This window comes from Hoplias malabaricus, chromosome 3, assembly GCF_029633855.1.
Source record: "Hoplias malabaricus isolate fHopMal1 chromosome 3, fHopMal1.hap1, whole genome shotgun sequence".
In the NCBI taxonomy this organism is placed as follows: Eukaryota; Metazoa; Chordata; class Actinopteri; order Characiformes; family Erythrinidae; genus Hoplias; species Hoplias malabaricus.
In genome coordinates, this window is record NC_089802.1 from 13,702,258 (window position 1) to 13,773,393 (window position 71,136).

At 39.9% G+C, this 71,136-nt stretch overlaps 6 protein-coding genes and 1 long non-coding RNA gene across 7 annotated transcripts in view; 3 read left to right on the forward strand and 4 right to left on the reverse strand.

The window, feature by feature from the left end:
• Positions 1-1,743: 1,743 nt before the first annotated feature.
• LOC136691121 (uncharacterized) lies at positions 1,744-24,719 on the reverse strand. The gene is made up of 3 exons (XR_010801833.1): positions 24,642-24,719; positions 6,915-7,007; positions 1,744-1,875 (listed from the first exon to the last, which is right to left on the reverse strand). It is a non-coding gene; the product is annotated as an uncharacterized lncRNA (long non-coding RNA).
• fscn2b (fascin actin-bundling protein 2b, retinal) lies at positions 8,803-22,958 on the forward strand. The gene is made up of 5 exons (XM_066666369.1): positions 8,803-9,741; positions 19,351-19,507; positions 19,688-19,809; positions 20,206-20,373; positions 22,640-22,958. Exons 1-5 carry the CDS (start codon positions 8,922-8,924, stop codon positions 22,843-22,845), a joined length of 1,473 nt encoding a protein of 490 aa, XP_066522466.1. The 5' UTR covers positions 8,803-8,921; the 3' UTR covers positions 22,846-22,958.
• Positions 24,720-24,813: 94 nt separating the features above from the next.
• birc5a (baculoviral IAP repeat containing 5a) lies at positions 24,814-27,472 on the forward strand. The gene is made up of 4 exons (XM_066666473.1): positions 24,814-25,014; positions 25,148-25,257; positions 25,853-25,967; positions 27,126-27,472. The coding sequence occupies exons 1-4, from the start codon at positions 24,907-24,909 to the stop codon at positions 27,216-27,218; spliced, it is 426 nt and encodes a 141-aa protein (XP_066522570.1). The 5' UTR covers positions 24,814-24,906; the 3' UTR covers positions 27,219-27,472.
• Positions 27,473-27,715: 243 nt separating this feature from the next.
• On the forward strand, positions 27,716-33,358 carry tmem235b (transmembrane protein 235b). The gene is made up of 4 exons (XM_066666700.1): positions 27,716-27,887; positions 28,379-28,438; positions 29,508-29,645; positions 32,862-33,358. The coding sequence occupies exons 1-4, from the start codon at positions 27,716-27,718 to the stop codon at positions 33,095-33,097; spliced, it is 606 nt and encodes a 201-aa protein (XP_066522797.1). The 3' UTR covers positions 33,098-33,358.
• A 4,171-nt stretch (positions 33,359-37,529) lies between these two features.
• Positions 37,530-44,761, reverse strand: LOC136692588 (uncharacterized). The gene is made up of 7 exons (XM_066666120.1): positions 44,395-44,761; positions 42,804-42,887; positions 41,096-41,184; positions 40,728-40,913; positions 39,853-39,990; positions 38,754-38,946; positions 37,530-38,195 (listed from the first exon to the last, which is right to left on the reverse strand). The coding sequence occupies exons 1-7, from the start codon at positions 44,705-44,707 to the stop codon at positions 37,891-37,893; spliced, it is 1,308 nt and encodes a 435-aa protein (XP_066522217.1). The 5' UTR covers positions 44,708-44,761; the 3' UTR covers positions 37,530-37,890.
• A 3,461-nt stretch (positions 44,762-48,222) lies between these two features.
• Positions 48,223-53,946, reverse strand: LOC136690972 (uncharacterized). Its single transcript, XM_066663139.1, has 7 exons — positions 53,652-53,946; positions 52,750-52,833; positions 52,062-52,150; positions 51,707-51,892; positions 50,834-50,971; positions 49,628-49,820; positions 48,223-48,539 (listed from the first exon to the last, which is right to left on the reverse strand). Exons 1-7 carry the CDS (start codon positions 53,944-53,946, stop codon positions 48,223-48,225), a joined length of 1,302 nt encoding a protein of 433 aa, XP_066519236.1.
• Positions 53,947-70,275: 16,329 nt separating this feature from the next.
• Positions 70,276-71,136, reverse strand: part of LOC136690973 (uncharacterized) — a 5,866-nt gene continuing 5,005 nt past the window's right edge. Inside the window, exon 7 of the mRNA XM_066663140.1 lies at positions 70,276-70,592. Within this exon, the coding sequence (XP_066519237.1) occupies positions 70,276-70,592 (317 nt within the window). The remainder of the gene's footprint in view (positions 70,593-71,136) is intronic.

Genomic DNA, 71,136 nt, shown 5'->3' on the forward strand with positions numbered 1-71,136 from the left:
ATGAACACAGATGTGAGAGTTGTTGTTTTTGTATATAATGAAGGTAACACTTCTATCGCCTTGCTCAGTCCTGTAAGTGAATTATTAAAAATAAGATGCAAGAATCAATAAAGATCCACCACATAAGGGTTCTAAAAAATGTCCTTTGACTTTCTTGTTACCCTAAGAATGTTTCTGACACCGTAAAAACATGAAAAACAGCCATTTGTGAGTGTGAAGAACCTTTTTAAGGCTTAACGACTCTTCAGTATTTAGTCATCGTTTGAGCACAAAGAATTTTCCGTGTTGTGTTTGATACAGAACGGAATAATTAAAAACCTACAAAATTATACGGAATGAATTCTCTTTACAATAGCTCAGGAGCGCAGTAAAGAAGGTTTAAGGAGATTTTTGCCTGCTTCTTTAAAATTAGCTATTTTTGAGATTCCCATTTAATGGAAAGGGACTGAACAGGTTCTCAGTGGCAATTAATAATAAAAATCTAATATTTTGTAAGACTGATATGTGGTCCTAAAAGGTGATTATATTTTTTTATATATATATTTTTATTATTATTTTGAGCCACTCTTCTCAGATGTTCTTATTAGAAAACACGAACAGTTCCTGCTCTATATTCTCTACCATTTAAGGATTGTACTTATAACAGTATGTACAAGCTAAATATAATTCCACTGTTTTAAATAATAATGGGACACTTTAAAAACGTGGAAAAGTGAATTCAAACAAAGCAGGGGAGAACAAGAGAAGAATAAATGTATAAGAAAGAGATATAAGAGCTGTTCTGCCCTAAAATGTAACACCTTTTATGGAATGTAATGAATATTTAGCAAATTGTGATGGTGAAATACTACACTTATTTGTATATGCACGGAGTATGGCCTTAACACAGTCGGAATTAGAGTGTGTGCATGCAGGCAATGTCATTTAGAGCAACGGGAAAGACACAGCAATAGCAGATCTGAAATTCTCAAGGCGAAGCCTCATGCAGGGGGGAGGAGATTTTGGGGGTGCACGGTGGGTAGGTTGATAGATTAAGCGCTGTGACACCCTCTGAAGCAGGTATCATCATTCAGACTGGCAGCCATTGTGTGAGTATTATAGGACTACCTGCTGAGGATTAGCGGCAGCACTACACCTGTTCCAAGTTCTCATGATCCATATTAAAGTATCAAAACAAAACAAATTTATTAAATTAAAATAAATACACAGGGGGAAAGGGGAAACGTGAAGACGTGCAATACATCACACGGTGTCTTTGTGTAATAAGAAAAAACGGTAATGGCTGTGAAGGCTGCTCTAACAGAGGAATTAAATGGCATATTCTGCTTACAGTAAACGCATGAGGGTTTGAGGAGGTTTGGGGGGGGGCAAAAAAAGAAAAAAGAGAAAGACAGAGCTCTCTCTCCCCCTCTCAATCTTTCAGTGGAGCTGTGAAACAGATGCTGGCGAGAAGCATTAACAAAAGAGAGCGAAGCACTTCTGACCGCGAGCCCCTGTGCTTGGCAAGTCCTGGAGGTAATAATGGTTAGCAACCTGAAAAATGTTCTTATCTGAAAAAAGCTCCAGACAGTAATAAATGAAATAATTGTACTAAACACATTAATCCATGTCGGCTGGCCCCGGGGGAGGGTCTGTGTGAGCGTTAGAGGTAGTGAATGGCACTAACCTGCCAACAAAAAGAGTCTCTCTCTCTCTCTCTCTCTCTCACACACACACACACACACACATATTCTCGCTCTTTCTGTCCCAATCACACCCACTCACTCTCTCTCTCCTCTGCAAACAGTGTATTTTTTTGCCCTGCCTTTCGGGGAGCATGGCTCGTTATTAATCTTGCTGGCTTGCTTAGCTTCAGGCATCACAGCGGGGCAGCATCTGGGGGGGAGATGGGAGAGAGAGAGAAGGAGGGAGGGGGTATAGATGAGAGTATCTGAGTCAGGACATGGATTATGCCAGTGCAGTTTCTGTGTGTGGGTGCATGATGCGGACAAAGCACCCGCACACTTGTGAACGATCTTGTCCACGAGTAAATTACAAATATTCACATGTGATATCATCACTCTGCAATGTAAAAACAAATGGGAGAGGAGGGTAGAGGGAGAGGAGTGAGAGAACAGAAACGAAAAAAGAAAAATCCCTTTATAAACCCATTAACTCATTTACCATGTTCTAAAATGCCAATGTGCATTCCTCCTGGCCAGGCATGAATAACACACACAAGCAGACAAGGTTGCAGGCAAAAGACACATGATCCCTATGGTTTCTACCATGATTAGGGAGGAAAGGGGACTTAACATTTTCCTCCCCCCCAGGTTTTCAGTTTGCAAATCAGTCTAAAATCCAGACCCCAATTCACTACAGAACTGAAGGTAGTTGAAGCTGTTCTGCAGGAACTTTTTAAGCCTTACTCCACTTTCTGTGTTGAAAAAATGATTTACTGAGCTTACATTTATCGCATACAATTCAAGGCCAATAGATGATCCAGGATTCAAGCTAGGACCCAAATGGGACAGATCTGTCAGAGCTCCGGGAAACTTTGAGGGCTGGACATTCACCTTGTCTAACTGACCTTAAGCTTCAGCGGCCAGCCTTTATACTGACTGCTGTCTATCTGCAGGGCGTAAGAATGCTAGTCAGATTTAGGGGATGGATGGAAGGGAGCGCATCAATATTTACAATAACAGCCCGACTTGTATGTTAGACGCTATAGTGCAGTTCAGACACGCACGCCATGTACGGCACTGGCTGTCCGATTGTCTGATGCTGTCTGATTCGCTCAGGATGCCGCATCTTATCAAGACGCACGTAATTACCAATGCGCAACGACGAGGGAGCGCTCCAAATCAGCAAGCTAGCGCATTCCATGTCCGTTCAAATTTGCGGTAATGTCAAATATCGCTGTGCCGATGATACAATATGAGAGAGAGAGAGAGAGAGAGAGAGAGAGAGAAAGGGATGTGTGTGTGAGAGAGAAAGAATGAGAAACGGGGAGAGAGAGAGAGAGAGAGAGAGAGAGAGAGTGAGAGAGAGAGAGAGAGAAAGAAAGAGAGAGAGAGAAAGAGAGAGAGAGAGAGAGTGAGAGAGAGAGAGAGAGAGAGAAAGAAAGAGAGAGAGAGAGAGAGAGAGAGAGAGAGGCGTGAGCTCTTGCAGCAGAATGGAATGAAATGAAATCCACACACGCTTGTTGCTACAAGACGAAGGCAGAGGCGGAGAAAATACAGAGTTAAATATCATATCAAATAATCATGTTTTTAAAGGAAATCATATTAAGGTTGTTAAGAGGTGCGCCACAAAATGTCAGAACCGTGTTGCTTTCCCGCGCCGTCTCGTAGATGCGAGGCGACGAGCCGGAGGCGCGCGGCTATTTCCGCTGACAGAGAACAAGGCAGGGGGAGGAGCCTTGACCGCGCCGCTCAGCCAATCCTGGGATACTGGGCGGGGCTTGTTGATGTATGAGCAGCCTATAGTGACAGAGCACCCCCCCCTCACAATACCCCACGTGGGACGAGAAACATGTACACACGAACGAACGTGCATTGAATCCAGTCTGACCAATCACGGAGCAGCGAAGTGTTAATCTCGATGCGGATTGGTTGGCAGTTTCATACAGTTCTCTATTCATCGCGAAGGGCTCGATATTTTTAACCCTTAGCTCACTACAGTTTGAGCGCTTCTAAAACGTGGTCTTTAGTTTTGTATTACAGTAATTCTTTGGAGGAATTAAATCTGGAGATGAAAATATGAAACAGGAAATGTAAAACGCCAACCTTTATTGCAGTGCCTCCTTCCCTCATTTATTCACCTATAATTTATTTGAATTTTTAGCTGTGTTTACTTTCTTATAGTTTTTTACAGAACGTGTTGATGGCTGTATGCATATAAAGAAGTCACCTATAAAAGTCCTCGGGTCTGTATTTATTAATTAAGTTTCTGTGTTGTGTTTTAGTAGCCAGGCTAGAAGGACCATGATATAAAATCCCATTATAGCACTAATTCAGCAGAGAGCAGAGTGGAGGGGAAATGTCCATCAATTGTAAAAGCGTTTAAAAGAAAGATGGTTAATTGCGACATTGATTTGAGCAGCACACACATTTCTAATCTTGTTCTTTCTCTTTTAGTTCTCTGGAAGGTCCCATTTGCGGGGGCAATAAAATGCTGGTTAAAAATAGTTAACAGAGTATTATCCTATCATCTTCATAGTCACAGAGGCACCAAGACTGACAAACCGGGCATTAATCTTTGCTTTTTCTTTTATTTTTTTAAGGCTCTTGATGTAGGCTAGTCTTTCAAACCATCACGAAAAGCAATACTGCCACCTACAGGCTAAAATCGAGGTTGATAACTGATGGCGAGTGCTCCTGCCGTTTACCCTCTATGAATTATGTAGTAGAGGAACAATTTACCGCTGCCATTGTGGACGAGGAGGTCACGCAGAGCTGCATGGCTACCGCTGCAGCTTCCAGCCCCTTATAGAGCAGTTACAACAGCAGCCAACACAGTATCCTGTAGCCCGTTGCCGCTTTTGACTTTCTCTATTCTCATCTTTTCTCCCTCCTGAATAGGTCTTGCATTAACGAATGAGTGAAGGGACAGAGCTTGCATGTGTGAGCTGTTTGTTTATTCGAGCCATGAGTGACCGGTCTTCAGCCTTTAGTTAGCATTCCGTTTGCCTGGGCTAGTCATTCTGCAGTTAGGTGCTAGCCTCAGGTGCTAGCCTACCCTAGAATTGTTACAACAATGTAGTTTTTGCATAAAGTGTAGCTAAGAACAGTTCTCAACCGATAAATTGGTTCTACAAGTTTTGTTCATAAGTGTTATAATATAAGCCTAAAACTCTCGAAATTGGGGGTATGTGCTAATATCTATACAAAGCAGACACATTTACAGAATGTAGACAATAGAATAAAATCCAAATAAATTGGCATTAACACAGAACAAAAGAAAAGGGCCACAAATGCAGTGAAATTAATAAAAAATACACACTTGTTATTGAAGTAGCAGATAGCCTAAATATAGTTAATTAGCAATGTACATATACACATAGGCATTAAATATCAACAACATCTGAACGTGACCAATATCTTTATATATTTTAATAGCAAATACATGTGAACATGCATGATTCTGATAACATTGCGCATAAACATGGCCAGGCTTAATTGAAATATGTATATAGGGTAGAGGGTTATGGGGTAGAGAGGGCTATACAAATGGATAACCGTAGAGGATGAGGGTGCAGAATTGATGGAAGGAGAGGGGAGCCTCCGAGTCTTTGCTAGGGAAGGGAAGAAAGATAGCGAGTAGATAGAGCGATGGAAATGAGTCTTTGGTTTCTAAAGACAAGAGATCAATGGTGAGGGGGTCAGGGGAGGAGGGTGAGAAAAATTGAGGATGGGGTGAGGAAAGGGCAAGTGGGAGGAGGGTAAGAAAGAAGTGGGGAGAGAGATTGGTCAAGGGTGGATAGAAAAGATCATAGGTGGAGGAGGATGCAAGAGACAGAAAAAAATGAAAGAGTTGATGAAGAGACAGAATGATGGAGAGAAAGAGAGACAGAGCAAGAGAGGCCTACATGAGTCGGTAGTAGTGGGGATAGTGGGTTGCTCCCAACAGTGCAGAGGAAGAACAGCATTGCAGTTAATAGGGTAGAAAAGGCTGGAGGCTGTTAACTCTGAAATGTTCATTTTTAAACTCTAGCTCTTTTCTCTCTTTATTCCATCCACTCCTCCACCTCTCTCTCTGTCTCAGTCTTTCTCTGTCTCTCTCTCTCTCTCTCTCTCTCTCTCTGACAGTCTCGCTCCCTCCCCGGGCTGCGTGGTAATGATAGCTATTTGAGTGTCATCAGAGGAGCAGGGTAATGGGCTCTAAAGCACCATTTCAGAGCGAACCTGGCAGGGCTGGCCTCCCAAAAACATCTGCTCGCCTATCAAGAGCCACTGCTGTTCCAGCCTCACCACACACACACGCACACACACACTCACCACAACATATGACCACCCTGCACCACACTGGGTCAGTCTTAGGTAATGGTCCATGGCAATGCATTTGGTGCCGACCATCAACAAATATAACAATCGCGGTTATAATTTAGTTGTATTGAAAAAGTAATAAGACATAAAAATTGGTAGACGTGCCAATCCATGGGGTGAGGTTACTTATTGTAGGAGAGTATCTCAAGGTAATAGCAACTTTCTGTACTTCCTATATCTGTGTTTGACAGTAAGTATGTGTTGCAGACCGGCAGTAAGCGGTCTAAAGTGAGGTAACGTCACTCTTATGTTGAGTGGTTCCTATCACTGCACTGGAGCTTTCTTCTAATGTAAATCAGGCTGTAGCTCCACCCTGTAGTTTAATAACTGGTAATAGCAGCATATCATTAAAACAGAGTAACACATTTTCTCAGGTTCATGAAGCTGGATTCCTATGCTGAGGTTTTAGATGTTTTAAACACACTTTAAACTCTTATGTTGACTACTTTCTTCATTTTTCTAGATGTCTGGCTGAAGTAGAATTTTAAAACAAACAGATGGATATTTCCTTTAAAGACCAGGTGACTTAACATAACACAGAGTGGTGTCTCTAGACATCGCTAGGATATATTTCCAATTCTGTAATTCTACTGTCCTCTAGTGGATTTAACTAGTACTGCTCATTCATGCTTACTAAGTTATCTGCATAATTGACATGACACCATTATAAGCTTGTTACAAGAATATCAACAGTGATATCACAAAATGTAACACATTTGCACAAGAGTTGGTTCAGATCCCAGAGTGAATTATTCTTTTATCTGATCTTTCAAAATCTTCTAACACGAAACCACAAAAAAAAAAAAAAAAAACCCAAACCACAAGGAGTGGTTCAGAAAGGGAGGCTCTTTCACAACGTTTGTGTGTTTAGATCTAAAATGTACTTACATCATAGGAGCTCTGCAGGTCTCAGTAGGTTCTACCTGGCTGTGTGTACAGACTGTAGGATTAATCTGACTCACAGGTCACAGTAGCCTCTTTCTGTCAAACAACAAAGCCAAAAGTGTCAGTCAGGCTGTCCCTGGATTACACACTATACCAACTCTAAAGAGAAAAGGGTTATACAAGTCTAACATGGACAGCATTAAATAGTGTGATTGCTTATAAATGTGTTTTAAAGCTTCAAAGTTCTTGGCTGTAAAACGTGTTGTTTTGTTTTCTTATTTGTTAGAGTTTGATGATGGACAAAAATACACTATTGATAATTATTCAAATTAGTTTGTATGTTGGACAAGCCTTTATTTGTATATGTTTGTGTAAATGATGGAGGTTTATTCATGCACTTGTGGTCATTCACTGACAGATGGAAGGTCTTGTTTTCAAGAGAGGAGGGAGTTGGGGGCTGTTAGTGGATTAGATTGGGCTAATAATGTAGTGGGATAATTGAAAGGAAGATTAGGGGCCTCCAAGAGACTTTCCTAAGAGGTTTTCCTAATAAATATGTTTGGGATTTGAAATGAATGGACAGTACTTGCACCATCTTACTCTTACAAGGCTTAACAGGCTACAAAACTACTGTTTTGACATGGATTTTTCAATTTAGAAAATATATTTAGAAATAGAGGAACATAATTATCTTAGGGGGGAAAAAAACTTAATTTGGCATTTTATTTTTCTGTTATCTCTGCATCAGCTTTTCTGTACACACACAAAACATGTGTACAGCCCCCTACAAAGATGAACCACAGAGGCTGGAATCAGAGAAGCTATGTAACTCTATTCCAAGTGTGTGCTGGAAAACTGATCCCCTAGTCAGGCCACTGTCGCTGGGGGAGGGTTCTGGTTACCCAGCTTTGTGTCCCATCGCCAGCAGTAAAGAGCTAAAGACTGGGGCAGCGGATAAAGACACGGGGACCACAGAAAGGCTGGATTACAGGGCCCCTAAAGGGTCGGTGGTATAAGACAAGCAAGGAAGAGAAAATAAATGAAAAGAAACACAAATAGCCAAGAAGAAGGAGAAAGGAATAAGGTGCATATGGGTAAATGTTTTAAATTTTTTATTGCAATGTGAGGCTTTGAAACCATGTTACTCTGTGTTTGTGTTAATGGATGGCCTTAACTGTCCTTATAATCCTGCAGGAGCAGAAAATGCAGTCTTCCTAAGGGCCTGATTGACAAGATGTTGGAGGGCACCCGTTTCCATCCAAAGATGGAACACACCAATCAAAGTGGTGACCAATCGAGCGAAAACTAAGATATGAATGAAGGAAAAGGACTGAGGAGAGGAAAAAGAACAGAAATTAATCAAACAGACAGGAAAGAAGAGACAAGAGCTGCAGCAAGAGGGTGTCACGCTGTGCTTCTTGTCCTTCGACAACATCACTTTAGAAGATCAGTTTTTTTTGTAATCCCACAGGTGGCCACTGGAAAGACAGACTGAGCCCTAGGATACGGTGGTGAGGTGAACTGAGAAATAGTAGGAGCGAAAGAGGGGAAGCAGGAAGAAGGGAGTGAGAGAGGCAGAGTGGAGAAGGAACTGGTGGGATCAAGGTGACGTCAGCAGCTCACTGGATTGAGGTGTTGAGTCCTGCTGATTTTAATCTGAGCTGATTAGGAAACAGAAGAAAAAACCCAGAGCCTCAGCAAGCTCTCTGGGGAGCCAGACAAGAGCCGTCTTTTTTTTTTTTTTTTTTTTTTTTTTTTTACTTGGAGGAGAGGCCAAGGACCTTGGGGATACACCAAAAGAAGTCTGGAATAGGACAAACTAATAAGGAAAGGAAAGATATAACAACGGACAACAAATGAATTAGAAAGTGTCAGTGGACTTCACCTTTGAAAGGTACTCTTCATCTGTTAAAGATAAATTAAACTGAAAAGCCTGATAACACTTCAGAGAGTCAGTTTCACCTTTGCTCTTGCAGTCAACTCCTGCATTCACCCAAGAGGAACACGACAATGCCCACAAATGGAAATAAAGCCCTGAAGCTCCAGTTTGGGCTGATTAACCATGAAAACCGCTATCTGACCGCAGAGGCATTTGGGTTCAAATTGAATGCTTCAGCTCCAAGTCTCAAGAAGAAGCAGATCTGGACACTTGAGCAAGATGAAAAGGACGGCCAGGTAGTGTACCTGCGCAGCCACCTGGGTCGCTACCTGGCCTCTGACAAAGATGGCAAGGTGAGCTGTGAGGCTGAGACACGGGAGAATGACTGTAGGTTCTTAATCGTAGCACAGTCAGATGGCCGCTGGGCCTTGCAGTCGGAGCCGCACCTGAGATTCTTTGGAGGGTCAGAGGACTACCTGTCCTGCTTTGCACAGACCATTGGCGAGGCAGAGCTCTGGGCTATGCACCTGGCCCTTCACCCACAAGCAAACTTGCTAAGCGTAGCCCGCAAGCGTTATGCCCACCTTTCTGCACCTGAAGGTGAAATCGCTGTGGACAGCAACATTCCATGGGGTGTTGATGCTCTCCTAACTCTGGTCTATGTGGATGGCAAATACTGCCTGAAGACCAGTGACAGCCGTTTCTTAAGCAGTGATGGAAAGCTCTCTTTTGAAAACGGTCGTGGGACGGGATATACTCTGGAACTGAAATCTGGCAAATTAGCCTTCAAGGATTGTGAGGGGAAGTACTTGAGCCCCATGGGGCCAACAGGCACTCTACGCTCAGGACGCTGCTCCAAACCAGGCAAGGATGAGTTGTTTGATCTGGAGGAAAGCCATCCACAGGTGGTGTTTCAGGCAGCCAATAACAGATTTGTCTCAATCCGACAAGGTAAGTAAGTAATGCTGGCTACATTCTAGTCTCCTGACATAAATCTAAGATTAGAGATAGTCTTGCGGCAACAACAGATCATGTCTTGCCCGTGCAAGTCATTTGAAATCAGTCAGTCATTCCCCAGCTTTAAGTATGTTTAATGAAGTTGACATGGGAAAGAAAATGATATAGGAACGTCTTGATTGGTCAGATATTTTGCCTGTGATTTCTCAAAAAGTCCTGGATCTATCAGATCCCATGAACCTAGTGATGTCATATCAGAGGTCTCTCCTTACTCACACTCTTTGTCCTCCCATAGTAGTTTTGTGTAACATACCTCATTACTATTGCTTCGGCCATTATCAAACGATACCTATCCAAGACCTGCTGTGTGCTGTAAGAGAAGGCTGGACTGAATTTTTTTAATGATGCAATAATTTCTATTTTAGATCAGATCCACAGGGATTTCCACTTTCTCTGTCTGGTTTCATACCAGTGAAGCAGCATGACCACTTCTGTGTGCTTTGTAAATTCTGTCTCCTCTGCCTCAACATTTAGTATAAATTTCCCTTTAGCAACATTCAGCAGCCCTATAGTTTACAGGGACAGCACACATTAATCAGCATCACTGTAAACCTTCCAGATGTACAGATTATGGATATTTTTGTCTGTAATTTAGTGTGTCTCAGTGGTTTTTGCCATCTTACCACACCATAACAAATCTCATCTGTTACTTACACAGACCAACTGTGGCCTACACCGTAGACCCATGCATTATGAGAGATAATTGTGGAGTATAGGGATCTTTTAAATACACTCTTGCCTAATTCTATGACAATAATCTTAGTCAGGTAATCTCACAAGTGATCCAAATTTGCAGTTGGTGATATTTGCAGTTGGTCAGCGGCACAGTGGTGCAGCAGTGTCGCAGTCTCAGGGATCTGGAGGTTGTGGGTTCAAGTCCCGCTCCGGGTGACTGTCTGTGAGGAGTTTGGTGTGTTGTCCACGTGGGTTTCCTCCAGGTGCTCCGGTTTCCTCTGGAGGTAGGTGGATTGGTGACTCAAAAGTGTCCCTAGGTGTGTGTGAATGTGTGAGTGTGTGTCACCCTGTGAAGGACTGGTGCCCCCTCCAGGGTGTGTTCCCGCCTTGCGCCTAGTGATTCTGGGTAGGCTCCGGATTCACCACGACCCTGAACTGGATAAGCGGTTACAGACAATGAATGAATTAGTCTACATCTAGTTAACTTAAGCATAAAATTTTTTTTTGTTAAATATCTTTTAAATGTCGATTTGGCACAAAATTGCATCCCAAAATTTCCTAAAATACACTCGATTCTCTGACAGTTTTACTCCAACATATAATAATTCCCCATACGACAGTTTCAGTGTTAAATGTTTGTCAGTATCTATACATAATCACATGGGGTCCACGGTAGGAATTTATTCTCCATACGCCCAAACATTTGCAGACATCCTCACAATCCAATATTTATTCTAAAATGAAGGGTGTTAATAGAAAATTAACTCTTGCTCCAATACTCTTCTAAGAAAGCTTTACTCTAGATGTAGAATATTGATTATTCAGCAACAGAACTGTGGAGTCAGGTTTATACTGAATGAATAATTTTGGATCCCAAATCTATTTTATTGTGTTTTACCACGGTAGAAAATGCTAATTCTTTGCTCCACAACCCAGTTTTGGGTGGGGACTTAAAAGATACATTCAGAGACTTCTCATTGGGCTTGTTGACCTTAATTTCGTTTGCAGCTGCGATGTACACTGAAAATGCTTTCTATGGAGATTTCCCAAGCTTATATATGTAGTAAGTATTCAAATTAACTAATTGTACAGGATGCCTGGATATATGTTGTGAGTGTAGGGCATGAGCCCAATGTTACAGTGTATCAGCTGTTTGTGGAGCCAGAGAAAATACTACAGTAAGACTGAGTAAGTTCAAACTGCACCTGCTTTGTGCCCATTTTCCAACTCTTCCTAGTAACTGCCTTTGTGAGGTGTTTAATCCTCTATGTCTTGATCATATCGCCGAAACTGCCAAAATGTAAAATGTTGTAGACAATAAATGCTAATAAACGAATAAATAAATCTGTCACCATTATCATATTTGAGCTGATTGCAAACCTTTAATCTGATCATAGCTTTTCACATAGTTGTTAGCTTTAAACGTGATTAATTTCTATCTGTTGGTTTAGCATTAAGCGATTTAATAATCTAAGGCAGGTGTTGAGTTTTATGGTAACAGTTGTTTTAACGGATGCTTTGACTTTTTAAACAGATGGTGTAACACAAACAGAGTGCAATGCTGGAAGGATTTTTTGTTTTGTTTTGTTTATTCCATTTTGAGCTGTATTTTTGGGTGGTGTTGGGAGATATTAAGTAGCACATGCTGTTGCAAGAATAAAATTCAATTATTATTATTATTTTCAATGGTAAAAAAAATCACCAGCTGAATTTCAGGACCGTAACAGGCCGATAAAAACACTCCCACATTAGTACACAGAAGATATTGCACCTTCATGTACTGTAATAATATTGGCAAGCTGGTAAACAAAAGGCTCTGCACATGAGCTTGACCTTAGCAATATAATATAGTGCAACTGTCTGTTCAGCTGCACAGTGCTTTGTTATTCGGCCAGATGCTGCTATTTTATATTCGCTGGCTAAGTAAACTGATATAAAACACACTGCATATTTTTGTTTTCTATCTTGACCAGGCATCTTAAGTTGAGTTGGTTGTTGCAACGATAGTGTAATGTAAACTTTGCATGCTATCTACAGCATAGTGTTCCTGGTAAGCACTTTAAGCCACCTGCAATAGATAAATTACTGGAGAAACTGATTGGCTTTGAATATGCACTGGAGGAAAGAGAAGCTGAGTCAGTAACAGATCCCGTTCACTCCTATCCACTCCTCGTATCAACACAATCACAAAAGTGCACACAATTATACATTCCACCATGGCAATGCCCCTGTCTTTTTGGTGTTGAGATAAGAAGCAGGAAGTGGATGCTCCTGGACCCACTCTGATACATGTACAAGCATGCACAGGTGCACTTTTAAACACACACACACACACACACACACATACACACAAAGCGGTAAGGTGCGATAAATAATTGAGTGGACAGGGTCATTTCAATGATGGCGGAGTCTGCTTTCAGAAACACAAGCCTTCCGCTGCCTTTCTTTATCTGGGGACCGTGCAATGAGATGGTCCACAATAGGGACGCAAATCAGAGAATCCTCAGGGAGGGCCAGTCTTATGGGTCGACAGGCCAAAACCCAATTGGGGAAGAAAGACAATGGAGATGTACCACATCCGATAGAGCACAAGAGCCTGTGAAGAGAGATCAAGTACTGTGGCAATGAGTAGAGACATAATTACTTGTTGTGATGGTACCCTTATTTTCCCTACACCCACACCCCCTTCAGAGAAAGTCTCAGAATAGCAACTGTAGTTACCCTTAAACTGTGAATATCTCAGTTATCATAGTCAAATTACTAATCATTTATTGTTGCTTCTGAATCCTGCCTTATCTCTTAACCACTGTGCTTTAACTTGTCACTCTCACTCTTCTCTCTAAAATATTACGCAGGCGATAGCATGGAATGTGGGTCAGAGGTACATGCCAATCAATCACAACCACCAAGAATGGAATATAATATTGCACATAAGTTTTCTTTTGATGCATTTGCTTGCTTAAGAACAATAGTAGTGTTTACAAAGTTGTTTTATGATTGAAATTATACCCCTGATAAATGATTGCATTAATAATTCAATGCCTATTTAATTAAAGGATGGGAGATATCTCACCCTTTTGTGGCGATGGATTCATGGTATTCAGTTCCATGGAATGTAATGCTGTATTTCTGCTCTTGAAATATTGACAACTTAAATGTAATTTTGCCTGGTGAAAGATGAAGGCATGACGCATCACCAAAATTTAGATGTTTTGGTAGTGGGAGAGAAATAGAGGGAGAATGGTGCACGGCAGATGGAGTAGTTGCAGCTAATGAGATAGAAGCATCTCTCACCATCTACTGCATATTCATCCCATACAAAAAGCAATTAAGCTAAAGTAATTCTGCTAATGGATGCAGCAGTTCATTTCTCCCAGAGAGTAGCTGCATGATGAAGGGAGGCCAAGATGACTTCCGACAAGTCCTCCAATCAGCTCTGCAGGTCTGGGGTTCATTAAGCCCTGGGCGTCTCACTCCAGGATGCAACACAAGCTTAGATGATCTTGTAATCAATAATGAGAAGTGACGTTGGATGGCAATTTTTCAAAATCGTTTCTCTGATCATTCGAATAACTTTGCTTAGATTGGGGACTTGTTAGCATGGATTGAATTGGCAGAGACGGGTTGGGAGTTAGATTAGGCTGAAGCAAGTATCGAAGAAAGGGGGTTGTGGTGGTTGAGGTGATGGGGAACCCATCCAAAATGAGAGATTATCCCCTAAGGTAGGAAAGATGGGATGGGCTCTAGTGGACAGATCTGTTACCTTTTCTTTCAGCACTTTCCAGTATTGCTGAGGGCATGCTTATTTGCCTGGAAGAAAAAAAGAGGGTCCTAAAGGATGAGATATGTGGTTTGTGTGTATATTCAGGTCTCCACACTACATTTTCAATATAGCAAGGAGAATCTAGTAAGAAGAAAGCTAGTTTGACAATTGACAGTTGCTTAATGACAGTTGGTAAACCACAGGAGACAGTAGCTTGTGGCATTACATTACCATTTATAATTAATCTCTGAGAAAATGTCTTGATACATTAGCGGTTGACAGAGTATTTCCAAGAGTGCCAACCAGGAACACCAGGAACTGGACATCAGTTCAACCAAACTTTGGTCAGTATGTCAGTAAGTAAATAAATGCAACGTGTGCGGTCCCCGTTTGCATTGTTTAATGGTGTAGGTGTCTGACAAGGTCCACAAACACTGATCCACTTGCCCCAGTTTGCCTAGAGCCCTCTGCCTGTCTCTGTATCTGTGGCTACTGTTACATTCTCCAGAAATGGGTTAGTAAATTGAGAGGGAGGATTCTGTGATGGGCCTGAGGTCATGCTGAAGCGTGCAGGATTGAGCTTAGTGGTCATCACATCGTGGTGGAGAACTGATCAAACGTCTAGATAAAGGGAGAGTCCAGTCACAGCTGGGCTCTCTGTTTCTATCTGATGTGTAAAAGTAAAGCAGAATCAGACATGAAATTGGAAAATGAAGTGTAACGGGACACAGAGATGAAGGACTGCACTGAAATATTACCTGATCAAAAAGTAAAAGAAAAAGCTTTTTATAGTCATATAAACTCTGATGGTACTCTGATATCATTACGAAAAAAGGCTTGTGTTTGTGGTACGTAAACTAACTTTGTGTACTCCAATGGTAACTAAGCAGTCCATGTTTCTTGTGCTGGTCAAATGCAACATTTGATAATTATTGGGGGGTGAAATAGAGAAAAATGACAAATGCACAGAAAGGAATATAAACACATGCATAAAGTATTGAATTGTGAAAAGCCATTGAATTGGCCCTTGCAGGTTGTGCTGCTAGTCCTGGTTTCTCTCTCTCTCCCTGTGTGTGTCTCTCTCAGCAGGTCTCCTACCCCCTGCTGACTCCTATCCAAAACATAGGCATCGCTTGAGCCTTTTCTTTTCTTCTCTGCTCAGAGACTATGACGGCAGAGCTGAAGGATTGTACATACGCCACTCAAAGCTGCTTATTGAGCCCCACGGTGCAGCTTTGCATTTCTCCGCAGACAGAGCATTAGCAGAGAGAGAGAAAGAGGGGGTAGGGGGTGCGATGTGCCGGAGAGGCAGAAGGATGACAGAGTGGTAGAGGTAGGGGGTAAGGTTCAGGATCTGGGCTGTTAAAGGATTAAGAAAATAATCAAGGGATATTTCTGGATGCATCCACTTTGGACCTGAGCGACTGCAATCTGTCTAGGGCATTTTGACTGATGCCATTTGTTTCACAACAGAATTAAAAGACAAAAGCACTGCACAAACCAGGCTTTGGGTTACTTAGCTTCTAAGTCCACTGGAGAAGTTAATCTCTAAGATACATTTATATACAAAAGTCTACAAATTACTGAGGAGCAATATGAAATTTATATCAGTATTTTATTGACAATAACAACATATAATTTATACAGTCTATGGACAAATGTATTGGGATACACCTCCCAATCAGTGAAATCAGGTGTTTCATTTTTTTGGCACAAATAAAAAAATTAAATCAAGCACCTAGCTGTGCAGTCTGCATTTACAAACATTTGTGGAAGAATGGATCGTACCAAAGAGCTCAGAGAATTAGGAGTCAGTCGGGGACTTTTCTTCTCTCTTAGATATTCCATGATCAGATGTGAGTGATATTATAGAAAAGTGGAAGCATTTTGGAACCTCAGCAACTCAGTCACAAAGTGGCAGACCTCACGCTGTGTCAGAAACGGTGCCCTATTCACGATATAGTGCTATATATTTTGGGTTTCCGCCATTTTAAAGTAGTGCCTGAAAACATAGTGGGCAATATTCAATGCACTCAAACAATCCCACAATGCACTGAAAAGAGTAGTGTACAACAGATATCATAATCCACTCCTCTGTTTGGTAAAAACCCACAATCATTCGCTACCCTCCTGAATTCAGATCCCTATAATAGTGCACTATATAGTGAATAATGAACAGGGATCCATTTTGGACACAGGGACAGAGTGTTGTCGCTAGGTGATGAGGCATATAGTGTGTACAAGTTGCCAATGTGCTGCTGACTCAATAATGGCAAAGTTCCATTCCTTCCCTGACATGATCATCAGCACAAAAACTGCACCCAGAGCTTCATGACATTGGTTTTCCTTGCTATCAAGCTGCATGCAAACATTACATCACCAAGCATAGTGTCAGGTATCAGAGGAAGTGATGTAAAGCATGCATATGAATTTAGAATGGGAGCTTTAGGTGTAATGTGTACAGCCCCATTTACTCATGCACATTATCCCAGAAATTGTCCGGACTGTACCCAAAGGAGCTGTATGTGTGAAAGCTAGTGTCCGTAACATTTGCACTAGACATTACCTGGATTTTATTCTAGTTCCCTAGTACAATGTCTGGGTAATGTCCCAGTGAGCGCACGTGTGAACAGACACGCTAATGTTCTGAAGAATAATGCAGTGCCTTACAGGAGCCACTGAAAGGTGTCACCCCTCATTTCTTTAATACTTTTCTATGGAGATAATGCAAGGTACACCTCCAACTGAATATGGGCAACCTTTGGGCAATTACTGTGAATCCCAATTCTCCCCTTAACCCTACCATTTAGCACTACCCCTCTGTTCTACTTAGGGGTAGGAATGTCTCAATACTTGTTGGTTAAGAGAGGTAGAGCAGAGATGTTACATAACTAGCAAATATCTACAGATGTCTTAATCTTTCCAGTCCCACCTTAAAAGGTGAAGCATTAAGTTCTAGCGCGTGTGGCTACTGCAAAATATAAGTTGGAACTGGATGCTCTCAACAAAGACAGAATAAATAGCAGACATCGGCTTCATATCTTAGAGTCAGGAGTGGGTAATAATATATGATGTTGGAAGGCTTCTGAATGCACAATGCCCTAAATGTAACTACGTTAATTTCTAAAAAATCAGATATACAGCTGTAGTGCTGGTATCTTGTGTTCTGTTAGAACTATCCTTTTTTCTTTTAAGTTCAGCATGCTTTTTTCCTCTCAGGAAAGCATTTCTTTTCCATGTTCTTATATTAACTAAAACATTTCTGTCTCATTAACAGGTGTAAGCTAGGGTGTTCTTCCTCCTGGTTTTATAGAGAAGTGTAAGAAATATTTAAGCGTAGTACTATTATCATTCTCTTGCTGGAAATAAAACTCAAAGTGGGTTGATAATTAAGTGTTAACAGCATACATGTGCAGATTTGTGATCTTTTTTCCATGTTTTTGAATTCCTGAATTCTGTAAGTCTCCTTTGTTAAGTGTATCTTCCAAAGAAATTTCTTTTGCTTGTCAGTGCAGACATTTTTAACTTTATAAACTTTCATGTCACAACCCCAGGGCTAACTGGCATAGAATCACAGCAGAATGCAACATGGCCTCAAAATGTGCCAAGGTCACTGATGCCATATATGAAGGTTGATACAAACCTTCAGTGGAATGGAAAATGTTCGGTCATACTGAAACAGCTTCAATAGTAATACTCAGTGGAAGCATATTTCATAACCAATATTTTACATTTTTTGTGTAACTCTGTGCGGCAAAACCAAAGACTATTTAGTATCTCAGGTCATAATTAATGAAATGGAGAATTTTAAGGCACATTGTACACCCAGTAAAGCTCCCAGAAAAGGTTATTTGACACAATGCCATTGAAACAAGAACCTTAACAAAATGTTTTTTCTAGGTTGTTCAATCCAAGTAAATATTTACACTTCAGTTGCGTTTTGAGAATTTGTATCATGATATGTATTTCTCTTTATTGAATTTTTTTGTTTTACTTATGTAGAGTATTAATTTGCCAGGTCAGATATATTTCTAAAATGATTTGAGTTCTCAAGTTAGAGTGTCTGTGATACACGTCAGTCACATTTGTAGTAGATACTGATGTAGAATTTCAAGGTTCAGGTTAATGCTGAAGCCTATTAGAGTAGGTTCATCAGATCATTCATTCATTATCAGTAAGCGCTTATCCAGTTCAGGGTCGTGGTGCGTCCAGAGCCTACCTGGAATCATTGGGCGCAAGTGGGAATACACCCTGGAGGGGGCGCCAGTCCTTCACAGGGCAACACAGACACACACACACACACACACACACACACACACATTCACTCACACACTCACACCTACACTTTTTGAGTCGCCAATCCACCTACCAACGTGTGTTTTTGGACTGTGGGAGGAAACCGGAGCACCCGGAGGAGAACAGACAGTCACACACAGACACACAGACAGTCACCCGGAGCGGGAATCGAACCCACAACCTCCAGGTCCCTGGAGCTGTGTGACTGTGACACTCCCTGCTGCTCTGTTCATCAGATCATCTTCCTCAGAATTAAAGACAGGAGTATAGGTCAAGTGGGATAATAAATAAATAAATAAATAAATAAATAAAAATCCCTGAAAGCAGTTAAAAATTTAGATTGTATTAAAAATATAACTCATGTCCACAAACTGGGCCACTTTTTCGATATACAGAACATACAAGTTTGGTTGATTTTCCAAGAGAAAATAATTACGCATCCTCCACAGAGAATCAGCTTCTTTTTAAGGCCCAATTACTGTTTATTTGCTTAATTTAACATTTAGAGTAGGAATTAGGAAATGTGGCCTGTGTTCTGGTAAATTTTATATTTGATGAGTTCTTTCAATATGCTACACTCATTAGAAATATATAAAACAATACACTAAATCAGTCGGCTATTATTTGATCAAGGATGTTCAAACTTTCTCATACACGTTTATGTGAAATGTAATGGTGTGTCTGCTCTGTAGCTGCAATTGTTCTGAGTAGGCTTTGAACCTGTCATGACACTGATCAGGATGAAGCAGCTTCAGATGGCTGAATGGATGGATAAAGTGTTTGCATGTTTTCTATTTATCTCTCCACAGGTGTGAATGTCTCGGCTAATCAAGACGATGAAACAGACTTGGAGACATTTCAAATGGAGATTGAAAGGGACAGCAAAAAGTGCAAGTTTAGGACAAATGAAGGCAACTACTGGACGCTTGTAGCTCACGGGGGCATCCAGTCCACAGCCACAGAAGCGTAAGTAGGATGCGACTTTTATAGAGTCTTTGTATTTTTATGAGCACCAGGAACACCTTGTGTATCACTTCAATACTCCAATGTGTTGACTTCGTAATTTCCTATTAAGGTACTCATAAGTCCTGCTAAAATCCTATAAAGTGAAAACATAACAAATTATACTGTCTCCTGTGTGTGTAGATGTGCCAACACCATGTTTGAAATTGTGTGGCTTGGACAAAGGGTGGCGCTCCGAGCCAGTAATGGAAAGTACGTGTGCACCAAGAAAAATGGACAGTTTGCTGCAGTCAGCGACTCAATAGGTGAACGCAGGTGTTTACTGGAAATGGATGAAAATGTTTGATTAGAAAAGCATATGAAAGTGATCCAGTGTAATACACACGCATTTTAATTTAATAATTAATATATTTCTTATATCTTTGCTGTCAATTAAAAACGTATCTCAAAATAGTAACTTAACAGAAGAAGTAGGTAGAAGTGAATGTAAAAATATTTTATTCCAAGTAATTTTGGAGCATTTCTATTGGTCCATTCATTATGAAATTTTCACATGATGTGAAGGATAACTGCTGTGTTCAAATGATTTGGTAAATTAAAAATCTACAGAAATGGAGATACAGGTTTTTAATTGGACAGTGATGATACCTTTTATTGCATTTCCTGACATTTATTATTTTTTAATTTCCTTCCTTGCATAGGGGAAGATGAGCAGCTTATTCTGAAGTTGATCAACAGGCCCATGCTAATTCTGCGAGGGGAGAATGGCTATATATGTCACCACAAGAATTCAAACACTCTGGACGCCAACCGCTCAGTTTATGACATCTTCACATTACAGTTCAGTGATGGGGCATATCATATTAAAGGTGATATTACTGTAGAGATTGACTGAAGTAATTATTTAAATTGGCAGTACGGTGCTCCGTCTTCCTCCCACTGTCCAGAAACACACGTTGGTATGTAGATTGGCTATTCAAATGTGTCCATAGATGTGAGTATGTAAGTGAATGTGTATGTGTCATCCTGCACCCAGTCCAGGGTGTGTTCCCGCCTTGCACCCAGTGATTCCAGGTAGGTTCCAGACCCACCGTGATCCTGGACTGGATAATAATGTTATTTTTAAACTATTACTGTAATTTGACTGTGGTAATGAAGCCTAATCTTACTTTTTACACATGTACAGTAACCCAGAAATATTCCAGAGTTTACCCAAAAGAGTTGTGTTAACAAAACATTTGTCCTGAATTTATCCCACTAGCTCCCTAATAAAAACTCTGGGTAAAATCAGAGTCAGTACATGTGAAAACTGAGCAAAACAAGCAGCACATTTTCTGTTGCAAAAATCCTTTGTGAAAGGATCACACTGGGACATATTCCGACCTGATACTCTAGAGTTTCTCTAAACATTCTCTGGGGTTCATGTTTGAAAGAGGCATCAGACTACACTGCTGGTTGGCCGATTAACCGGGCCGATTAATGCCATTTGGAGATAACTGGTATCGGCAATACCTCTGCTTGCGAGACCGATTATCTAAAAATGCCTACAGACTTAGCCGCAGGGAGCTGTGGAGCGATGTTAGAGCTCCCCTTGTGTCCATTTCACCATTCTACATGCAAATGTTAGTGAATGGTATGAAACATGCCTGGAGATATAATGTCTCCTGAGAGAAGATTAAGCCTTAAATTCCTATTATTCAAAGCTCAATATTATTTAATTGGCCACTGAACAATGTTTACTCTCTGTATAATCAGACTGATTCCGGGCATTTAGTGAAAAAATATGCAAGTAATGTTATTTGGGAATTGTGTTAGCAAGCCAGCTAAACTAGCCAGCAAGCTTAAAGGGCTTAAACATATATTGTTCTTGTCCCAACTCAAGTCTACTAACATAAGAGACTGAGTGATAGTTTTAAGATATCCAATGTTACTTACAGTTGGTTACATTTACTAACAGGAGATTTGTTGTCTAATGTTAACAATCAGAAAGCTATCTTTAGCATTATCAACTTGCCAACAGCATTTGTAAAAACGAACGTTATGTAACGTCTTACATACAGTTTCATTTTAGGGTTGTGTGTGTGTGTGTGTGTGTGTGTGTGTGTCTGTCTGTCTGTCTGTCGGTCTCTCCCTCTGTGTGTACACCAGCTTGGAATTGTTAGCTTAACTATTGTCACCTGTATTCACTTGTTAGATGACATGAACAAGCTGTGCAAATAAAGTTATTTTTTATGTATTTGATCACTTTGCTACTTGGCCTTTAATCAAATCTCTAAACAAACCTAAACAAACTTACAGAAGTATGTGTCTGAACAGTTTTGGCAAGCTGGTGTAAACTTTAGTTAGAGCTCTGTTACTGTAACTCTCACCCAACCTGCTACAAATGTTAATATTTGCCTAAATTTCCTCAGTCTTCTAAATGTTAACATGTTTCTCGTATCCTAAATGACAGCAATTCTAGTCTAAAACCATTCGTGGTCAGTATTATATACATATAATAATAAGTTACATATTGAATAATGCAGATGAATGATGTGATTTGTGATAAACCGAACCCTGTTCTCCCTTAAATACCTGAACGTATTTCTCTATTTCATTAATTAATACAATATGTTTCTGGCTAAGATAACCATGTATATTAGACTGTATTGTGCATGGAATAATGGACTTATACATGACTTATCTTTTACCCAAATACTGACCTGGACTGATGGCTGGACAGAAATCTAATACTTTATGGATTTTCATTCATAAGTTTTTATACAAAGTTGTCTTTTCTTGCCTGTGGACATTAATTTAATTGATATGTTTTTTTATTTAAAATAAGTACACTGCAGAATGCAAATATCAGAGACAGTGCAGACAATAATAGTGCTAAATGTTCATTTAAGTTCAGCAATTTTGTATCAAATTTATTACCGTTATTATTGTTAATTAAATTGTATTCACCCTGCTCTTTAGTATCGACACTGGCCACTAAAAAACCCTAATCGGTCGACTACATTAGACAGTAATGCAATTCCAGCGATGATTCACAATTAAATGTCTTTTTCAGTCTATTACTATCTGAGCCTTGGTATATTTTGTATAACATACATCAGTTTCCCAGAAATTAAACATGTAATCGCCTTGCAGGTACAGGAGGAAGATTCTGGTATGTTTCCAGCAATGGCCTGGTTTGCTCAGATGGTGATACACCTGAAGACTTCAGCTTTGAATTCCTAGAACATGGGCGAATTGCAATAAGGGGCAAGAATGGGAAGTATCTGCGTGGAGACCAGGGGGGCACCCTAAAATGTGACGGAGTGAATGCAGACAGCTCATCTCTCTGGGAATATTGACACCTAGTGGACATTTTGGAAACTTATTCTCCTGCCATCTGAAATTGTGGACTTCTGTAAATAGCAGGGGACATGGAAAACTTGATTACATGTGTTGAAATCATACAGGAAGTTTGTGGGTAAAATGTAATTTTCCTATTCAGTCAACAGTAGATTTGTGTCAGTATTCTGGGCTACCTATATCTTCATTCATTTTTTAATTGTTCCCCTGTTTCAATATTAAACCAATATCAAAGACTGACCACCCTTTGAATTTTAGTTTCTATTTATATTCCATAATCATCTTAGACAAAAGATTTGTGTAGAATATTTTTTTCTCTATGTTAAAACATAGGCTTATATACAAACATGTAAAAGTCGCCCTTTTGTGTTGTTGCTGTTTAGCACTACTTTAAATGTCACTCCTTAAAAGTATTTCTCTTTGATACAAAACCATTGTGCAAAGACCCAGAGCCACTGTGGTCTTCAGCCAGTGGGCCTTAACCAGTATTTTAACTGTTCTGTATGTTTTCCCTCTATTGTTTATTTGCCTTTCTCCCTATTTATTCTTGCCAATGCAATGGACACAAAAAGACAAGTGTTAGTGTGCTGCGGTCATGTTTTGCCGTATGTGTAATATCATGAGTAAAAAAAATGGTGCATTCCACTTTTTTTTGTTACAGATAATGAAGCCTCATCATGCAAATCATTGTTTTCCTCTTACCATCCAGCAACACACTGTTTCTCTTTAAATTTCAGATTTAAGCAATTGGTTGTTCTGTTCTTCCCCTAGTTTTTAAAAGCAATAAAAACATCATCTCAAGAATTTTGAGTGAATTTCACTAGTGTTCACAACAACAAAGGAAAACCATGCAAATGAATTTAGCTTGAATATAAAATCACCTGGACTTGGGGGTTGTGAGTTCAAGTCTCGCTCCGGGGGGCTGTCTGTGAGGAGTTTGGTGTGTTCTCCCTATGTCCATGTGGGTTTCGTGCTCTGGTTTCCTCCCACGGTCCAAAAACACATGTGGATTGGCGACTCAAAATTGTCCATAGGTGAGTGAGTGAGTGAGTGTGTGTGTGTGTGTGTTGCACTGTGAAGGACTGGCACCCCCTCCAGGGTGTATTGATTTTTTTTAAGAGACTATCAGACATATTATTTAACTCTTTCCTGTTTTTTAGGAGTTATTTATATCAATTAGCTCTTGCACACACACATAATGTGCACACACACAAAGACAGCTTCTATCAGGAACAGTATGTGCTTCAGCTGTAAGAGTATTGGGTAGTAGGTTTCTATTTGATAATTATATCTCAGTACATGTAGCATAGGTGTAATTTCTTGACATGGGGAGTAAGAGTTTACTCAGTTTACCCAAATTTAGACTGGGCCCCTACCTAAATGTTTTTTCATGATTTTCAACCGTTGGATGGTTCTTTGCGATTTTTGTCCCATAAGCAGAGAGAGAGGAAGCCCAGCATGTCTGACCGATTGACGTTGTTGTTGTTTTTTACTCGGTTTCTGATACTGAGGCTTTGTAAACCCATTAGACCAGTTTCCTGTGTACAGACTGGAGAACTAGCAAGAGTGGAAACAATTTCTGAATTTTCTTAAATAGTTTTGGATTACAAAAGTGAAAATCCTTTTAATGCATTAAGATATAGTAGAGTTATGTCTAGGAATCAGGGACTTTTTCCTCAATAATACAATCTAAAGTTATTTTAATTACCAGAATAAATAGTTAATCAATGGCTGCAGGGGGAGTGTAATACTTTAAAGACATATTTTATATTTATTTGTTTTGTGAAATACCTACCTTTAGCAAAGTCAGGGGTTTTCAGCGTCAAAACGTCGAGGAAATAGTGTAAAACAGGAAAAACGTCGACCAGTCTTTTCCAGTAAACATTTTTGAATGCAGATTGCAGCAGCTCCACGGGATGGCGCTATGTCTCAATGATGTGCGCATGCGCGGCAGATCTGTTAACCTATCAGAAGCTCTTCAGAAATTTAAAGTGAAGGCGGTTGTGGTGGTCTGTGTTCGGTAAGAGAGCTGCTCCTGAAAAAAAAACGAATAACAAATCATGGACCTTACAAACGACGAGATCACGAAGATGTATTTTTATGAGAACAGACTTTTGACCTTCGTCGGTTGGCCGTTTGAAGAAGAATGTGCGTGTACTCCTGAGAACGTGAGTAAAACCAGGAAGCTCTAGATAACTAGACTAGGCCTCGAACACGCAGCTTTTACACTGTTATTTGTTTACAGTGTCCCTTCTTGGTGAATGTTGTACTTGTCGTTTATTAAAGTGTGTTTTCTCGTAGATGGCCAAGGCTGGGTTCATTCACACTCCTTCTGGAAACAGTCCTGATATCGCTCAGTGTTTTTTCTGTCTCAAAGAGCTAGAGGGATGGGAGCCTGAAGACGACCCAGAGTGAGTCTCTGAAAGTGTTTCAATGTCTGTGATTAAGCTATGGAGTGTTTTTAATGTTTTGAATGAGGCTTGTTTTCATGTCGTTAACTGTGTAATTTAAAGGTGTTATTAAGCTGCTGTGAAAATCAGTATTTTTTTGAGAAATTAATAATTTTATAGAGAAACTAAAGGTTTCTATGTTCTTTGCAGTGGTGGTGATATAAACCAAGGGTTGCAATGTCAACATAAGAATAAATTGTATATGTATTTCTGTTAAACACTTTGAATATATTATTCCACTGAGTACTTTTATTTTTCTAAACTTGTTAAAAAAATAACTGGCTTAAAGCAACATCCCAGGCAGTGCTTTTGTAGCTATTTAATTCAATTACTTTCTGTGGTGAAGCTTCAGATATCCAGTTACAATCACCACCACTGTAAACAACTTTGATTTGGTAAGTTTCTTTAGCATGTTGTAATTAACATCACCCCTCTGTGAATTTAATTCCACTGTAATCATTTTAATATACAGAAATTTAGAACAGTCTTTTTATTCCCTTGCAGGTTTATTGCTAACTTAATTGTTTTTGATGTTTCTTGCTTTTCTTTCATACAGAAAGGAGCACAAAACACATTCCAACTGCAATTTTATCACACTGAAAAAGCCAGTGGAGGATCTGAGTGTGGAGGAGTTTCTAAGACTTGAGAAAGAGCGAAAGAAATTTCTGATTGTGAGTAAACCCACCACCCATCGACCTGCTCTGGTTTTAGGGCGTATTCTTTGTCCTGGCTCCCATTTTCCCATTGTCCTGGCTCCCATTGTTCCCCAGAGTTACTCTAGAAGACGTTATCATTTCTTTCTTACATTCAGTGGCTTCGTATTTTATTTCTTACAGTTTTTGGTCTATTACATATGACAAGACCTCCAGGAATAAGCAAGAAACCTCAGCTTGTATAGCTTATTAAATTGAGTGCATAAGGTCAAGTGTCTGCAATCCAGTAAATGCCAGACTATCTCTGAAGAAGAACAGTGGTGAGACCATTAAGATCATCAAAATAAACGCACTGAGCTTATTTTAACTGTGGGGAATGATGAATTGATATTAAAAAGGCATGATTCGGGTTAGGTGAACAGGCCTATAATTAATATACATTCTCTTTATTTCATTTTGTTGGAAGCAATAATCGTACTTTTGTTTAGTAAAATGCAGCATGTTTAAAATGTGTACAGAATAGTTTAATGTATTTGTGCAGCATCCAATTTCATCGTCCGTAATGGAGCTATACTGTAGAAACATTGTTTTGCTGTAAAATTAACATGTAAATAGTGTGACAAATGAGAGAATGGAGACTGAGATATAGCAATACTGCATCCTATATTCAGCCCTTAAAAGGAGGCATTGCCAAAAGGAGCAAAGAAACGTGCAGCTATCAGGGTACCCCCCCCCCCCACACACACACACACACACACGCACGCACGCACACACACAAATACACAAAATAATCACCCTAATGCAATCCAAAATCATAAAGTCTTAAAGACAGAAAAATAAAAACTCTGAAAAATCACAGAAAATATGGAGCAGCAAGGCATGCTGGGAGCTCCCTAATGAGTCTCACCTCCTCTCAGTACTTGGACCGCCTCTAATGGTTTGTCTATTTAACAGTGAAATAATGTATTTATTTTTACAGTAAAGAAATGTAAAAATGAGACTTGGCTGATAAAAGTATTTACGGTACTTCACTGTTACAGAAACTGTTTTCAACATTATCAGAGTTTCTAGTCATTTCCTGTCAAGGATTTACAGTTTTTCACCGTAAAATTTACATAAACTTTTTACAGTGTATGATGTGCGACATGAGGACTGAGTGACTTGTTTTTGTTTTAGAAAAAGAACTGCAAACAAGCCATTGACAAATTTGAAGAGGCTGTGAAGCTAAAGCGAGGACAGATCATTCAGACTGCGATGGGTGAAGAGTGAAAGTGGACAACCCCACCCCACTTTTTCCTCCCTTGTTAAACGCATATGTTTATACTAAGTCTGCTAACTTAAGCCCAGATTTGAATGTCCTACAGCTGTTATATTGGCCAAGCTTGAATTTGGGCTTAGGTTATCTACCTGCTTTGGGTAATAGGCACCAATTGTTTGTCTCCATTGTACAGATGTTTGTGTTTTAAATCTTTTACAAAGTTTCTCTAAATAAATGATCGGGGCTGAACAGAGAGCTCTGGTGGACATGTACAGTGTGTGTTGTCTGAGTTCTGTGGTGGATGCTGTGCGTAATGGCGTGTTCTCTCCTGCGGGAGGATCGTTCGCCAATGTGATATCGTGAATGTTTTAACCGGCGCCGTGGGACGCTTTCTTCAGTGGCTGTGGAGGTGCGGGAGGAGCGCACTCCGTTGTTGCCTCTGTTCGGCGCACGGTAGAAGTTTGCCGCTGTGTATAATTCTCTGTGTGTTACAAAATAACTGCTGGAGATGAAGGTTTGCTTTGGGTCTGTGGTGGTCACCGCTGGATTAACAGGAATCCTGTGCTTCTGCTTCCTCGCGCTCGCCATAGGAACCGAATATTGGTACATTATAGACGACACGCGCTTAAACCACACAGAACCTGAGCACGTGCATTCAGGATTTTGGGGAGTGAGTGAAGGTATAGTTTGTTTTTCTTCATTTTTATCTGCCAGCGTTTGTTTAATACCAGTCTTCTAATAGAGGGCTTATTTAATTCCCTATTAAAAACATTAATCGTTCACTGTAAGACTTTTAGTTCCGCTTGTACTGGCTGCATACATTTGGATAAAAAAACACTAGAGAAATATTCGGCCGAATTGTTTGTCTAAATATATATATATATCTTTTAAAAGCTCCCCCTTGTATCCCTGTTTGGTTTAGGAATCCCACCTGGTGAATATTTTGCATCTTTCTCCCCTTCATTCCCCACTTTAATCTTTGTATTTTTCAAGAAATTGTGATCTGCATTAAACTCTTCATTTTAACAAAAATTATTTTACCCGGTGACACTAGACTGCTCTAATGTTCCGTCATATGAATGCTGAAAGACGCTGTAACACTGAGTTAATGAAGAATACTTGCCTCACTCCATTTTATGAATGATAACTTCACTGTGGTTTTTTATTCTAGATGTAGAGCCTTTCTCAGAAGCTCCACCTAGCTTTTCAGAATCAGCAAAGCACATGCAAAGTAAGTGTATGACCACAATATTATATACCACAACAGTGATGGCTTTTCTGACAGTGTATGGGCTTGAAACCCTATGATGGGTCCCTGCCTTGCACCCAAAGATTCAGGACAGGCTCCAGACCCACAAGACACTGAACAGGATTAAACAGCTGCAGAAAATATATTATTTTGAAGGTTGCTGTTGTTATTTTTTAATGATTATTTGTGTATTTAGTTTTAATGATTAAGCGATCACTAATTTATTTAGTTTTTGTTTAACAATCCCCCTAGTGCCTTTCATTTGTAAAGCACTGTACTGAAATCGTTGGGCAGAGGTTTTCCTACCCTCCTCAAAGTTGCATAGTAAAGTTTCTGCAGTCCCGCTGAGCCCAGAGTAGCAATGACGAGGCACTATTCTCCCTATTATAGGTCAGTGAAATATCAGAAAGTTATAATCTGTAATTTTAAGGTAAAATTATTACTTGATTTTCATTTTAAATGTAACTAAAACGAGAAAAAAAAACAAATGGGGTTGTAGTCCCTGAATGAACAAATTTTTGCTCTGGTGCATGGGTTACCCATGTGGAAGTGGCCATGATTTAAGTTAGTTTAGTACATAATCTCTGGTACATTCAGACCACTAGTTACCATGATAACAGTTATTTTGTAATATGACATTGAATCTGGAGAAAATGACCAATGTGCTCCTCTATAGTACACTTACCAACTACTGGATTCACTATGGACAAGAATCAGACCAGAATTTACCTGGATTTGATGTAGTGCAGAATTGTAAAACCTTGAACGTGTGTTTAATCAATAGGAATAGAAATGACCAGAGAAAAATGGGTTTAAGAAAGTATGGAGAGAAACAGATGGACCCCAGTCTGTAAATGTAGCACTACAAAGTGCTTCTGTAACCAGTGGAACTGATCAAATTAACAACGAGTGTAGATACAGCGTAGGATTTCCAATCCAGTGATCGTTATGTGTATGTAATAGCACAAACAAATGTAATAATGAACATTGTTTTTATATATTAGCACGTCCTGAAAGTAATGATTTGTAATTCACCTCTCCCTTCACACAGACATGCATAATGTTATTGCCATTCTGCTGCCTCTGAGTTTGGTGCTGGTGGTGTTTGGAGGTATCTGTGGTTTGGTCAGTTCTCTGGCCAGAAGTAGGGCTCTGTTGAACAGTGCTGGATCCTTCTTTCTACTTTGCAGTAAGTTCCAGTCACCAAAATAAATGTATTATTATTATTTAACCGCTAAATATATAATGCAAATGTGTTTTGAGTCTCGAAGCACTACATTTCTGAAGTAGAACTCTAATAATAGATTTTTATATTGTTTAATTGAAGCACATTTCCTGTATGACTTTAGGAGAATATTGATTTTGTTTTCCAACACTAAGCAAGGCTGAGAGGAAGTTGTCAGTTCTAAAATGTAAGAATAATTGGTTTGTTATTGTGTGTTTTGGGACTGAAGTTATTACACCGCATTACCATTTAATACTTAAGGGGAAAATGAAAGTCCTTATTAAATATTTGCTCATTGAACATGTTAGCAGTATGAGAGAGAGAGAGAGAGAGAGAGAGAGAGAGAGAGAGAGAATAATAGAAAAAATCAGAAACTGGGATGCAGAGAAAGAGAGCAAAGATAAACATGAGAGATATCAGAAGAGAGAGCATGAACCTTTTGGTTATTTCAGTAATGTCAATTTTAATTTCCATAAAGTCAGAAAGAATTTTTAGCATGTCTGCTAAATTCAGTGTTGGCAGAAAAACGCATGTAATCGCAAAAATAAAGCACTCTCGTTTAAAGCAATCCATTTATTTAAAGATTGGTTGGAGTGGAGCCTAACATAAGTAAACATTTCATATTGTTTTATAATACAAACTCCATTTTGAGAAATGTTTCAGTTTCACATTAAATTTGTAGTTCACATTTATATATTATATCTTACGTTATAAATTTAAATTATTAATATGGACATATTACTGCTTAGATTCAGATGAGACATTGAGCCAGCTAGTTTTTGTTTTATTTATTTATTTATTTTTAGTTTTGATTGCAAAATGCCAACCTATTGTGTGGTCGTAAGCACCCCTGACTGAAGTGCACATGCTTAATTTTGAGGGCCTCTGTTTTTTTATGAAATGTTAAGCTGAAATCGATCAACACATGTGCACAGAAAAGAGGATCAAATGCTTCACCACAGGAATGAGAAATATATTATGCTCATGCTCAGCAAGGGCTTCAGTTGAAAGGTCCTCTATATTTAAGTTTGAGGGTCTGATTGTTTGTGCACGTTAAGAATATTGTGATACCTTCAACAGCTGTGGCCAAAAAATGTGTGGATGCCTGCTCAGCCTACATTTTCTTCTCAAAATAAGGGGATTTATAGGCAGTCTGTCTCAAATTGCTGCAGTAACAATTTCTAGAAAGGGTTCACCTCAGATATATTAGGGCATTACTGTGAGGATATGATTGTGTTCAGCTAGGAGAGCTTTAGTTAAATTTGGTACTGATTCAAAGCTTGGATCAAAAATGCCATTCTAACCTTCCCAATGGTACTGGATTGAGCTCCATCAGGCCAAAGAATTAGTTCCAATGCTAGCCCATACATAGCACTGGGCATGGTGACCTTAGGATTATGAGACAGGTCAAGATGACCCCATTTAATTTTAGTATATCATTTCTTTCATGATTATATATGGTTTGTCTGTACAGGTGAATATCTGGGCCTATAGTGGGTGCCCCCAGAGAAGCCATATTCACAAATTAAAAGATGTGTTCAAAATATTGTACATAGAGTGTAGTTGTAAGTCAGGAGATATCTGCATAGCTAAATAAACTGGTCCACTCCCAACTCAGTCTATTTCTCCTGTATCCTTGCTATTTTGCTAATTAGAACTTGCATTAATTTCACTCTTTATTGCCTCTTAAGTTTATGGCTCATGTGAAAATCTAGTCTCATTTTGTCAGAGTTTAAATAGATATGGGTTCCGCTGCTCCAGAGACAGGCACTAATGGTGATTTGGTTATAATGCCTGCTGTCTGAGAGTCAAAGTATCTTTTGGGTGCTGTGCTGATTTGCCTCTATGAGCTGTGCCCATATCTGTGATGTGTTCTGTTGATTCAATAGGTGAGAAAATGTACAGGCCTTGTTTGTAGCTCTCTGGTGAGCTTTCAGGCCATTTGTTATAATGAGAAAAGTGTTCAGGCAGCTTGGTGAGTCAGCGTTTTGGTTTTGTGATGGAGCTTACCAGTAGGTTCTGGTAGTTCATCATCATCTGAGTGCTATTACAAAGCATGTTATGATTACAATTGGCACATTGGCATCTCTCTGACTGGATTTATATCTGCTTTTGGCAAATGCTTTGCATTGTTTGAGTCAACTTAAGAACATAATTAGGTGGACTTAAAAGAGAGTAAGATTTATGTCTGTAGTCATGTGGTCCAGTAGGGCTGTAAAAGGTGAGTTATAGCCCTCTAAATCAGATGCTGTGTATGCAGGGTGCCAGCAGTATTAATCCTCTGAGTCAGAAGTGTCCTTCAAATATCTTGTGTACACTGATATCTAAATATTTGGACACCCTTAATAATTTGAGAGTTAAGCTTTTGTAAGGTGCCTTTATTGTGGACACCATTGTCAGATTGTGTAATCTAAATAGTAAAGCATTAAACAATACGAAATGCTCTGGAGCGGCTGCACATGCACAGGTGTGTGATCACAATGCCCAATGCCAAGTGTGGGGTAGAGGGGTATAAAGCCCCAAACACTGGACAGTGATGCAGTGGAACTGTGTTTCCTGGTGATTAACTAGGCTCAATCCAGTACCTAGATTTATGACCATATATCTACATGTTCCTTCCCAGCAGCGGAACCAAAAGTATGAATTTGTGCAAAGTAATGCGCACAAACCCCTTGGCTGACTCACACAATTGTAGATATGTGGTAAGTGGCTACTGTAATGAGATATTCAAAGGAAAATCACTGAAACTGGTTTCCAAAACCAGTTAAATGTCTTTTAAATAATGTAGCAAAAATATGACAGTGCAGAGAACATGTATCAATTGTGTGATATCTAATAATCCATCAGATACGCTGAACTATCACTAAATGAAGTTCTAAATTTGCTTCACGTTTATAAAAAATAAAAAAATAAAAAAATAGAAGTGCTATTGTGAAAATACAGTTCAGTGCTGTAGTTTAGAAAGGATTTGTAACTGTCAAGAAGTCCATACTGTGAAAAGGAAATAGAATCATAGGACAGGAAGTGAAGAATTTTTTTTAAACTGAAAGCAAGTCTAAACTGAATGGAAAGGATTAAATCAATAAAATCACGTGGACTTATTTTTTTTTTTTTTTTTACAGAGTACTGCATGCACTTTATGTATTGCTGAATTGAATATGTTTACATGTCCATTCTTAGGTCTTCTCACACTCTCGGGTGTAAGTCTGTACATCAGCTATTCCCAGCAGGCTCTGGAGGAGACAGAGAGGCGGATGGGGCCAGAGCAGATGGCTCTGGTTCACACGTCGTTTGGCTGGTCAATGGGCATGGCCTGGCTCTCATTCATCCTGGAAGTGATAACTGGTCTTCTCCTGCTGCTCGCGGCCAGCATGGCCCAGTTAAGCCAGTATCAGGAGACTGTGGCCCCCATATAATACTTGTTTGTCTCCTGGTAATTCCTGGTGCTGTTAACCAGCGTACAGAGCAGAAGTATAGTTTTGGCATAATTCAGTCCCAGTATTTTTCTTACCATAGAGGGAGTTTCTAAATTCTGCACCATTACTTACTGTGCCACAGTGTTTTATAAAAGATCCATTCTATATTCTGTGATGTCAGCAAATTATTCTTTATTGTAGAAGGAACAAAAATGTCTGTATAGAACTTCCTTATCAGCATACATTTTTTTTCACACATTGTTTGGGTTTTTTAAGGATAAATATCACAAGTACTTGTGTTTTAAAACTTTTAATGGTGGTAGTAGTGAAATCCTGTTTGCTAAATAAACCCCATTACCTGTGGTTAACAACTGGAGACAATACAATAAACCAGGAAACAAATTATTTTCTTCACTTCCACAGAGACTGATGTAATTTCCAAGTCATTATTACTTCCCTGGCCTATGTGGTCATCTCACATGTGTTTGAAATATCATGTTAGGAGTGAATGTCATTCTTATTTTCAGTAAAAGCTTTAATTAATTTACCAAGGTAACTCCTTGAACTGATTTACTGCACACAGACAAAGACCTGCATCAGCAAGTCAGCCATTTCACACTCACTGAAGTTTATGTATTCCACCACAGTGGTACGCGATTCAGTGTGTAACGGCTGTGTTCATTTATTGTTGCCTGACACAAGGAGCTACATCCTTGGTCATTATCAATGTTTCTCTGTGGTATGGTTATACAAATTATAACCATTATAATCACAATTACATTTTGTAATTACATATCCCAAAGCATCCGAATGGCTTTAATGGTATAAATGAATATGCTTCCAATTTGTTTAACTTCACACACAGCTGTAATTATCTATTTTTAGAACAAGATAGTATCAAGAAACCGTTGGTAACCATGGACAACTCATTATCAGACCATCCACATTAACACAGATCTTTAAGTCTGTATGCACAGGAGACAAATTAGGTGTAAGAAAAATCAATACGGTTTATGAAGAATTTATACATAATATCCAAGTGGCTCATTTATTGTAAACACCTTGTAGTAATGTGGCTAGCCCAGAAGGAGTTATGGGATGTGTCTAGCATGTGGCCCTGGGCTCCTCTTGTGATGCAGCACACCAAATACAATCTCATCCTGGTACTCATGACAATCCATCTCTGTAATGAGTGTGTTGCACACTTATGGGACATTATTACATAAACCCTGGTGGCAAAGTCAGTTAATTCAAAATGTGAAACACCTACTAAATTGTATCACAGGTCTCCTAATCGTTTATACCTTGAGATTTTGATTAATTATAGTTTATATCTGTTTGATTTCAAATTGACATAAAATGTGTAACTGGGCTCAAGTCTCTATCAAGAAATATTAATCCATCCTCTGGTTTTGAATTCATGTACACTGTCCAAATGTTTGTAGAAACACCGATAATTACCATATTTCATGATGTACATTGTGCATTGTGTGTACATTGTGGACACAGACAACACACTGCTACAGTAATCCCCAAAGAGGTATAAAAGCTGTTAATGCAGCAAAAGGGCAAAAACTTCAAATTATTACACTTTGTGTTGGTGTCACAGTAGTAGGTTTTTAAAAAAAATTTGGCCAAGTAACATACCTTTACGTAATTGAGTTACGGGTCTCAAATTGTCTCAGAATAAATAAGGAAATCATATTAGCCCTGTGTCTGATGTTGATCTTCTGCACATAATGTTGGATAAAAGCCATTCTTCTTATTTGATTGTATTGTTTAAATGTGATGCTTCTATTGAATTGTCTGTTCCAAGTGATCAAGTGTTATTAAAAATATATTAAATTAAGAATATGGGATACAAAGACTTTGATATTCATTATGATATTGTATTTTTGCTATTGCCCACCTCTAATGGGAATATAGTGTAAAAATATTAGATATGCATGTCTTCCAGAAAGCTGGACAATGATGTATGTGTTAGCCAAGTAGACATCACTGTTTTGATTTTTAACAATCATGGGCACCTTTCCCAGAGCAAAGTCAAATATTTCCTGTATTATTCTGCACAGGTGCAGACCCATTAGATGAGTTGCTAAATCAGAATGATAGTTGGTGTTATTTAATGTGCCCTGTGTCACGTTCGTGTCTTGATTTTAGAGCTAGTAAGTTAGCATGCAACCTTGCAAAATGAAACTTACTAAATCCAAAACAAATTTAAAATATTTTTGAAATATTATTCTTCAAGTGTTATTAATATTTACATTTAAAATAATATATTTAAAAGACACCAGAACTTGTAACACAAAGGTAGCAGATATGGAGCCAGTAAACAGATCCCTACATCATTAAGCCCCCACACCAAGTGGTTCTGTGGCCCCAAGTAAGTTAGTAAGTAAGTAAGCTAAACTGGGTTTAGCCCAGTTTATAAACGTTAAATGCTGAACCATATCCGTGTGGAAAAGCCAATATAATGGTCACGCTCTGTGCTCACATCAGTTCAAACCTGCAGTGGATAAGAGGACATGCTGACAGGTAATTGAAGGCTGGATTAATGTTACTGTCATAAAAGCACACACACACAGTAAATTAATTAACAATGTTTATTTAATAAAATTACAAAACATTGTAAAAAAATTACATAAAATAATAGTGTTAAGAATATTTGATCAGGTAAAGTGCTGATTTCAAGGTGCCCAATCTGCATTCCCTCCAAAAGAGAACAAATGGCACTTTAAAGGAGCAATCTGTAATACTGACACTTAGTGTTTTAAAATCGGAACTATAATACTGTTTCAAAACATTGGAGAGAGCCGTCTGTCTCCTCCCCAGATGTGAAGCTCGACCAGGTTGCCAGTTTGAGGAAAACTGAACAAACAAGCCAGAGACGAGTTTAAGAACTTGGCCTGTAATAACTAAGAAGAATGTGCCATAATCAACATATTTACGCAGAAAGGTGTTCATTTCATTGTAACATCTTTCTATGCAAAAAAGTTAACGTGGCCACCATTTCCCTGCATTTACAAGCCTTTACTGTTCAAATCCACCTGAAATATTTTGCCTAGACAACGCTGGTGTTACTTATTGATTTTCCCTTCCACCAAAAATGTTGTTTAGGAGGCAGATCTCATCCACAATTTCAGTAGTCAAACATTTAGTTTCACCTTACCTGTCCGTTTACGGGTCTTTGGCATATTCGCCAGGTTCTTGAATTCTCTGTTCCACTTTAACAGCTAAAGCTAGCGCTATAGCTTTTGCAACTTTTTGAAACAACTGTTATTGCACTTTATCCAGTTAAAATTGTTCACAATTTTCATATTGAAGTATTAGTTCCACCTTAAATGGGTCTGTTTTAGAGCCTTTTTTGCTTTGTTCTCTAGCTTCCTATTGAATATTTATTTCCACATTAAAACACACACACACACACACACACACACAACAGAAAAGCACACATGAATCTGCCTCAATTTCTTTAAAACAAACAATGGTATTTACACTTTTCAATCATGTTGTTATTCACATTCTTCAGATAAAACACACAAAACACAGTCCTAACACCACTCAAACGTTACTATGCTTCACTTTCTTTACATAAAACACACAACCTATGGCCTTTATGTGGAAGCAAATCTGCCATCGGACTTTGAAATATTACCACCTTTGGATTAGCACTGAATTTTTTTGCACTGAAATTATTCATCTGAATTTCAGTGTCACATCACATGCTCTGTTCACAAGGCCATTACAAAAACATTTCCACAGTAAAATTTCTTCATCTTCAGGATATCAATAGTCTGTTATATTGTGTCTTTAGTGAGCCTTTCAGATTTTTGAGACACTTTGAAAAGAAAGAGATAATATCCGCGGAAGGAAGATAAACGTGTAGTTTTTCCACGGTAGGGAAGTTGTGTTCGTATTTCGCCATCTAGCGGCGACAGAATGCAACTAGTGCAGCATTTAAGGTGAAAGAGAAAATCCAAATGAATCGATTGCTCATCCTTGGTGTCCCGGATGTGTATCTGAATTTTTTGTAACTCGTATTTTGGTGTCTGAATTTCGTCTACAGAATTTGAGCAACTTCGAAATATATTGTTTGAATTTTTTTGAGCTTGAATTTTTTTTTATCTGAATTTATAAACCTTGAATAATAACAGTGAAAACGTGTTCTTGAAAAATCACAAGTTTTATTCAAAAGCAATTATATTCAGATGCATAATTTCAGTGCAAAAAAATTCAGTGCTACAAATTCAAAGGTGGTAATATTTCAAAGTCTGATGAGACAGATTTGCTTCCATACCTTTACTCCTTTTAATCTATTCAGTCTGTACTTCTCTATTTTTTCAGAAATGATTTGCTGTTACCTTTTCAGGAAGAAATTAGCCAGCTCTGGCTCTGTTTGTGTTGCTGCATCTAAACTGCCTCCACTTTTCAAACACAAGAAAAGTGGTTCATTTTATTCTCATTTTACTCTGTCTCTGGTCATGGAGATGGGCAGTTCACTTGGTCATTTCATGGCTCGAGACACTGTAGACCTGGCCACATGGTGGACTGTAAAATGATTGGACAGAGGGCAAGATGACAGGCAGAACCTCAGAGGGTGGGATCATAGGAGCTCTGCTTTACTGCTTTAGCAATGCTGTGAGAGGCAGCCATAGTTTAGCTTTAACTGTTTTCTTAATCTGTGATCACACACCCTGGACACTTTATGACTAAGTACAATAAATATCCTACAGATTGCTCCTTTAAGCTTATGTGACTTGGTAGGTTGTTTGACGATCCTTTTTTTGGCTTCATCAACCCCTCAGTGGCTTTAATCTGTACTGCTGAGCTACAAATTGTGCCTTCTTTATGGCCAACTGAGTGTCTTCCTCATTGATATCCAGATGCCACACAGCTCTCACAGAGTTGGCAACATGAGGAAACATCAGAACACGAACTCCGCACCCCAGAGCCTCCACCTCTCCCTCGGTAACTGTCTCCATCAGCTCACAGAACTCAGTAGGACTTGGCCCAGGGTCTTGCACTCTGAACCGCACAATGTTTGTTTCCACAGACGCCAAGTCGACCTCATACAGAGGAGGATTGCACTCCATTAGAGCTGCAAGTGAACAAGAGATTTTACATTACTCTCCTGAAAAAGTACCAAATATTTTACTCAGCCCAATTTTACAGTCTTTTTTTCTGTACAGCTTTAAAATGTTCAGTTTGAAGTGTTAGGCTTGGAAATATCTAATGAAGCACATGGAAATATAAAATAACTATTAAATAATATGTTCTTTATTTAGGGATCTATGAATATGCAAACGTCCCTGATTTTTTTCCCCACCTCTGCAGCTTCTCGGCTCACGTTCAATTGCTAATCAAAAGCACATTGTAGTTGTTTTCTCTGTTTTACTGACCATTCTTCTCTATACAACCTTAAGTGGTAATTTTATTTACTCAGCCATACACATTTAAATATTTTTTCCTCGAGGCTGAAAGATCACAGGGTCTCTCTTTTAACTGTTGTGCTCCTATCTGTTGCGCCTAATGTTACGATTCCTCGTGTCATGCATGGTCCACAGGGGTATAAGTCCACACAAAGTATTGAAGCTCCAACTTTATACAAAGTCAAGTTGCAACAGCTTTAATCATGTTTTTAAAAGACATACATCACCTTTAGCAAAGCTCCTGGCATTCTTGTGGTCTTCCTCCAGCCTCTCTGTCATGTCCATTAAAGCAATCTTACCAGCTGCTGCCAAAATGCCTGATTGGCGCATTCCACCACCCAGTGCTTTCCGAGCTCGTACTGCCCTCTGAATGAAATCTTTGGATCCAACAAGCATGGTGCCCACTGGTGCCCCCAAACCCTACCAAAACACACATTAACTCAAGTTCTTAGTTGTACAATAAATCTTGATACTTGATCATGATTATGAATTTGGAACTAAAATTAATTTGCATGGCACAATGAATTTTCAGTGTGATCTCATTTAAAGAATTATGTTATAAAGTATGAATTGCCTACTTTTTGAAAACTATTAAAGATTGTTTGCCACTTGGGCAAAGAGCAATTTCATATTCATCTGTAATCTCTACCTGTGTCAAAGACTCAGAAAATATTCATTTCCCAAAAGATACAAACAAGTCCAGTAATTAAAATGTAAATACCCTCACTGACATCCACACTCAGAATTACATTAAGTGCAAAGTGTGATTGGGTTTATTTCAGCCGGGTAAATCTGCATGTGAGCAATGAACCGAAGAGCAATGCAGTGCTTGCTCCTTCTGGAGAGAGGAGCAGGGAGTCTCAAGTACTGGAAGGACATGATTACAGGCTTGTGCCAGCCGCCAGATTTAATATTATGTAGAACAAAGAAGCTTAATTACTTGGACATCAGCAATACCCTTAACAGGTTATGTAATATTTCAGTACTATCATTATGCAGGTACATTTCCAATGTCTAAACAAACTAAGGAGGCCGCATTTAAACCTATTAGACATCAGGTTTCTGGGGAAATCAAGTGGATTTTTTAAAATCCTCATAACATTTAGACTGAATTGGCAAAATTATCATTGGCCAAAGACCAATGCAACTTTGAATTTTTTTTTGTTTGTTTCAAAGACATATGAATTATCCTTATTTGTCCAGGAGTTTATGGAAATGCCTCATTAAGTCATTATTATAGGCCAGAAATGTACAGCTTCATCAAAAGGCACAAACACAGTGATTCTGCTTTTGAATAAAAGGAAAAAATCCTAACTGATACCCTACCTTTGACAGACAGACACTGACAGTATGGCAGTGTTGCAGGATGACTGAGGGACTAACACCCAGTGCAACTGCTGCATTCATCACCCTGGCACCATCCATATGCACGTGAAGCCCAAAGTCATCAGCTATAGAACGCAGCTAACAGAGAGAGAGAGAGAGAGAGAGAGAGAGAGAGAGAGAGAGAGAGAGAGAGAGAGAGAGAGAGAGAGAGGATATTTAGAAAAACACCATTGTTAAACAGAATCAACAGGTCCTAACAAAGTATACAGAGCAAAATATGGACTAAAATCTTTTATCATAGACCTACAAAGTGCACATAAATGGTAAGTGAAACTGATACAATAAAAAAGTGTAGAAACAATGGAGTACTTTTAAGTGTTTGGCTGACTAGTGTAGTTCTACAATGCTAAGACAAGCCAGATTTTCTGGTTTTGCTCAATCATTTTGAAAGGATCTGAACAAATTGAATAATATTTTTATACAAGCATTGTGCCACAAATGGCAAGGATAAACTTTATATATTTTATTTTCATCACATCCATTTAAAGTTTTTGATCAATCTGTGCATTAAAAACTTTCAAAATGTGCAGTTTAAATATTATTTGGGTTAAGAACCTCTGTCCTTGTTTTCTTTGTAAGGCTAACCAACTTGATCATATGAAGGCTGTACTTTAGCCTGGCTAGTTTTCATTGTAAGTTATTTATAAACTTGTTATGATAATGTGTCACAGCCACTAAAAGAATGATCATACTATATATCTGTGAATGTACTATTAGTTCAGTAAAAATTAACATGTCACATGTTAATATGCTAATTCTAACCAAACACATATCTAAATGTGAAGAATAATGGGAGTTGGTAGTTGTTCACCAACCTCCTGCAGGAATGAGAGAGGAAGGACTCGTCCACCCAGGATGTTGTGTGTGTTTTCCACACACACCAGGCGAGAGCGGGGGTAGTGGGCATCAGGGTAGCCGTGACGGATCTTTGAGACCAGCTGGTCCAGATCAAATGTTCCATCAGCCAGAGTTGTGACGGTGGTGGAATGTACTCCAGCAATCTGAACACATCAGAGCAGGTGCATTTCATCAACATTCAACACACCACCATCAGACAAAAACAAACCAAGCATGCAACAGAAGAGACATGTTTTTGCCTGCTTTTGCAAATTATGATTTCAAGACTTCAGACGTCAGTCTGCTTAACTGTTTAGCGGAATGAATATGAATGAAAAAAATGTACCTGTGCACTTCCTCCCTGTTCATAGACATGGAGATGAGAGAGATCCCCCACTATCATCTCATCCCCCCTCTCCCTGCAGTGCACCATCACTGAAAGACAGAGAAAGAGAGAGAAAATATGAGACTTCAAGAACAAAAGTATTTCAAATGGCACATAAATGTTACTATAAACTCAGCTAGATGAATATTTTCAGTTTCACAATTTGAAAAAACAGCATGAAAATGTACAATAATAAACACCAAACAGCTGTGAATGTAATTTCCATAATTTTATTTAAAAATGTGCTTATTGTTGCTGTCATTACAAAACCCCTGTTCCTTAAAAACTCAGGGATTAACATGTCTTCTAATTTATGAAATAAAATTAGTGTTAAAAAAGTATTGAATGGAATATTTCAAGTATGAAATGAAAAAAACAAATTCACTTGAAACTTATTTCCAAAGAAGCCTCCTTTTGCTTCTGACGACATGGTACAGAAAACCCCTGCCAAACCCAACCTAACGCCACTCACTGTAGAATGAATATTTCAAATTGTACAGGGTCACCCACAGCATAAGACGGTCACTATATATTAGCAGATATTTTTATCCTGTGAAGCAATGCAACTTCTTTCAAATTTAACAAACAAATGTAAATAATGCTATTTTATAGTAAACATCTACAATTGTGGGGAACTGCAGTTCTCGCCGGTTTGTTTATGTTCAGAGGTTTGTTTATGTCCGTGTCTTTTAAGGAGGAACAGTGTGTTTGAGGAGAAAAACGACTGTTGTTTGTACTTGGCTGAAGTTTCACTAGTCTGTAAGTTTATATTCACTATCTTAATTACCACAGAAACTTGTTTGTAACTTGAGTTGTTTAGTTTTGTAGCACTATGAACTGTTTACATTCAGGCAGTTTGCAGTCTCCTGAATTTAGAGTGGGTTCTTACCAAAATAATTAGAAACAGCAAAAATAAGTTAATAATACCCACCTAGGGAGCATGATCAAAGCAATAACCTCTACTCTTCTCATGAAGAGATTTTTACTACTTTACTGACACCTGGGTTGCATAAACACATAAAACTGGTTTCCAGTACACATTCAGACTTGAGAACTGAATTTTACAAAAAGTTATCTTGGGTTACAATTGTGAATGTCACCTTTAAACCTTTTTTCATGTATGAATTAGTTTTGCTTTGTTGGTGACAGCAGCCCCAGAATTTGGTAATTGAACATAAAATGACCTCATTATTAAAAGTTATTGCATTCATTTGTAACAAACTGTGCACCAAAATCATTTTCATGCTGACAGATGCTGAAATCACTGTTAATTGCAACTACAGTAAAAGCACTGGAGACCTACATTTTTTTAAATTCCATTCTGTCCCCAAAGTAACAATGCTTTTGTTTAGTATAGATTTTGGTCACTTTATATGTACTGATTCTAATCCTAAATGTAAAGATTAATATTAATATGTGCCACATTAAAAGGAACAGCAGCTTCTTTTGTGTCCAGGAGAAGACTTCAGGAGGCTGGTGCTAGCTAGAGAGCCACAAAACCCAGAACATATCCAAGAGGTTTAAAAGAATGAGAGACTTTCTCTCCATCTCAGGGCTACACTGAAGAAAATAATATTACCCCTGTCCATTTTCCCCCTTTGCTGTTACTACTGAAGAATGGAAACTAATTTAAACTTAACTTCTGGGCACTGTACACCATCCATCTTACCTGCAATCAGATTGCTCATGGTCCCTGTGGGGACGAACAAAGCTGCTTCCATTCCAAAAATATCAGCTGCCAATTTCTGCAGCTCTACAGAAACACAGAGAAAGGAGTTTTTAATGACAGAACTTCACATTCGTTTAATTATTCAAATAATGTACTGATTTCACATTTTGGAAAAGAAGAGCTGCATTTTGACAAGGCATATTTGTTTCCAGTTCCAAGTTCATGTTCTCAAGGCATCATATAGTTGTATTATCTCTGTTGCAGACGGGATTAGAGGGGCTCAGTATCACTGACATTATCTCACATAGGCAATAAAGCCTAGATTTATTCAGGTAAGGTTTCCTAAATAATTGATCATTTAAAGTGGATTTCATATGAAGCTATGACTTAAAATACACTACCCTTTTAGATTTACCAGACTCATTAGGTGTACTTGCACAAAATATCGGTATCAAATCAGTATCGCCGATATCACCCTGAATTTTACTCAGTATCTGATTAGAAAGGAAATTGGTGATATCCAACATCACTATCTCCCTGCGCAGCCGCAAAACAAACCGCTGTAGGAGGGACAGTGACTCCATTGGCTGCACATTGAATGATGGACAGATAACTGTGGCTGCTGATTGGCTAAATAAAGGTGACGACCAATGAAAAGCGTTTTCCCTGCTTAGGAGCCTTGAAGAATTCGTCCCTCGCTCCGGCTGAATCAGAGCTGCGTTTTTCTGTCAAACATAAAAGTGTGACTTCATAAATACATAACAAAACTCGTCCTGTACCGGTTAAAAACGGAACGCATCCTTTAGCGTCCAAATACGGGACAATTCCGTATTTGACGGGACGGTTAGCAACACTACGTGTGCGTATTCTGACTAGGGTGACCAGGCGTCCTCTTTTACCCGGACATGTCCTCTTTTTTAGACTTAAAAAAAATGTCCGGGCGGAATTTCAGAAACGTCCGGGATTTTGTTTTTCTAGAGCTTACATAGAATTTCGAGAAGCATTTCATTCACAAACTAGTCCCGCCCTCCCCTACTCCGATTGGTTCGCTTGAGTGAGAAGGGGGCGCGGTGAAGTAGCCTAAAATCTTCGGATTGGACGGCCTGAGTGTAGAGCTACCGTTATTGGTCGATAACCTTCTCTGTAAACATTTAATTGGTCAGTCTGCACGTCAGTAATGAAGACCGATAGCCAACGGCTATCTGGAGACAGAGAACCGTTGTTGGAAATGAAAGAGTTGGGGGGTCTTTAGCCCCCATAAAACTGGTCTAACGACTTCCATGGGTGCTAGTATCGGTTGATTAGCTGTAGGTGTAAATAGATTTGGGATATTGGTTGTAGTTGTTTGGCTTAGTTTGGCTTGATATTAGTGACAGTTGTTGTGCTGCGGGGTTTATAGACACATGTTCATCCAACTGTTCTTCTGAGTGTCCGTCCTCTTTCTACGGCAGTAAAAACTTCTATACTTCTCTGAGAAGACTAGCAGCTGGAACGTTGCTGTGAGGATTTGATGACGTTCAACCAAGAGTGGGTTGGACATTAAGCTCTGTTGGTATGGGATTAGTAGTTAGTAGTTAGTGGGCTTACGTACCGTTAACAGTGGGGTCCTCTCCGAACACATCGTCGCCCACCTGAGCGTGTGATATTGCGGTCCGCATCGCTCTCCCGGGTTTAGTGACAGTGTCACTGCGGAGGTCCACGGTGTGCACGGACACAGACCCTCTCCTCTCCGTTTCTCGGTCTCTTTCAGTGGCTACAGCTTTAGAGCCGCCATAATAAAACCTCACAGAGCCCTGTTTGAAAGAGCGCTGCATTTGAAGCCGCCTGTGCGCGAGGGAACAGTGTTTTACACACTGCATTAAAGCGCGAACAGAAGAGCACAGAGTGTTGGCAGCAACAGACATGTTTCAGTCTCTGCAGCTTTATTCGCCTTAAGGTGTTTGAAAGAACTTTGGATCGCTGTATTCGACGATCATTAACTAAAGCTTTAACATCAGACCTGAAGAATCGAGCAAGACACGTCGATAGGTGCTGTTTCCCAGGGCGCGTCCAAAACCACACAACACACACTGCACTTATGAGTGCACATGTAGGCTGATTACATATTTAAATTGACGTAGCCTACATTTATTTCATTAAGATTTATCCTACTCTTAACCAGTTGAAAAAACATCATTTGCATGTAAAATAAAATATTAAAAAAAAAAATCTGTCATGGCTTTTAGTGAAACATGATTTTGAAATTTTACATTAGACTAGTGCAGCAATCAGCACTCGGACTGATAATAGATGACCATTTTTAAACTTGTGAACATGACCTGTCAAAAATTGTGTTACATTTGGCATCTGTTTTAAAAAGTCTGGACGGTTTCATATTGTTTTACAACTGCACTGTTATTACTTTTGCATAAAATTAAAAGCCCTTTTAATTTCATGTCTTATAACATGGACTATTGCTCATGCGACTCATCTTAAAGATGAAAAATAAGAGTCCAAAAGGAGTAGCATCAAATTTATGTTGAAAAGAATGTGAAGTTCTAATAGTTGCTCACAGGCCGGCGGCTAGTCCTGGAGTTAGAAAGCGCTGTTTACCTTTGTCCAGCAGAGGGCGCAGTGTGATCAATTGTCATGTAATAGATTACTGGAGTTTATATTTGACGGATAATTTGATCATGACAAATGCATCTCTTTTTTTAAAAAATAATGAATAAACAGGAGTCCACAAACTTTTATCCAAAAATCATCGTTTAATAAGAAATCATACATTCCACCCTGTGAGTTTTTCGCTGGGCTGTTACCCTCAAATGGTTAACAGTATTATAATAGTGGGCAGTATGACTGTACTGATATCACAGACATGCGTTTACTGAATATGTTTTATGTTTGTCTGAAAAAGTTAAAAGCTACTACTGCCCAAATGCATGTTTTATTAGAAAGAAAGTTGGGTTTAAGTAGGTTTAGTCCAGGACAATGGTGTCCAACATTAACAGCAGTACAGCAATTCTCCTCAGGTTTGAAGATTTACCCTTTATTAATCCCTATAGGGACAATTATTAACATGACTGATATTGATTGATATGTAGTATTGCTTAAATATGTCAATGCTCATCAATTCTCTTAATTTAATCAAACCTAATAAAAGTTTGATAAAAAAGAAGAAGAAATTGCATATATATTTTGGCTCGCAAAGAACCCAAAAGCTCTTTAAAACAAATAGTACCACAAACAACAAAACACAGCAGTAGAGAGTAGAGAACAGCACAGATAGCAGCAGTGGGAGCAGGCAGCCAGCAGCACCGAACCCTGTGTTTCTAGGTATGGCTCCGGACCCACCGCTACCCTGAACTGGATACGTGGTTACAGACACTGAATAAATGTATTATTAGACAGAGGTTCCATCCATCCATCCATTATCTGTAAGCACTTATCCAATTCAGGGTCATGGTGGGTCCAGTGCCTACCTGGAATCATTGGGCGCAAGGCAGGAATACACCCTGGAGGGGGCACCAGTCCTTCACAGGGCTACAAACACTAACACATTCACTTACACCTACAGTCACTTTTGAGTCGCCAATCCACCTACCAATGTGTGTTTTTGGACTCCGGAGCACCCAGAGGAAACCCACGCGGACACAGGGAGAACACACCTACTCCTCACAGACAGTCACCCGGAGCGGGAATTGAACCCACAACCTCCAGGTCCCTGGAGCTGTGTGACACTACCTGCTGCGCCACCGTGCCGCCCTAGACAGGTTTTGCTGGTTAACTTTTCAGGTTTTCAAGTATCAACAACAATCCTACTCCAAACTGCTTTCGTTGTGCCAGCTGCAATTGTATGGAGCATTTGATTGGTTGTACTATTTCTAGTTTACCCATTTTTTCCCTCAAGCATAAATGGAGTGCAAGTTTTTGTACCACATAACACAGAGCAGCACTCTAGCAACCATCAACCAACCACCATAACAAACACCTGGGATACAATTACAAACACCTCAAACACATTAACAACAACTTAGCACCCACTCAAAAAAAAACACCTCAAATACTATTAATAAAAATTGGGACACTATAGCAACCACCAAGAATAAGCGTAACATCATAGCTCCCACTTAGGCAACATTTTAGCCACCACCTGAAATACCTTAGCAATTGCCCTAACCCCGTATGATACCATAGCAACCAACTGGATACACCTTAACAACACCATAGCACTCGACACTCCTTAGAAACCACTTTCTGCAAGCACCGGTAACACCTTAGAATCTACTGGAATCACTTTAGCAACCGCCCTAGCAACCACTTGGGGCTGATTTTTTCTAAACTTTTAATCTTTATCCACAGTTTCTGGCTAATCACATCCCCTTTTTTCCTCTCCAGGATCTAAATGATCTCAGAGATTTTGCCCCAGTTTTTCAAAACATTTTCAGACTGGATTAAGCTGGTCCAGATATCTCAGGATAAGGATTTCTAGATCTGGATTTTCTGTGATTTATTACTCCTCAATATTGCCATCTGCTGGACAAATAATTTTACTATTTTTTGGTAATGAAAAATAAAATTAAATCAAGCACTTTCCCTTTGTTTTCACTCTCCATACTTTACGTATAATTTTATAATAACATTTTATACTCTCTTCAATTATATTTTAAATGTCTATATTTTATAGTCACAGTTTTGTCTGAAAAACACTGAGCTACATGTATGCATGAAACACATTACCAACATTTCAATGATCATGAGAAAAATAAAGGTTTAACACAGAAGTCCTCTTTCAAAATTGTTTCTTACTTTTGCCAACATATTTAAATATATATTTTTTATTATTATTATTTTAAATTGTAAATATGCATGCTTTAAAATCACTTTTCAAGAACACCAGTTTATTTCCAAGTCATTTCTGTACCAAGTGTGTCTTCAACACACTTGGATCCACCTCTCAATGTGGGATCATGGTAATCCTGTTATTTGGTATGAAAACTATCCTAGATTTCTGCTAGAAGATTTGAAAACCCCAATTTTAGCATTTAATCCTTATTAAAGATTGGATTGGATTACAAACTCTAGATCCAAATCTTCAGGATCAAAAAACAAGTAATCAGTTTTGAAAAACCCATTTTTCAAGTTTAATCTAACTAGCTTGTTTTAATCTTGTTGAATACCTTTTGAAAAACGGCCACTGGAAACATTTTAGCAAGAACATAACACCAAGAACAGCACCTAGGGCGCTTTGGCAACCACATTAAACCTCCTGGGATACCATAACAACCAACTAGGTGCACCTTAGCAACAACCTCATATACAACAGGAATTGCTATAGCAACCACCTGGATCACCAAAGAAATTACCTGAAATTTAGCTTGTCAGCCATAGTAACACCTTACCAACCTCACAGAACACCTAAAATCTGGATATTTTAGATTCATCTGCTCTTTACTGACTGTGCTGCTTTACTGCTATACTGCTGAGCTACATATTGTGCTTTCTTTATGGCCAGCTGAGTGTCCTCTTCACTGATGTCCAGATGCCACACAGCTCTCACAGTGCCACCAAAGAAAGGAACCATCAGAACACGAACTCCACATCCTAGAGCCTCCACCTCTCCCTTGCTCACTGTTGCCATCACCTCACAGAACTCAGTAGGACTTGGCCAAGGTTCTTGCATTCTGAACCGCACAATGTTCGTTTCCACAGATGCCAAATCCATCTGGTACAGAGGAGGACTGCATTCCATCAGAGCTGCAAGTAAACAGAGACTTTACATTACTCTTCTAAAAAATGTTCCACATATATTTTATCTAATAGTTTTCCTTTTGTGTGCAGATTTATATATAACACCAATCCCAAAATTTTGGGATGCTGTGTAAAATGTAAATTTTAGATAGAGCCATGTTTACCATTGCGAAGCATCCCCTCTTCCTTTAACAACAGTCTGTAAACTGAGAAGACCAACTACTGGAGTTTTGGGAGAGGCAAGAATTCTTCAGCAGTCCTTATAGAGCGACACATACGCACACGGACACTTTTGAGTCACCAATCCACCTACCAACGTGTGTTTTTGGACCATGGGAGGAAACTGGAGCACTTGTAGGAACATCCATGCGGACACGGGGAGAACTCCTCACAGACAGTCACCTGGAGCAGGACTTGAACCCACAACCTCCAGGTCCCTGGAGCTGTGTGACTGCGACACTACCTGCTGCACCACCGTGCTGCCCCCTGAGAGACTCTGTCATGTGATTTAGTTGCAAACTGCTCCTCCAGCTGTTTATTTTTTAGTTTTTTGTAGTAACACTTATTTTTCCAGCATTTAAATATTGGTCTATGAGATGTATCAAATATAAAATCATTGCATTCTGTTTATATACATTTATTTAGATTTTACACATGAAATTCAGGTTGTAAAAAGTTTAGCTTGGAAATGTGCCATTTACCCATTAACAAAAATGTTTCTAAGCATTTATCACATAATTATAGTTGTTGCTGATTAGTCTGTGAAATAATTCATAATGTATATATATATATATATATATATTTCAGCTAGCTTTGCGCAGTGGATCTTATTCTTATACAGGCGTCAAAAAAAATGAACAATATGTCCATGAGTGTTTTGATACATATTGTAATTTCTGTCAGTCAGCTGCTCAAGGTGCAGTTGTTGTAGTCAGTGACATGTAATTGTGCACAACATGAGTACAACTATGTTCAGTGGAGTGATCATGCACCATTTAATACATTTGGGAATAGGGGCGCCAAAAAACATTTGCACATATATTTTAAGTCAAGCTGCCACAGCTGTATTTATGACTTTTAAAGGCATACATCACCTTTAGCAAAGCTCCTGGCATTTCTGTGGTCCTCCTTCATTCTACCCATCATGTCCGTTAGAGCAATCTTACCAGCCGCAGCCAAAATTCCTCCTTTGTGTAACCCACCGCCCAGTGCTTTACGAGCTCTTACTGCCTTCTGAATGAAATCTTTGGGTCCAGCTAGCATGGTGCCCACTGGTGCCCCCAAACCCTACAAAAACATGATAAAAAAAAATCATGATAAATAAACTCAGAAGTACAAAAGAATCTAGATCTTTGACTATGAATATGGATTCTTTTGTGTTCTCTATAATCTCCATCAGGAAATGATATGAATTTGCAAGGCAAAATGTATTTTCACTGTGATTTCATTTATAGGTCAAGGACATTTAGCACAGCTGTGTAACATATCTAATGTGGGAATAGACATACTTCAATTTCATATGCATCTGTTAGATAGATCAGATAGATAGATTCAACTTTGTCATTGCTCAGTACAAATACAGAAGTGCAAATAACAATAGCATAGTGCAAAGACAAGATATATAATATAAAAATTATATATATATATATATATACACACACACACATTACAGTAATATGATCTGTATCCGAGTTAAATACTGTCTGTGTATTTTATCTGATGATACTAATTTCCTGAAATGATACAATCCTGTAATTAAAATGCAACTACCATCACTGACATCCACACTCAGGATTACATAAAGTGGCCAATGTGAATGGGTTTACTTCAGCCAGGTAAATCTGCATGTGAGCAATGAACTGAAGAGCAACGCAAATCTTACTCCTTCTGGAGAGAGGAGCAGGGAGACTCAAGTCCTGGAAGGACATGATTACAGGCCTGTGCCAGCCGCCAGACTCTATTTCTAGAACAAAGAAGCTTGATCACTTGGACATCAGCAATGCCCTTAACAGGGTACATAAAATGTTACTACACTTGATATGAATGTACAGTATCCAATATTAAGACAAATCACTTAAAAATGCTAGTCATTTGGTTTCAGTGGAAAACCTCAAAAACCTTGGAATCGCTGGTTCAGCATGGAAATGCTGCCTCAAAATGGGCACTATCTCTGAAACTTGCTCCTAGAATGTAACAGCCAGGCATTCAAACATTCTAAAAATCAAAATGAATGAGCAGTAAATACTACAAGCTGATTCAAAGCATCATTTAAACTGAATGGTCTGTAACTGGTATCCTACCTTAGACAGAGAGACACTGACAGTATGGCAGTGTTGCAGGATGACTGAGGGACTAACACCCAGTGCCACTGCTGCATTCATCAGCCTGGCTCCATCCATATACAGACTAAGCCCATACTCATCCACTACAGAACGCAGCTACGAGAAAGAAAATGCTGCCATCAGAAAACCACCATATTAATAAATATGAACATTCCTACATTCCCATGATATACACTGCAAATCTGAATATGCTGTATAGGGTTACAGCGTGAAGGATTGCCCCAAGGCATCTCAGGATATATCACATATATTTTTCAGTTAACATGTAAATCACAGATATGCGTAGGACACAAAATGTAGCATGGAACAAGATAATACTTTTAAACAAACACATCTCTGTTATATATTCAAATGTATAATTTGTTTGAACCAAAAGCCACACAAGTGCAAATGTTCATTGTAATGAACTAAGGGGCTGCTTGGAACACTCTTAAAACATCAACTGTATGTTATTGAATACTGTGTGAAACTCAGAAGATTTGTTTTGTAAGAAATATATAAAGTGTATTGTAGTGATAAGCTTTTATTCACATTACCTTTAAATATATGTTTTTTCATTAATCTGTGCACCACTTCTAAAATTTGTCATTGTTCTCTTTGTAAGGTAATAATTCTGCAGAAGTTTAATATTAAGATTGCAGGTTATTTATAAATCACCAAGTGAATAATATAATTTAGGGTTGAATTGTATGACTTTACACCTAGCTCAGTGATAGAAATGGTTTGATTATTTGTTCTTCTTTCTCCCTTAGAGCTGCACTCACAGGGTGCATGATCAAATATTTACATAATTGTAAGGAATATAACAAGTGTTGGTAGTTGTTCACCAACCTCCTGCAGGAATGAGAGAGGAAGGACTCGTCCACCCAGGATGTTGTGTGTGTTTTCCACACACACCAGGCGAGAGCGGGGGTAGTGGGCATCAGGGTAGCCGTGACGGATCTTTGAGACCAGCTGGTCCAGATCAAATGTTCCATCAGCCAGAGTTGTGACGGTGGTGGAGTGTACTCCAGCAATCTGAACACATCAGAGCAGGTGCATTTCATCAACATTCAACACACCACCATCAGACAAAAACAAAAACAAAAAACTGATTTCAGGACTTCAGACATCGGTAGTAGTTCAGGAATGAAAATATTAATAAATAATGAAAGCACACACTGAATTAAAAGGTCTTAAATCATACCTGTGCACTTCCTCCTTGTTCATAGACATGGAGATGAGAGAGATCCCCCACTATCATCTCATCCCCCCTCTCCCTGCAGTGCACCATCACTGAAAGACAGAGAGAACTGTAAGAACATCAGGAATATAAATTATATCAAACGGCCCATACATTTTATTATAGAGGTCAGCTACATGAGCATTTTCTATTTGACCATTTTAAAATAAATCACAAAAATTTAAAATGACAAACACTAAACACAAGTAACTTAACAAAGTATTTGCAGATGATTCTACTCTTATTTTCCACCGTTGCAACTAAAATTATATATATATATATTTATATAATAACAATATTATATTATTATTATATATTATATTATATAAATTATTATTTACACCGTTTATATTCTGTATGTATATGTAAATTAGATGAAATATAATGACTAATGTAGAGATTATTATTCTTCTTACACACTCAATGTCTGCATGTTTACTCAATTTCTGCCACATTGAAATGAACAGACAGCTTTCTTTGTGTCCAGGAGGAGACTTCAGGGCTCTGGTGCTAGGGAGCCATACAACCCAGCATATATCCAAGAGCATACAAAACAATACATTTTCACAATTTCTTCCCCTTCACTGTTGCTACTGAAAAATGGAAACTAATTTAAACTTAACTTCTGGGCACTGTACACCATCCATCTTACCTGCAATCAGATTGCTCATGGTCCCTGTGGGGACGAACAAAGCTGCTTCCATTCCAAAAATATCAGCTGCCAATTTCTGCAGCTCTACAGAAACACAGAGAGAAAGGAGTCTTTAATTACAGAACTTTACTTTCATCTAATTAATCAACAGATTTCAGACTTCTGACTTTTTGTATTTTTAGCAAACTTATATTACACAAATTGCCTCAGGTATTCATTTTTGTAGGCCCTAACTATGAAAATCATATGACCTTAAGCCTCGTGACTTTACAGAGATATTGAAACAAAAGATTAATGAGGTCATATATAAAGGATTCTGAATTTCCTGCAGAAGTTATGAGTCCTGTCCCGCCCTTAGAGGCAGATTTAGAAGAGGCTTCCATGGCCCTGAGCCAACAGGACAAATGTTCTTCATGTTCTGTGAAGGCCCCATTCAGTACAGTATCTTTGCCACTGAGGGATATAGAGCCCACTACCACAGCAGCTGCAGTCAATGCTGCACTAGAAGTGAAAAATATTTTACCATACTGAAGACTTGAATTATTTTATTTGGAAATTAAAAATCAACATGAACATATCTGTCAGCACAGTATGTGAAATACACAAATTAGTCTGTAAACATTTGGGAAATTACGCTGGTTTATGAAAACTCTGTTTAAAATCGTTTGGTTGTGGGGTTGTTACTGGTTGTCGTTTGGCTGCTGTAGTTGTTAGACTGAAAGTTTAAGGTGTATCATCACTGCCCAAACGCTTCCAGACACCTGCTCATCCAAGTTTCCTTTGGCTGCAGTAAGAACTTTCTATGAAGATCATACAATATTTTAGCTAAAAGGTATATAGTATATCACAGATATATGTATTAATTAATTTACTAGTACTGAAATGTAGATGAGCTTTCTTACTGTCAACAGTTGGGTCTTCTCCAAACACATCGCCGTCCACGTGAGCGTGTGACATCGCGCTCCGCATCGCAGTCCCGGGTTTAGTGACTACGTCACTGCGGAGGTCCACTGTGTGAACGGACACAGGTCCGCTCCTGTCCGCTTCTCGATGTCTGTCAGCTGCTACAGCTTTGGGGCAGCCATAATAAAATGTTACAGAGCCATGTATTTGAAGCCTCCTCTGCGCGGGGGAGCAGTGTTTTACACAACGCATTAATAAGCGAACAGAAGAGTACACAGTGTTAACAGCAGACATGTTTCTCTGCAGCTTTACTCACAGTATTCGCTTTACCTGAAGCAAACTTCCAAATACAGGTCCGCAGAGGGGTAATACTGACAATAGGTGTGTTGCATTTATTGCATACCTAATTAAGAAAAACAATGTGGCTATTTAATGTGTTTACGTTTTATAAGTCTACTCACACAAACAAAACCACAAACATTTTATGAATGCAGGTGTGTCCACAACCCAGCTAGCAAACTGAAGTCAAGCCAGCCTCCACTTGGAAAAGCTTGGTCAAGCCAGCCCCCACTTAGATTTGGTGGAACGTCGTATTCTGAACATTACGGTAATAGCTTGCAGAGGAACACATTTCTAAATAAAAGCCAAAAGTCAATGACAGGAAATGTATGTAATAATAAATAATTTTCTAAACAAATAATAAATGGATAAACAACAAATATTTGCTATTTTGTGGAAATGATGAAGATTTTAGGACATGACTCTCAAGTCACTCTGATGTGCCATTTAAAAAAAAGGCCCTTTGTGTAGTCCTGTCTGTAAATTTATTTCCAAATTTAAATAAATATTAAAAAGAAACCTTTAGTTTGCACAGAACAATTTCACTTCATAATCATAGTACAACACCTGATTATGTCACTCAATTAATATAAAGTCATTCTGATGTGTCATTTCAAAATAAAGGCCATTTGAATTGTCCCATTTCTGTAAATTTAATTTCAAATGTAAATAATTATTAAAAAGAAACCTTTAGTTTGCACAGAACAATTTCACTTCATAATCATAGTACCACACCTGATTATGTCACTCACTTAATATGAAGTCATTCTGATGTATCATTCCAAAATAAAGGCCCTTTGAATTGTCCCATGTCTGTAAAATTAATTTCAAATTTAAATAATTATTAAAAGGAAACCTTTAGTTTGCACAGAACAATTTCACTTCATAATCATAGTACCACACCTGATTATGTCACTCACTTAATATGAAGTCATTCTGATGTATCATTCCAAAATAAAGGCCCTTTGAATTGTCCCATGTCTGTAAAATTAATTTCAAATTTAAATAATTATTAAAAGGAAACCTTTAGTTTGCACAGAACAATTTCACTTCATAATCATAGTACAACACCTGATTATGTCACTCACTTAATATGAAGTCATTCTGATGTATCATTCCAAAATAAAGGCCCTTTGAATTGTCCCATGTCTGTAAAATTAATTTCAAATTTAAATAATTATTAAAAGGAAACCTTTAGTTTGCACAGAACAATTTCACTTCATAATCATAGTACCACACCTGATTATGTCACTCACTTAATATGAAGTCATTCTGATGTGTCATTTCAAAATAAAGGCCATTTGAATTGTCCCATTTCTGTAAATTAATTTCCAAATTTAAATAATTATTAAAAAGAAACCTTTAGTTTGCACAGAACAATTTCACTTCATAATCATAGTACCACACCTGATTATGTCACTCACTGAATATGAAGTCATTCTGGTGTGCCATTTTAAAAAATAACTATTGTAAATGATCACATTTCAGCTATATTCACTCCGGATGTTGGAATTGTTATTAAAAGGAATCCTCCAGTTTGCACACACCACTTTCACTTTATAATGAAAGTACACCCCCTAAATATATGTCTCTCACTTAATATCAAGTCATTCTTGTGTGCCATTTCAGATTAGGACCACTGTAATCAATCAGATTTAAATTATATTCACTGTAGATGTTGAGATTGTTAATAAAAGGAATCCTCCAGTTTGTAAACACTACTTTCACTTCATAATGATAGTACAGCACATGCAAGCATCAATCATTTAATGTCATACTATTGTAGTGTGTCTAATTTGTTCATCCACTCATTACATCCAGATCACATTACTGATATAATGCACGACGCGGTTCCTCAGCGCCTTCAAGAGTAGTCGACTCATGTAACGAGTGATTACTCCAGTGTGAATCGAAGGAACTGGCGTTAGAAGCGTGCTGGAGTCACCCCCTCGCTGGTGGATTACCCCTTCAGGTCCGGGGAAATTTTTTGGGGGGGGTTAAGGGTGGGGGCTGTTAGCCTCCGACTTCAGGACAAGGGAAGTGAGGCTAACAGGGGCGCACCTCTGGGGGATCCATGGTTAAAGAAATCCCTCAAGAGTTCGCCCATCAGACCCCCTAAACCCTTAACAGTTCCAGTACAGGACGTCGTTGCAGGGCCCCCTGCCTCCGTGGACGTCGTTGCAGGGCCCCCTGCCTCCGTGGCGTCGTCGCAGGGCCCCCTGCCTCCGTGGACGTCGTCGCAGGGCCCCCTGCCTCCGTGGACGTCGTCGCAGGGCCTCCTGCCTCCGTGGACGTCGTCGCAGGGCCTCCTGCCTCCGTGGACGTCGTCGCAGGGCCTCCTGTCTCTGTGGACGTCGTCGCAGGGCCTCTTGTCTCCGTGGACGTCGTCGCAGGGCCGTCTGCTCCCAAGGACGTCGCTGCACTCCCTCCTGATCTCCAGGAGAAGCTTGCAAGCCTCTTGGCACGTCTGGAGGTCTCCATGAAGGCGGCACCCGCCGCTCCTGTCTCTGTGAAGGCGGCACCAGCCGCTCCTGTCTCTGTGAAGGCGGCACCAGCCGCTCCTGTCTCCGTGAAGGTGGCACCAGCCGCTCCTGGACCCGTGACTGTGGCTCCGGCCGCTTCTGCACCCGTGACTGTGGCTCCGGCCGCTTCTGCACCCGTGACTGTGGCTTTTTTTACACATTTAAAATATTCCGAAAGATGGTTCTTCATGGAACCAATAGTACTTCTCCTATGGCGTCACTCAGTGAATGTCACGATTAGCGGGGCAGACTGACGGAGGCGGACGCACTTGCTAAAACACAGTAATTTTAATGAAACAAAAGATACAACAAAACAAAGACTGGCAACTACGGAAACAACTAGACATATGAAATGAATTGAGGAAAACAACAGAGACAGACCAAACTAAGAAACAAGACACAGATACACTGGGACGAAACAACGATACTTAGAGGAAAGAAATGACAAGGCTTGGGGAGAAAAACAAAATGACATGACTACAAATGAGAATTACACAAACCTACATGACTTTGGAATCAAAATGAAACGACTAGGAAACAAAAACAACCTGACTTGAAGTGGGAGAGAAACAACACCATATGACTATGAAAAAGGAAGAAACAACATGACTGGGAAACTAAACAAAACGTCTTGACTAGGAAGTTAACAACACAAAACGAAACGACATGACTTGACTGGGAAAGAGCAAAACAAATGACCGATAACAGGAAGTGACACAAGGGAACTTAAATACTACATACAAACGAGACACACCTGAGACAGATAACGAGGACAGCGGACAAGGAGGCGGAACAAAGGCGGGACATGGGCGGAGACAAGGACAACAGACACAACATAACAGACACAGGAGCTGGGGACATGACCAGACCGGATATAGGAGACTGGACACAGGACAGGACAGGAGGCTGACAAAGGGGGGCTACAGGAGAAGAGACTTGGGACAAGACAGAGGACAGAAACGGGACAAGACAGAACTAGAGACGGGTGATGAAATACTGGAATGAAGAGGGGGGCGGACTGGAGACAAAACTGGAGAGCAGACGGGACTGAACGGGTGACTGAAAAAAGGGAAAAGGAGACAGGACTTGAGACTGGAAAGGACTAGACAGGACACATGAGACTGGACAGGGTGCTTGACATTGGATAGGACAATGGATGGGAACGGGGATTGGACGAGACTAGGAACTGTCGGGACAGAAGCAGGTGACTGAACAGGTTTAGGGACAGAAGACTGGACATGGGCAGGTGACAGGACAGGGGACTGGAATGGAGACAGAACATGTGGCAGAACTGGGTAATGGGACTGGACAGGAGCAGAGACTGGTGACGAGACAGGGGACATAACTGAGGACAGGACAGAACCAGAGACAGAAGATTGGACAGAAGCAGGGGACAGGACAGTGGACTGGAAGGGAGACAAGACAAGTGACTGAACAGGGGACAGGACATTTGATTGAACACTGGATGTATATGGGGACTGGACATGAGGCAGGACAGGTGACGGGACTGGGTGTTGGGAATGGACAGGAGACTGGACTTGAGACAGGACAGAGGGTTGAAATGGAGACTGGACTGAAGACAAGACAGGTGATAAGACATAAGACTGAAATGTGGACTGGACTGGATTAACAGGGGACTGGATAAGACTTGGCAGGGGAACAGGGACCAGGACGTTTACCGGGACTGACACGAACACAGGGACAGGGACGGGAACAGAGACAAAGGCAGACACAGGTACAGGGACGAGGACTAAGACAGGAACCAGGACAGGAACAGACATGGGAATCAAAACAACTGGGGGATGCCCAGGACTGGCAAATGTCTGAGGGGAAGTCTGAGGAACCAGCCTGGGCACAGTTATGGGGACACGACCTGAAGCGACCAGAGCCACAGTCACGGGTGCAGAAGCGGCCGGAGCCACAGTCACGGGTGCAGAAGCGGCCGGAGCCACAGTCACGGGTCCAGGAGCGGCTGGTGCCACCTTCACGGAGACAGGAGCGGCTGGTGCCGCCTTCACAGAGACAGGAGCGGCTGGTGCCGCCTTCACAGAGACAGGAGCGGCGGGTGCCGCCTTCATGGAGACCTCCAGACGTGCCAAGAGGCTTGCAAGCTTCTCCTGGAGATCAGGAGGGAGTGCAGCGACGTCCTTGGGAGCAGACGGCCCTGCGACGACGTCCACGGAGACAAGAGGCCCTGCGACGACGTCCACAGAGACAGGAGGCCCTGCGACGACGTCCACGGAGGCAGGAGGCCCTGCGACGACGTCCACGGAGGCAGGAGGCCCTGCGACGACGTCCACGGAGGCAGGGGGCCCTGCGACGACGTCCACGGAGGCAGGGGGCCCTGCGACGACGCCACGGAGGCAGGGGGCCCTGCGACGACGTCCACGGAGGCAGGGGGCCCTGCAACGACGTCCTGTACTGGAACTGTTAAGGGTTTAGGGGGTCTGATGGGCGAACTCTTGAGGGATTTCTTTAACCATGGATCCCCCAGAGGTGCGCCCCTGTTAGCCTCACTTCCCTTGTCCTGAAGTCGGAGGCTAACAGCCCCCACCCTTAACCCCCCCCAAAAAATTTCCCCGGACCTGAAGGGGTAATCCACCAGCGAGGGGGTGACTCCAGCACGCTTCTAACGCCAGTTCCTTCGATTCACACTGGAGTAATCACTCGTTACATGAGTCGACTACTCTTGAAGGCGCTGAGGAACCGCGTCGTGCATTATATCAGTAATGTGATCTGGATGTAATGAGTGGATGAACAAATTAGACACACTACAATAGTATGACATTAAATGATTGATGCTTGCATGTGCTGTACTATCATTATGAAGTGAAAGTAGTGTTTACAAACTGGAGGATTCCTTTTATTAACAATCTCAACATCTACAGTGAATATAATTTAAATCTGATTGATTACAGTGGTCCTAATCTGAAATGGCACACAAGAATGACTTGATATTAAGTGAGAGACATATATTTAGGGGGTGTACTTTCATTATAAAGTGAAAGTGGTGTGTGCAAACTGGAGGATTCCTTTTAATAACAATTCCAACATCCGGAGTGAATATAGCTGAAATGTGATCATTTACAATAGTTATTTTTTAAAATGGCACACCAGAATGACTTCATATTCAGTGAGTGACATAATCAGGTGTGGTACTATGATTATGAAGTGAAATTGTTCTGTGCAAACTAAAGGTTTCTTTTTAATAATTATTTAAATTTGGAAATTAATTTACAGAAATGGGACAATTCAAATGGCCTTTATTTTGAAATGACACATCAGAATGACTTCATATTAAGTGAGTGACATAATCAGGTGTGGTACTATGATTATGAAGTGAAATTGTTCTGTGCAAACTAAAGGTTTCCTTTTAATAATTATTTAAATTTGAAATTAATTTTACAGACATGGGACAATTCAAAGGGCCTTTATTTTGGAATGATACATCAGAATGACTTCATATTAAGTGAGTGACATAATCAGGTGTGGTACTATGATTATGAAGTGAAATTGTTCTGTGCAAACTAAAGGTTTCCTTTTAATAATTATTTAAATTTGAAATTAATTTTACAGACATGGGACAATTCAAGGGGCCTTTATTTTGGAATGATACATCAGAATGACTTCATATTAAGTGAGTGACATAATCAGGTGTGGTACTATGATTATGAAGTGAAATTGTTCTGTGCAAACTAAAGGTTTCTTTTTAATAATTATTTACATTTGAAATTAAATTTACAGAAATGGGACAATTCAAAGGGCCTTTATTTTGAAATGACACATCAGAATGACTTTATATTAATTGAGTGACATAATCAGGTGTTGTACTATGATTATGAAGTGAAATTGTTCTGTGCAAACTAAAGGTTTCTTTTTAATAATTATTTAAATTTGGAAATTAATTTACAGAAATGGGACAATTCAAATGGCCTTTATTTTGAAATGACACATCAGAATGACTTCATATTACATGAGTGACATAATCAGGTGTTGTACTATGATTATGAAGTGAAATTGTTCTGTGCAAACTAAAGGTTTCCTTTTAATAATTATTTAAATTTGGAAGTTAATTTACAGAAATGGGACAATTCAAAGGGCCTTTATTTTGAAATGACACATCAGAATGACTTCATATTACATGAGTGACATAATCAGGTGTTGTACTATGACTATGAAATGAAATTGGTCTGTGCAATCTAAAGGTTTCTTTTTAATAATGATCTAAATTTTGGAAAAAAATTTACAGAAATGGGACAATTCAAAGAGCTTTTATTTTGAAATGACACATCAGAATGACTTCATATGAAGTGAGTGACATAATCAGGTGTGGTACTATGATTATGAAGTGAAATTGTTCTGTGCAAACTAAAGGTTTCCTTTTAATAATTATTTAAATTTGGAAATTAATTTACAGAAATGGGACAATTCAAAGGGCCTTTATTTTGAAATGACACATCAGAATGACTTCATATTACATGAGTGACATAATCAGGTGTTGTACTATGACTATGAAATGAAATTGTTCTGTGCAAACTAAAGGTTTCCTTTTAATAATTATTTAAATTTGAAATTAATTTTACAGACATGGGACAATTCAAAGGGCCTTTATTTTGGAATGATACATCAGAATGACTTCATATTAAGTGAGTGACATAATCAGGTGTGGTACTATGATTATGAAGTGAAATTGTTCTGTGCAAACTAAAGGTTTCCTTTTAATAATTATTTAAATTTGAAATTAATTTTACAGACATGGGACAATTCAAAGGGCCTTTATTTTGGAATGATACATCAGAATGACTTCATATTAAGTGAGTGACATAATCAGGTGTGGTACTATGATTATGAAGTGAAATTGTTCTGTGCAAACTAAAGGTTTCCTTTTAATAATTATTTAAATTTGAAATTAATTTTACAGACATGGGACAATTCAAGGGGCCTTTATTTTGGAATGATACATCAGCATGACTTCATATTAAGTGAGTGACATAATCAGGTGTGGTACTATGATTATGAAGTGAAATTGTTCTGTGCAAACTAAAGGTTTCTTTTTAATAATTATTTACATTTGAAATTAAATTTACAGAAATGGGACAATTCAAAGGGTCTTTATTTTGAAATGACACATCAGAATGACTTTATATTAATTGAGTGACATAATCAGGTGTTGTACTATGATTATGAAGTGAAATTGTTCTGTGCAAACTAAAGGTTTCTTTTTAATAATTATTTAAATTTGGAAATTAATTTACAGAAATGGGACAATTCAAAGGGCCTTTATTTTGAAATGACACATCAGAATGACTTCATATTACATGAGTGACATAATCAGGTGTTGTACTATGACTATGAAGTGAAATTATTCTGTGCAAACTAAAGGTTTCTTTTTAATAATGATCTAAATTTTGGAAATAAATTTACAGAAATGGGACAATTCAAAGAGCTTTTATTTTGAAATGACACATCAGAATGACTTCATATTACATGAGTGACATAATCAGGTGTTGTACTATGACTATGAAATGAAATTGGTCTGTGCAATCTAAAGGTTTCTTTTTAATAATGATCTAAATTTTGGAAATAAATTTACAGAAATGGGACAATTCAAAGAGCTTTTATTTTGAAATGACACATCAGAATGACTTCATATGAAGTGAGTGACATAATCAGGTGTGGTACTATGATTATGAAGTGAAATTGTTCTGTGCAAACTAAAGGTTTCCTTTTAATAATTATTTAAATTTGGAAATTAATTTACAGAAATGGGACAATTCAAAGGGCCTTTATTTTGAAATGACACATCAGAATGACTTCATATTACATGAGTGACATAATCAGGTGTTGTACTATGACTATGAAGTGAAATTGGTCTCTGCAATCTAAAGGTTTCTTTTTAATAATGATCTAAATTTTGGAAATAAATTTACAGAAATGGGACAATTCAAAGAGCTTTTATTTTGAAATGACACATCAGAATGACTTCATATTACATGAGTGACATAATCAGGTGTGGTACTATGATTATGAAGTGAAATTGTTCTGTGCAAACTAAAGGTTTCCTTTTAATAATTATTTAAATTTGGAAATTAATTTACAGAAATGGGACAATTCAAAGGGCCTTTATTTTGAAATGACACATCAGAATGACTTCATATTACATGAGTGACATAATCAGGTGTTGTACTATGACTATGAAATGAAATTGGTCTGTGCAATCTAAAGGTTTCTTTTTAATAATGATCTAAATTTTGGAAAAAAATTTACAGAAATGGGACAATTCAAAGAGCTTTTATTTTGAAATGACACATCAGAATGACTTCATATGAAGTGAGTAACATAATCAGGTGTGGTACTATGATTATGAAGTGAAATTGTTCTGTGCAAACTAAAGGTTTCCTTTTAATAATTATTTAAATTTGGAATTAAATTTACAGAAATGGGACAATTCAAATGGCCTTTATTTTGAAATGACACATCAGAATGACTTCATATTACATGAGTGACATAATCAGGTGTTGTACTATGATTATGAAGTGAAATTGTTCTGTGCAAACTAAAAGTTTCTTTTTAATAATTATTTAAATTTGGAAATAAATTTACAGACAGGACTACACAAAGGGCCTTTTTTTTAAATGGCACATCAGAGTGACTTGAGAGTCATGTCCTAAAATCTTCATCATTTCCACAAAATAGCAAATATTTGTTGTTTATCCATTTATTATTTGTTTAGAAAATTATTTATTATTACATACATTTCCTGTCATTGACTTTTGGCTTTTATTTAGAAATGTGTTCCTCTGCACGCTATTACCGTAATGTTCAGAATACGACGTTCCACCAAATCTAAGTGGGGGCTGGCTTGACCAAGCTTTTCCAAGTGGAGGCTGGCTTGACTTCAGTGCTAGCAAGGTAGATCTGGGCCGATTCTGGCTCGTTCAGCAATCAGCACTCGGACTGATAATAGATGACCATTTTTAAAGTGAACATGACCTGTCAAAAATTGTGTTACGTTTTAAAAAGTCTGGGCGGTTCCATATTTTTTACAACTGCACTGTTATTACTTTTGCATAAAATTATCCACAAATCGACTGAGCCCTTTTAATTTCATGTCTTATAACATGGACTATTGCTCATGCGACTCATCTTAAAGATGAAAAATAAGAGTCCAAAAGGAGTAGCATCAAATTTATGTTGAAAAGAATGTGAAGTTCTAATAGTTGCTCACAGGCCGGCGGCTAGTCCTGGAGTTAGAAAGCGCTGTTTACCTTTGTCCAGCAGAGGGCGCAGTGTGATCAATTGTCATGTAATAGATTACTGGAGTTTATATTTGACGGATAATTTGATCATGACAAATGCATCTCTTTTTAAAAAAAATAATGAATAAACAGGAGTCCACAAACTTTTATCCAAAAATCATCGTTTAATAAGAAATCATACATTCCACCCTCCCTTCCTGGATCAGGGCCTTGTCGTGGCGGAAGGGCTTGTGTGGTCTCATGACCTCCAGGGCTATGTCGTCGGGAGCTGTTAGCTCCCAGTAGGGTCTCCCATGGCGAACAGATCTGGAGTGAAGATCCAGACAAACATGATCCAAAAGCATTCCTATGAGTACACACATTAAAATTCAGTGTACCCTGCCCGGGAAAGGGTTACCGGGACCTACCTCTGGAGCCAGGCCTGGGGGTAGTGTCCGACGGCGAGCGCCTGGTGGCTGGGCAGCCCACGTAACCCGGCCGGGCTCAGCCCGAAATGGCAACGTGGGAGGATCATGTAGGCTCACCACCCGCAAGATCCAGAGTAGGGGTGCGGTGCAATGCCCATCGGGCACAGAGCGGGGGCAAGGGGGCCCCTGGCGTCGTGGAACTTGTCAGCGGAAACTGGTTCTTGGTACGTGGAACATAACCTCACTGGGGGGGAAAGAGCCAGAGCTGGTGCGTGAGGTTGAGAGATACCAGCTAGATATAGTTGGGCTCACCTCTACACACAGTGTAGGCTCTGGAACCAAACTCCTCGATAGGGGTTGGTCTCTCTCTTACTAAGGAGTTGCACAGGGTGAGAGGCGCCGGGCGGGTGTGGGGATACTCACAAGTCCCCGGCTGGCGCCTGTACAGCTGGAGTTTGTCCCAGTAAACGAGAGGGTCGCCTCAATGCGGCTCCGGCTTGCAGAGAGGAAAACTTTGACTGTTGTGTGTGCGTATGCACCGAACAGCAGCTCAGAGTATTCGGCCTTCTTGGAGGCAGTGACTGGAGTTCTAGAGGGGATTCCATGCACTGACTCTGTTGTTTTGCTGGGGGACTTCAATGCTCACGTTGGCAATGACTGGGAAACCTGGAGAGGAGTGATTGGGAGGAACGGACTGCCTGATCTAAACCCGAGTGGTGTGATGTTGTTGGACTTCTGTGCTAGCCATGGTTTGTCCATAACGAACACCATGTTCGAACATAAGATTGCTCATAAGTGTACTTGGTACCAGAGCACTCTGGGCCAAAGGTCAATGATTGACTTTGTGGTTGTGTCTTCTGACCTGAGGCCGTATGTTTTGGACACTCGGGTAAAGAGAGGGGCTGAGCTGTCAACCGATCACCATCTGGTGGTGAGTTGGATTCGATGGCGGGGAAAGCTGCCGGACAGACCTGGTAAACCCAAACGTATTGTGAGGGTGTGCTGGGAAAAGCTGGCAGATGACTCTGTCCGGATGGATTTCAACTCTCACCTCCGAGAGAACTTCTCACATGTTCCGGAGGAGGTAGGGGGAATGGAGTCTGAATGGACACTGTTCCGGACCTCCATCGTGGAAGCGGCTGCATGTAGCTGTGGTCAAAAGCTTGTTGGTGCCTGTTATGGTGGCAACCCAAGAACCCGTTGGTGGACACCAGGGGTGAGGGAAGCTGTCAAGCAGAAGAAGGAGGCTTTTCGAGATTGGCTAGCTCGGGGAACTTCCGATTCTGCGGATGGGTACCGGCAGGCGAAAAAGGCTGCAGCTGTGGCAGTTGCTGAAGCAAAATCCAGAGCATGGGAGGAGTTTGGAGAGGTCATGGAGAATGACTTCCGGGCGGCCTCAAAGAGGTTCTGGAAAACACTCCGACAGCTCAGGAGGGGGAGGGGGGACACTGTCCAAGCTGTGCTCAGCAAGGATGGTGAAACTCTGAACTCGACTGAGCGTATTGTTGGGCGTTGGAAGGAGCACTTTGAGGAACTCCTTAACCCGAGAGACATGCCTCCTGTACAGGAGGTAGGGCCAGAAGTGTCTGGGGGGTCAGATTCCATTTCCTTGGCTGAAGTCACTGAGGTGGTGAAAAAGCTTCGCAGTGGCAAAGCTCCAGGAGTGGATGAGATTCGCCCAGAGTTACTGAAGGCACTCGATACTGTGGGGCTGTCTTGGATGACACGCCTATACAATATCGCATGGACCTCGGGAACGGTGCCTTTGGATTGGCAAACCGGGGTGGTGGTTCCTATTTTCAAAAAAGGGGACCGGAGAAAGTGTGCCAATTATCGTGGCATTACACTTCTCAGCCTCCCGGGGAAAGTCTATGCCAAGGTGCTGGAAAGGAGAATCCGTCCGATAGTCGAACCTAGGATATTGGAGGAACAATGCGGATTTCGTCCTGGCCGTGGAACTATGGACCAACTCTTTACTTTTGCACAGATGATTGAGGGGGCGTGGGAATTTGCTACTCCACTCTACACATGCTTTGTGGATTTGGAGAAGGCATATGACCGTGTTCCCCGAGAGATTCTGTGGGAGGTGCTCCAGGAGTATGGGGTGCCAGGGTCGCTCCGGCGAGCCGTACGGTCCTTGTACTCTCAGAGTTTGAGTTGTGTTCGCATCCTTGGTAGTAAGTCAGGCTTGTTCAGTGTGGGCATTGGACTCCGTCAGGGCTGTGCCTTATCTCCACTCCTGTTCCTGATATTCATGGACAGGGTGGCACGGCGTAGCCTGGGGCAGGAGGGCTTCCGTCGAGGATCTCGGGAGGTGGCATCGCTGCTTTTTGCGGACGATGTTGTTCTTCTGGCTTCTTCGCACGGAGGCCTCCAGCGTTCACTTGAGCAGTTTGCAGCCGAGTGTGAAGCGGTCGGTATGCGGATCAGCACCTCCAAGTCTGAGGCCATGGTTATCTCCCGGAAACAGATGGCATGCTCCCTTCAGGTAAAGGGTGAGAACCTGCCCCAAGTGAAGGAGTTCAAGTATCTCGGGTTCTTGTTCACGAGTGATGGGAAGAGGGATGGTGAGATTGACCGTAGGATAGGTGCAGCATCTGCAGTAATGCGGTCACTGTACCGCACCATTGTGGTGAAGAGAGAGCTGAGCCATAAAGCAAAGCTCTCAATTTACCGGTCAGTCTACGTTCCCACTCTCACCTATGGTCATGAGCTCTGGGTAATGACCGAAAGAACAAGATCGCGGATACAAGCGGCTGAAATGAGCTTTCTCCGACGGGTCGCTGGGCGTACTCTCCGTGATCGGGTGAGGAGCTCAGTGACTAGGGAGGAGCTCGGAGTAGAGTCGCTGCTCCTTCGCATTGAGAGAAGTCAGTTGAGGTGGTTTGGGCATTTGATCAGGATGCCTCCTGGACGCCTCCCACTGGAGGTATACCAGGCACGTCCAACTGGAAGGAGGCCCCGGGGTAGACCCAGGACACGCTGGAGGGATTATATCTCCTGGCTGTCCTGGGAACGCCTTGGGATCCCCCAGGAGGAATTGGTGGATGTTGCAAGGGACAGAGACGTCTGGGCTTCTTTGCTCGCCCTGTTGCCACCGCGACCCTGAAATGGAGAAGCGGAGAAGAAAATGATGATGATGATGATGATGACATTCCACCCTGTGAGTTTTTCGCTGGGCTGTTACCCTCAAATGGTTAACAGTATTATAATGGTGGGCAGTATGACTGTACTGATATCACAGACATGCGTTTACTGAGTATGTTTTATGTTTGCCTGAAAAAGTTAAAAGCTACTATTGCCCAAATGCATGTTTTATTAGAAAGAAAGTTGGGTTTAAGTAGGTTTAGTCCAGGACAATGGTGTCCAACATTAACAGCAGTACAGCAATTCACCTCAGGTTTGAAGATTTACCTTTTATTAATCCCTCCCTATAAATTGCATATATATTTTGGCTCTCAAAGAACCCAAAAGCTCTTAAAAATAGTACCACAAACAACGAAACACAGCAGAAGAGAGTAGAAAACAGCACAGATAGCAGCAGTGGGAGCAGGCAACCAGCCAGCAAGCAGCACCGAACCCTGTGTTTCTTGCAGAGGCGATTGCTCTAAGACTGCAAGGGAAGCTCAGCTTCCCCTAAAATGTCAAAAAATAAGTGATCAAAGATATACTGTTGTGTGTACATGTCATTGAATAAATATGCACTACAACGCGATTAACGTTTGTTCAGAATCAGTTCAGAATTCTTATCACTGTTAGAGACGCGGCTTTCCTCTCAATCATTCGCGCAGATTCACAGTGATTTAAACAGTTGAGCGTCCACAGAGTTCAATGGAGAAGCAGCGAAGTGCAGCGAATCGAGGCGCGTGATTGGATAAATGCTGGGCTTTGTCCCGCCCATCGGACGCTCAGCGTCTCTGGGGTCTATGGGGCAGTGGGCTGGCCTCGGCTGGCCCGGACGCTCAGCTTCTGCATGATGATTGGATGATCTGTCTGAGGCTGAATCCCTTTTTGATTGACAGCGAAATGAACGAATCAGCGACCCTTTGGTGTAGAGATCCGTGGGAGCATTACATTTTCATTCTGTTCTGAGTTGAACTAGACTTTCTCAACCCTCTTAGCGGCATTTTCTTTGTTAAAAACGACTAGCGACAAATCGAGCTTCTATTTCTGGTGGGTTTTTTGTAGCTGCTTGTGTTTGGAGACTGACTTCTATCACTCTTTCTGACTTCTATCGCAGTTTCTGTCCAGCGGGTGCTGCTGAGCCCCTCCACCGTCACAAAGCACTCACAGGCGGACACACTTCACATGGGCCAAGGCCGTTTAAGCAGCCTAGCTCTGCTGGCCATAGAGAGGACACTAGTCAATTCACTGGAAAAGACGCCTTGTTGGTACGACAGGGTCACAGATCATTTTGTTGAAAAGGAACGGAGGGTAGAATTTACGTATAAATAAACCGACACATTTTAAGATGTAGGCCGAAATTAAGCTTCCCCTCCTTGAAAGACCAGCGTCCGCCACTGGTTTCTTGGTATAGCTTCGGACCAACCGCTACCCTGAACTGGATACGCAGTTACAGACAATGAATGAATGTATTATTAGACAGAGGTTTTGCTGGTTAACTTTTCAGGTTTTCATGTATCGACAACAAGCTTTCATTGTGCCATTTGTGATTGTATGGAGCATTTGATTGATTGCACTATTTCTGTGCTACAACTAGTTTACCCATTTTTTCCCACAAGCATAAATGGACACTCTAGCAACCATCAACCAACCACCTCAAACACATTAGCAACAACTTAGCACCCACTCAAAAAAACCACCTCAAATACTATTAATAAAAATTGGGACACTATAGCAACCACCAAGAATAAGCGTAACATCATAGCTCCCACTTAGGCAACATTTTAGCCACCACCTGAAATACCTTAGCAATTGCCCTAACCCCCTATGATACCATAGCAACCAACTGGATACACCTTAACAACACCATAGGACCCGACACTCCTTAGAAACCACTTTCTGCAAGCACCGGTAACACCTTAGAATCTACTGGAATCACTTTAGCAACCACTTTTTTTTACTTTTAATCTTTATCCACAGTTTCTGGCTAATCACATCCCTTTTTTACTTTCCAGGATCTAAATGATCTCAGAGATTTTGCCCCAGTTTTTCAAAACATTTTCAGACTGGATTAAGCTGGTCCAGATATCTCACAATAAGGATTTCTAGATCTGGATTTTCTGTGATTTATTACTCCTCAATATTGCCATCTGCTGGACAAATAATTGTAACATTTTCTGGTAATGAAAAATAAAATTAAATCAAGCACTTTAAGAGAGCAAATTGTTCCCTTTGTTTTCACTCTCCATACTTTACGTATAATTTTATAATAACATTTTATACTATCTTCAATTATATTTTAAATGTCTATATTTTATAGTCACAGTTTAGTCTGAAAAAAACTGAGCTACATGTATGCATGAAACACATTACCAACATTTCAATGATCATAAATTGTCATCAAAATATGCGTGCTTTTAAATTCCCTTTTAAAGAACACCAGTTTATTTCCAAGTCATTCTGTGTTGAAGACACACTTGGCTCCACCTCTCAATGTGGGATCATGGTAATCCTGTTATTTGGTATGAAAACTATCCTAGATTTCTGCTAGAAGATTTGAAAACCCCAATTTTAGCATTTAATCCTTATTAAAGATTGGATTGGATTACAAACTCTAGATCCAAATCTTCAGGATCAAAAAACAAGTAATCAGTTTTGAAAAAAACATTTTTCAAGTTTAATCTAACTAGCTTGTTTTAATCTTGTTGAATACCTTTTGAAAACCGGCCACTGGAAACATTTTAGCAAGAACATAACACCAAGAACAGCACCTAGGGCGCTTTGGCAACCACATTAAACCTCCTGGGATACCATAACAACCAACTAGGTGCACCTTAGCAACAACCTCATATACAACAGGAATTGCTATAGCAATCACCTGGATCACCAAAGAAATTACCTGAAATTTAGCTTGTCAGCCATAGTAACACCTTACCAACCTCACAGAACACATAAAATCTGGATATTTTAGATTCATCTGCTCTTTACTGACTGTGCTGCTTTACTGCTATACTGCTGAGCTACATATTGTGCTTTCTTTATGGCCAGCTGAGTGTTCTCTTCACTGATGTCCAGATGCCACACAGCTCTCACAGTGCCACCAAAGTAAGGAAACATCAGAACACAAACTCCACATCCTAGAGCCTCCACCTCTCCCTTGCTCACTGTTGCCATCACCTCACAGAACTCAGTAGGACTTGGCCAAGGTTCTTGGATTCTGAACCGCACAATGTTCGTTTCCACAGATGCCAAATCCACCTGGTACAGAGGAGGACTGCATTCCATCAGAGCTGCAAGTAAACAGAGACTTTACATTACTCTTCTAAAAAATGTTCCACATATATTTCAGTCTTTTATCTACTGGAGTTTTGGGAGAGGCATGTTGTTGCATTCTTTTCTGCTGTAGAATCATTCAGCAGCCTTTGAGTCACCAATCCACCTACTAACGTGTGTTTTGGGACCATGGGAGGAAACCGGAGCACCCAGAGGAACACCCTCTGAACACCCGGAGCGGGACTTGAACCCACAACCTCTAGGTCCCTGGAGCTGTGTGACTGCGACACTCCCTGCTGGACCACCGTGCTGCCCCCTGAGAGACTCTGTCATGTGATTTAGTTGCAAACTGCTCCTCCAGCTGTTTATTTTTTATTTTTTTTTGTAGTAACACTTATTTTTCCAGCATTTAAATATTGGTCTTTGAGATGTATCAAATATAAATGCATTAATTTTTTACATTTATTTCGATTTTACACATGGAACTCAGGTTGTAAAATGTTTAGCTTGGAAATGTGAAATTTAATCATTAACAAAAATATTTCTAAGCATTTATCACAT

What these genes read in the sequence shown, in the direction of transcription:
- fscn2b (XM_066666369.1), top strand. Translation starts at nt 8,922, where the DNA reads ATGCCCACAAATGGAAATAAAGCCCTGAAGCTCCAGTTTGGGCTGATT. An exon ending in ATTTGTCTCAATCCGACAAG is followed by an intron (nt 9,742 to 19,350) that starts GTAAGTAAGTAA and finishes ATCTCTCCACAG; the next exon opens with GTGTGAATGTCTCGGCTAAT. An exon ending in TGCAGTCAGCGACTCAATAG is followed by an intron (nt 19,810 to 20,205) that starts GTGAACGCAGGT and finishes TTCCTTGCATAG; the next exon opens with GGGAAGATGAGCAGCTTATT.
- birc5a (XM_066666473.1), top strand. Translation starts at nt 24,907, where the DNA reads ATGGACCTTACAAACGACGAGATCACGAAGATGTATTTTTATGAGAAC. An exon ending in GTGCGTGTACTCCTGAGAAC is followed by an intron (nt 25,015 to 25,147) that starts GTGAGTAAAACC and finishes GTTTTCTCGTAG; the next exon opens with ATGGCCAAGGCTGGGTTCAT. An exon ending in GAGCCTGAAGACGACCCAGA is followed by an intron (nt 25,258 to 25,852) that starts GTGAGTCTCTGA and finishes TCTTTCATACAG; the next exon opens with AAAGGAGCACAAAACACATT.
- tmem235b (XM_066666700.1), top strand. Translation starts at nt 27,716, where the DNA reads ATGAAGGTTTGCTTTGGGTCTGTGGTGGTCACCGCTGGATTAACAGGA. An exon ending in ATTTTGGGGAGTGAGTGAAG is followed by an intron (nt 27,888 to 28,378) that starts GTATAGTTTGTT and finishes TTTTTATTCTAG; the next exon opens with ATGTAGAGCCTTTCTCAGAA. An exon ending in ATCAGCAAAGCACATGCAAA is followed by an intron (nt 28,439 to 29,507) that starts GTAAGTGTATGA and finishes CCCTTCACACAG; the next exon opens with ACATGCATAATGTTATTGCC.
- LOC136692588 (XM_066666120.1), bottom strand. Translation starts at nt 44,707, where the DNA reads ATGTCTGTTGCTGCCAACACTCTGTGCTCTTCTGTTCGCGCTTTAATG. An exon ending in CATGAGCAATCTGATTGCAG is followed by an intron (nt 41,185 to 42,803) that starts GTAAGATGGATG and finishes TCTGTCTTTCAG; the next exon opens with TGATGGTGCACTGCAGGGAG. An exon ending in TGCCAGGAGCTTTGCTAAAG is followed by an intron (nt 38,196 to 38,753) that starts GTGATGTATGTC and finishes GTTCACTTGCAG; the next exon opens with CTCTAATGGAGTGCAATCCT.
- LOC136690972 (XM_066663139.1), bottom strand. Translation starts at nt 53,946, where the DNA reads ATGTCTGCTGTTAACACTGTGTACTCTTCTGTTCGCTTATTAATGCGT. An exon ending in TCAGTGTCTCTCTGTCTAAG is followed by an intron (nt 49,821 to 50,833) that starts GTAGGATACCAG and finishes ATGTTTTTGTAG; the next exon opens with GGTTTGGGGGCACCAGTGGG. An exon ending in TGCCAGGAGCTTTGCTAAAG is followed by an intron (nt 48,540 to 49,627) that starts GTGATGTATGCC and finishes GTTTACTTGCAG; the next exon opens with CTCTGATGGAATGCAGTCCT.